This window comes from Muscardinus avellanarius (assembly GCF_963383645.1).
Source record: "Muscardinus avellanarius genome assembly, chromosome: 16".
In the NCBI taxonomy this organism is placed as follows: Eukaryota; Metazoa; Chordata; class Mammalia; order Rodentia; family Gliridae; genus Muscardinus; species Muscardinus avellanarius.
In genome coordinates, this window is record NC_137802.1 from 53490811 (window position 1) to 53551758 (window position 60948).

At 50.8% G+C, this 60948-nt stretch overlaps 3 protein-coding genes across 3 annotated transcripts; 1 reads left to right on the forward strand and 2 right to left on the reverse strand.

The window, feature by feature from the left end:
• Positions 1-17641: 17641 nt before the first annotated feature.
• SOST (sclerostin) lies at positions 17642-20780 on the reverse strand (the record flags this gene model as incomplete). The annotated part of the gene is made up of 2 exons (XM_080714248.1): positions 20435-20780; positions 17642-18063 (listed from the first exon to the last, which is right to left on the reverse strand). Exons 1-2 carry the CDS (start codon positions 20652-20654, stop codon positions 17642-17644), a joined length of 642 nt encoding a protein of 213 aa, XP_080570374.1. The 5' UTR covers positions 20655-20780.
• A 10611-nt stretch (positions 20781-31391) lies between these two features.
• DUSP3 (dual specificity phosphatase 3) lies at positions 31392-40800 on the reverse strand (the record flags this gene model as incomplete). Its single annotated transcript, XM_080712159.1, has 3 exons — positions 40655-40800; positions 37240-37466; positions 31392-31597 (listed from the first exon to the last, which is right to left on the reverse strand). Exons 1-3 carry the CDS (start codon positions 40777-40779, stop codon positions 31392-31394), a joined length of 558 nt encoding a protein of 185 aa, XP_080568285.1. The 5' UTR covers positions 40780-40800.
• A 3218-nt stretch (positions 40801-44018) lies between these two features.
• CFAP97D1 (CFAP97 domain containing 1) lies at positions 44019-48894 on the forward strand (the record flags this gene model as incomplete). Its single annotated transcript, XM_080712405.1, has 5 exons — positions 44019-44142; positions 45731-45801; positions 46069-46187; positions 48124-48247; positions 48838-48894. 5 exons carry the CDS (start codon positions 44019-44021, stop codon positions 48892-48894), a joined length of 495 nt encoding a protein of 164 aa, XP_080568531.1.
• Positions 48895-60948: the final 12054 nt, after the last annotated feature.

The window sequence follows — 60948 nt, forward strand, 5'->3', positions numbered from 1 at the left end:
GGTTCTGGGACACCGGCAGAGGCTCCCAGGGCGGAGGCTGAGCGCTCACCAACCTCCGCGTCCTGTGGCCTGTGACAGCCGGGCCTCTTTCTGGCTTTCACCCCCTGCTCATGTGGAGGCCAAGGGGCTCCAGCTACTTCCCTTTCTCTCGATGGTCATGGGGCCCAGCTGCTCGTGCCCAGGTGGGAGAAAAGTCCGATGACTCAAGTTCTGGAGGGGGTGGGCACCTCCAGAAGGATCAATAGCTTTGGCAGATGGTCAGTGTCTCCCTCGCTCCCATCCATGTCCTACCCTCAAGCCCTGACCTTGGGGCAAGGCCTTCCTTGGCACACAGGGATGGATTCCCAAGGAAGGAAGGGCTCAGCCTTGCTCAGCCTTCAAGGAGGCTGCAGCCCCCGGCTCTATGGTGGATGCTGCCATATGCCATGGAGGGCAAAGTGGGCAGTATGAGAGGGCTCTCCCTCTTTGATCTGGTTGTAAATCGTCAACCCCTCTTCTGGAGTCACATACTAGGGCTTACAAACCACTGTGCAGACGAGGCAAGGGTGGAGTTTTCTTTCTTTCTTTCTTTCTTTCTTTCTTTCTTTCTTTCTTTCTTTCTTTCTTTCTTTCTTGTGGTACTGGGGATGCAACCAGGAGCATTCTACCTCCAAGCTACCTCCAGTCCTATTTTATTTTATTTTATTTATATATTTATTTATTGGTGGTACTGGGGTTCCTGGAAGCCCTTCTACCTCCGGGCTACACTCCCAAACCTATTTTATACTTTTTTTAAAATTTGGAAACAGGGTCTCTTAAGCCAGCACGGCTGGCTTAGAACCTGCGCGATCCTGTCTCCGCCTCCCAAGCGCGGGGATTACAAGCGTGCGCCACCACGCCCGGCTTCTATTTTATTTTCTTAATGTGGAAATTTTCTTCCTAAGTTGCTGAAGCTGGCGTTTTGAACCTGCAATCCTCCCATCTCAGCCTTCCATATTCCAATAATAGCATCCAGTCCCACTTTCCACGAGAACGACAGTTTGAATCTGGAAGGAGTCATCAGTGGTGAGGAGCCGGGCTGCGAGAGCCTTCTGGCTCTGCCGGGCAGGTCGCGCTGCAAAGTCTAGGCCTGTGAGATGGCGGAGACTCCCGCCCCGCTGCCCGCTCACACGCCTGCAGACAGACTTTGCTGTGTTGTCAGCAACACTGACAAGACCAGAAGAGAACATCCGTCACTTGGCCTTGACCCTGTCTCCTGCCTCTGGGCAGCTGGCACCACCCTCTGTGCCTTAGGGATTTGCATTTGTCTCGTGAGGTTCAAAGAATATTGTAGCATATTATTGTCTGATCGGAGTATTAATATAAACATTATAATAGTTGTTCATCTTTAGGGATTTAGGGATATCTTCATTTTATAGTATACTAGGATCCTCAAAAATGGATGTGGATTCAGGTTTTTCTGGTCTTGGAGAAGGCTTTATCTGTTGTCCAGTGGTGGTGGTGGAGGCAAGTGTGACCACAGCTGGAAGGTAAGGAAAAAAGTCCAGAGAGGTTAGGGGAAGAATTCAGGAAGAGGTCAGAGAGCGGGGGCCCAATCGACAGGAACAAGAGGTGGGCTTGAACAGGGCTGGGTTCACGGAGCAGCGGCCTGGGGCCAGGGCAAGCGTGGCATGGTAATGGGTGCCTCAGAAGGCAGCAGAGGCTCCTTAACCCACGGCCCGTCATGTCCAGGACCCAGGCAGACATTAGGAATGGCAGGTATTAAGCGGCGTAACAACTCAGAAAATGCTCATGTCACACGGAACACAAAACAGTATGGACCTACAATACACGCATGTGCGCACACATTCACACCAAAGAAAACAAGATTGGGAGGGATTACACCTGAATGGAAGCAGTGCTTGTGTCGATGGGGATGGGTGGGGTGGGGTGAGGCGGGGGGGGGGGCAATTGTTTGCTCTGTATTTTAAGTGTATTAAGCAAAAGCACCAGCTATTAAATAAAGTATTTGCTTTTGGGGTGCTGGCCAACACTGGCATAGTCCTTGTTTCTAAAATAGTCCCCAGTCAGGAGATAATTGAGCATCCCTCCCATCCAGCAACTCCCACCGCAGGGAGAAGACCAGGACTTGCAGAATTCCCACCACCTGGCCAAGAAGAGCTGGAGAGGGAGGGATGTCCTGAGCCATAGATCTAAAACCCCATCCCTGGGGGACCGGGCAGGGGTTGGGGACAGATGTGGAATCTGGCAAACCCCAGCTCCATGGGGGCCGGTGTGCTGTAGCCTAGTCCCAGATCCTCTGCTGGCATCCTAAAGCAGCCTTGAGGCTGGAGGTCCCCGCCCCACAGAGCCCCCTCCCCAGCCCTCGACCCCAAGGTGCCTCAAACACCATCTCCTCGCAGATGTGCTGACGTGCTGGGAAAGAGTCCCACTGCAGCTCCTCTGGAGACTCACGTGGGAGGCCCTCCAGCCCTGAGCCCCTCCCTGGGTCTGAGCCCACCCACCTCCACTTGGCAGCCCCCAGCCGGCGCTTCCCCAGGAAAGCCAGCATTTTCTTGGGGCCTCTCCGGGCATCTCTGTCCCTTGGCAGGACTCCGCACTTGAACTCCACATGGCTGTCTTCCTGGATCTACCCTTGAACCCATTAGGGATTGTGGGGACTTTTATTTATTTATTTATTTATTTATTTATTTAAATTTTTGTGGTACTGGGGGTGGAACCCAGAGGCTTTCTACCTCCGGGCTATACTCCCAGACCTAGTTTTTGTATTTTATTTGGAAACAGGGTCTCACTAAGTTGCTGAGAGCCTTACTAAGTAGCTGAGGCTGGCTTCAAACCTGTGCGATCCTCCTGTCTCAGCTTCCCAAGTGCTGGGATTACAAGCGTGAGCCACTACACCCGGCTCTGTGGGAACTTTTATTTATTTATTTATTTATTTTTTGGTGGTACTGGGGTTCCTGGAAGCCCTTCTACCTCCGGGCTACACTCCCAGACCTATTTTATATTTTTATTTAGAAACAGGGTCTCCTAGCTGGGCGTGGTGGCGCACGCTTGTAATCCCCGCGCTTGGGAGGCAGAGACAGGAGGATCGCGCAGGTTCGAAGCCAGCTGAGTGCGCTGGCTTAGGAGACCCTGTTTCCAAATAAAAATGTAAAAATAGGTCTGGGAGTGTAGCCCGGAGGTAGAAGGGCTTCCAGGTACCCCAGTACCACCAAAAAAAAAAAAAAAAGAAAGAAAAAAGAAACAGGGTCTCCTAAGCCAGCACGTGCAGCTGGCTTCGAACCTTCGCGATCCTCCTGTCTCCGCCTCCCAAGCGCGGGGATTACAAGCGTGCGCCACCACGCCCGGCCTTCTGTGGGAACTTTTAAATCCCAAAGTCTGATCTCCCTATGGGGACTTATAAACATTTTTGACAGTATTGTTAATAAGTGATATAAAATCTTTTTTTTTTCTTCTAGATGAAGCAGAATTTTCCTCTGTACAAGAGTCAGACAAACTTTATTGTTATTCTTCTTCTTTTGCACACTGGGAATTGAACCCAGGGGCATTCTACCTCTAAGTTACACCTCCAACCCTATTTTATTTATTTTATTTTATTTGCAGGTCTGGGGATGGAACCCAGGGGCATTCTATATCCGAGCTACAGCTCCTGCCCTATTTTTTATTCTTTATGTTGAAACAGGGTCTCACTAAATTGCGGAGGGCCTCAATAAGTAGCTGAGGCTAGCCTTGAACCTACGATCCTCCTATCTTAGCCTCCCGAAAGCTGGGATTACAAGTGTGCACCACCATGTTGGGCTTCCAACCCTATTTTATTCTTTATTTTGAAACAAGGTTTCACTAAATTGAAGAGAATGTCACCGAGTAGCTAAAGCTGGCTGTGAACCTCCCTCCTCCTGGATCCTCCTGTAGCAGGCTCCCAAGTACTGAGATTACAAGTGTTTGCCACCACACCTGTCTCAACAAACTTAAAAAAAAAAAATTGGGCCCAGTAGAGTGAACTGATGTGGTAGATGGCTGTACAAGAATCCCTCTTGGTGGGTGCTAAAAATGTAGCTTCCTGAAATGTGTGGTGTTGCATGCCTGAAATCCGTATACAAAAAGGCTGAGACAGAAGGATTGCAGGTTTGAGGCCAGCCTCAGCAACTCATTGAGACCCTGTTTTTAAAAAAAAAAAAAAATTACAGCTGGGCGTGGTAGCACATGCTTGTAATCCCAGCATTTGGGAGGCTGAGACAGGAGGATCCAGGTTCGCGGATAGCCTCAGCTACTTAGTGGGGCCCTTTATAACTCAGCGAGATCCTGTTTCAAAATAAAGAATAAAAAATAGGGCTGGGGGTGTAGCTCAGAGGTAGAATGCTCCTGGGTTCCCTCCCCAGTACCGTAAAAAAAAAAAAAATTAAAAAATTAAAAGGCTAGTATACCTTGGTCCCTGGGTTCAGAAAACAAAACAAAACAAACAAAAACAAAAACGACAACAGCAACAAAAACTTCCTGGGCCCAGCTCCGGAGCTCCCAAATCAGAATCTTAAGGAGGTAAAGACTAAAAATCAGAATTTTTAGCAGGCTCACAGTTGACTCTGAGTTACACTAGTTTGCGGCATCTGTGCCGGGGGCCCTGGCTCCCTCCCTGGGAACGCCATGTCTCCTGCAGTAGATCCTGGCATACTGGCCAGGACATTAGAGGCTGGGACAATGGGGAGGGTGGCAGAACCAGGGGGAAGAGCCAGAGGGAGAGGAATGGATCCAGACATTGGGCAGATGAACCGAAGGCAGAAACCAGGCACACAGCGTGGTGTGTGGTGCGTGGTGTGTGGTGCGGAGGTACACATGCGTGGGGCGGGTGCATAGGTGAGCCATGGGGGATCCTCAGGGCCTGGCTGGAGCCCTGAGGGGTTGGAGGTGCCCAGCTGGCCCCACACTGACTTTGAAGTAAGTGCCTTTATTTCCCCAGATAGCAAGAAAGGACATATTTTAGTGGAATTCTCTAACTGCTATTGTCAGTGAGACGGCCCATCTGCCACTACCCAGTTCATTCATCCATCCAGGCTTTACTGAGCACCTGCTATGTGCCGGGCCCTGTGGCCTCAGACCTCAGGAACAGCCAGCCTGGGGACAAGCTTGTCTCCCGAGCAGGCGCAGACGTGACCAGAAGCAAATATAACCTGACAGATTGCGACCAGGATTGGGCAAGCAAGCATCGGGGATCCCGTGTTAGCTGGGGCGCTCAGAGAAGGCCTCTGAGGGTGACATCCAAGCTGAAATCCGATGCAGAGAAGGCAGGAAGAGAGAGAGAACAGCATGGTCACCGTTGAGGAACCCAGTGCTTTCGAGGAACTAGCAGAGGGCAGGCCGGGTGGCGGGCAGGAGTCTGGGGAGGCCGGGTGGGAGGACACCGCAGGAGGCCAGCTGGCGAGGAGGTGGGGGACCGTGAGGAAGCGGAATCTTTGGGTAAAGGCTGGAATGAATGAGTCCTTGAGGACCCTGGTTACTCCAGATTTTGATGCTACTTTAAAGAGCCATCTGATGCCAGTATCAAGGCTAGGGAGTAGGTATCACGTCCACGGCTCCTTTAAGAAGAGGGGGCATCCAGGCTGTCAAGAAGCAGGCGACCCAGAAGCTGTTCCTGGGTCCAGCAGCATTTTTAGAAAAATGTTCCCTTTTAGATTCCACTTGTTTTAGCCAAATTGACTAGGGAAAAATAAGTCCCTCCAAATAGCGATCACGGACGAATGAGGAGAGTCATTATCTTAAATTGAGGCTGGTTTCTAAGAAAAAAGAAAAGAGAGAAAAAAACATGTCCCTGGGCCAACACCCTCCCCCATCCCCCGCACTCGACCTGCTGGGCCACACACTCCTTGTAAGTCCCAGCTCAGGGCTCCGTGCATAGGGAGGGAAACCGCCCGCCCGCCCAAGGAAGGAAGGCTGGAGATTAGAGAAACTGACCGATGTAAATAGCCTCAGAGGAGCCACGCTGTCCAGGCGCTTCTCCCCAGGGAGCCTTTTGTACCAAGGAATCTGGTCTCCGGACTGAAAAATGATATCATTTATTTCTTTAGTCAGAGCTGAGCTGTTTTCTTCGGATATAGAAATAACCTAACACCACAACACCAAATTGTTGGCCAAGAGATAGAGATATCTGTCATTCGGGCGCGCTCGAGAGTGTCCTAGGTAAACACCCAAGGGCTCATCTCTCGGGAGGGGCCGCGCTCCCTGATGACCACGTTGCAATGCTACAGAGAGACCCGAGGAAGAGAGATGCGTTGGAAAAGTTGTCCGGAGCTCTTGTCTATGGCTGAACTTGAAGGAAACTGGGCTTCTCATTCCTGCGGCTCAAATCACACCCTACTAGCCAAACATCAATTCCACAAACACTTACACGGAGCCCTGACTCTGACCAAGCTCTGAGCAAAGCACCAAGGTGACAATGTGCACAGACAGGGTCCTGCCACCTGCCACTTCATCGTGGAGGGGAGGCAGCCGAGTCGAGCTTGGGCAACTAACGGGTCAGTGCAGTCAGTACCAGGCACCGTGCTCCTCCTTCTGCCTTTCAGGGGAGACTGAGTTCGAAGTGGGCCAGAGGAGGAGGCTGGGGGTCAGGCAGACTGCCCAGCGTGTGCAAAGCACAGAGGCTTGGAACGGGCTGGGTTATTTAGAAATTAAAGGAAATGCAAGCCAGGCGTGGTGGCACACGCTTGTAATCCTAGTACGTGGGAGGCTGAGACAGGAGGATCTCAGGTTCGCAGCCGGCCTCAGCTGCTGCATGAAGTTCTCCACAACTCAGTGAGACTCTGTTTCAAAATAAAGAATAAAAAATAGGGCTGGGGGGTGTAGCTCAGAGGTAGAATGCCCCTGGGTTCCATCTCCAATTCTGAAAAACAGAAAAAAAAAAAAAAAAAAACAAGAAAGAAATGCAATACTGCAGAGAATAAAGTGTTAAGGAGGTCAGGAGTCAAATGCATAGCTGAACAGGCAGGCAGATCTCATTCCTGTTAACTAAGGAGTTTTGATTTTATTAGGTAATAGGGAGCCAAGGAGGAATTGGAGTAGGAAAGTGACGTGATTTTTATGTTAGAACACTGTCTTAGCCGGGCGTGGTGGCGCACGCTTGTAATCCCCGCGCTTGGGAGGCGGAGACAGGAGGATCGCGCAGGTTCGAAGCCAGCCTCAGCTACTTAGTGAGGCTCTCAGCAACTTAGTGAGACCCTGTTTCCAAATAAAGTATAAATAGGTCTGGGAGTATGGCCCGGAGGTAGAAAGCCTCTGGGTTCCACCCCCAGTACCACCAAAACAATACAAAACAAGCAAACAAAAAGAACACTGTCTTAGACCACATTTTCTGTGGTTATAACAAAGTACCTGAGGCTGAAGAATTTATAACTGACGAGGCATATTTGGCTGCCAGCTCTGGAAGTACAAACGCATGGTGCTGGTGTCTGCTTGCTGCCTGGCGAGGGCCTTGCTGCTGAGTGAACACAGGGAGGGCGTTCCACGCCAGGCAACGCACCTTGGCGCAGGCAGCTTGCTTTTACATGGAAGCCGCTCCCTGAACAACCCACTGACCAGGAACGGTTACCCCCTTCAAGAGGGCTCGGTTCTTGACCTAGTCACCGCTTGAAGGTCCCACTTTTTTTTTTTTTTTTTTTTTTTTGGTGGTACTGGGGTTCCTGGAAGCCCTTCTACCTCCGGGCTACACTCCCAGACCTATTTTTACATTTTTATTTGGAAACAGGGTCTCCTAAGCCAGCGCGCGCCGCTGGCTTCGAACCTGCGCGATCCTCCTGTCTCTGCCTCCCAAGCGCGGGGATTACAAGCGTGCTCCACCACACCCGGCTGAAGGTCCCACTTTTTAATCCTTACAATGGATATTAAATTTCAACATGTGTTTTGGTAGGGGACACTCAAACACTCACTCCTCTGTGTCCTGAAGAAATTATCTTATGCCTAAAAATAAAAATAAGCCGGGCGTGGTGGCACACGCTTGTAATCCCAGCATTTGGGAGTCTGAGACCGGAGGATCGCGGTTCGCGGACAGCCTCAGCTGCTTAGTGAGGCCCTTTGGAACTCAGTGAGACACTATTTCAAAATAAAGAATAAAAAATAGGGCTGGGGGTAGCTTGGAGGTAGAATGCCTGTGGGTTCCATCCCTAGTACCGAAAAGAAAAATTGTGGCAAGGTGTGTGTGTGTGTGTGTGTGTGTGTGTGTGTGTGTGTGTGTGTGTAAGAGAAGAAGTCTGTCTTTACACATTCTCTTGGCCTTGTCTGTTAAAGACCTAGTGCTCCTAGAAAGGCATACTTCCAGCATTACTAATTATGTTGTGATGCATACCTTTTTCTTAAAGCTTTTGGTTTATTTTCTTATGTGAGGCTGTCAGCATTGGACACAGAGATTATTACAACAGGAAAACCGACACCCCTGGATTCCTTCTAGGACAAACCTATGCTATGAAACTCAGAGGAAAGTTTGCAGTTTGCCTTCTCTGGGTGCCTACAAAATCCAGGTTTGGACAGAAGCAAAGAATTTGTCCAGCTGGGGTGCAAGCATGAGCACAGGACATGTTCATTCTTGCTGTGGCTTGATCCCAGATGTCAAAATACATGTGGATAGATTCAGTCATTCTTATTTCTCTGAGCTGTGTAGGAACATTTTTACCAGTGAGCATGCCCAAGCCAGAGTGCCCACTGCAAAAGCCTCTGAAAAGACCTGACTTCACTCTGCTCTTGAGTTTGTACACACACACACACACACACACACACACACACACACACACACACACACACACACCATCTTTACTCTGAATATATATTGCCAAACTTTCCCAGGAACTCTAAAAATCCTGTTTCTCCCCTTTGGTTGCCAGGTGTCCCAAATGGTACTGAGGAGGTAGAAAAGAAGTAGGCAGGTAGGAAAAAGGCCTCGGTAGAAAAGCTTAATTTCCTGAGGGGCGACGAATACTAATCAACTTCCAAGGCTCCTAAAAAGAGACCAGCCCTTCCAAGGTTCAGAGATAAGAATGACCAAAGCTTCACAAAACCATCTGTTTACTAATCAACAAGCCCAGGAGACATCCCTGGAGCAAGTCTGACACCCCTACTGAAAGAAAGAGACCCTTCAAGGACATGCAAATACCCTATGCAAATTTTAAGAACCGCCTCCCAGACTACATGTAACAGAGGACTTACAGAGATATATAAATCCCTAGACCAGTCACCAGTGAGGAGATAGAAAGGAAATAGGCAGATAGGGAAAAGGCCTCAGTAGAAAGAAGTTAATTTCCTGAGTTTCCTGAGGGGCGACAAATATCTGAAATTCCAAAGGTTCAGAGATAAGAAGGACCAGAGCTTCACAAAGCCATCTGTTTACTAATCAACAAACCCAGGAGGCAGCACAGAGCAAGTCAGACACTCCTACTGAATGAAAGGAGATGAGACCCTTCAAAGGACTTGCAAATACCCTTTGCAAATCCTGAGAGCTGCTTCCCAGAATTCCCAAAGTCACCCTAAGGAAAAGATGACTTTCAAGTGGTTGGGCAATGGCCCTAGGCAATCAGCAAATGGGGTTTTCCCCTCTAGGGACCCTCTCCCCTTTTGGGGAGCTGTCCTCTTTCTTGCAGGTCTTGTTGGCCCTGAGAGAAGGCAGAGTGCATCTGAGGGCACGTGGTAGTGACCTGAAGGCCTCTGCTGGACATCAAGGCTGACCAGGGCCTCTAGAGGTGACCTGCACCTTTTTTCTGGCAGATCGTGTGGACTCTGGGAGAAAGTAGTTTGTAATTGATGGCACTTGGCTCGGGCGACACTCGGGTAGTGACCTGAAGACAGCTACTGGACAACAGAGACCCAATAGCCCTTTTGGGGTGTTCGGCCACTTTTCTCTATTTCCTTCTGGCAGATTGTGCGGACTCTGGAAGAAAGCAGCCTGCACCTGAAGGCAATTCGGCTTGGGCTACTCTCAAGTATTGTCCTGAAGGCAGCTGCTGGACCCAGAGTTCCAGCCCCTTTGGGGTGTTCAGCCACCCTTGCCCCATTCCCTGCTGCTTCCAATAAACCTTTTACTTCCCTTCCTGAGGTCTGCGGGTGTCATTCTTTGCTCACCGTAGACAAGAACCCGGTAAGGAAATATCGAGTTCCTTCTTAGGAAACTCCGTTTCATCTTGAGGAAATGTCGGGTTTCCCCATTTCACCAGGACGGTTACCCACTCTGGGAACCCCTCCCCTCTGGGGAGCTTTTCTCTCTCTCGCAGGTCGCGTTGGCTTTGAGAGAAGGTGGGGTGCAATTGAAGGCACTTGGCCTGGGATACACTTGGGTAGTGACCTGAAGGCCTCTGCTGGACATCAAGGCTGACCAGGGCCCCTAGGGGTGACCTGCGCTTCTTTTCTGGCAGATCACGTGGACTTTGGGAGAAAGCAGCTCACAACTGAAGGCATTTGGCTTGGGCTACCCTCAAGTATTGTCCTGAAGGCAGCTGTTAGACATCATAGTTCCGACAGCCCTTAGGGGTGTTCTGCCACTTTTCCCTATTCCCTGCTGTTTCCAATAAACTTCTTGCTCCCCTTCCTGCCGTCTGCGGGTGTCATTCTTCGCTTGCCGCAGACAAGAATCCGTTAAGGAAATGCCATGTTTCTTCTCAAGAAACCCTGTTTCAGTACTGTACCCCATAAATTGTGCCCAGGTCTAGAAGTCACATCTGGTCAGAAAAGTAGCCAGTTCTGAGCAAGAGAGAGCCCCATATCTTCCAGGAACAGCAGACAAGAGGCCAGGACCTTGCCTCAGCTCTGCCCAGAAGCCAAAAGTACCAGACTATATCCAAACCACAGCACCATCAGACATCCAGCTCTCCGCTCCACTAAACTGTGGACGTGTTGAGGCTCCGTAATCACAACCGTGTGCCAGAGCCTCGCACATAACTGGCACTGGGTGGACAGTAGCAGAATGCAGGGATGGCTTCCCTCCTCTCTTCTCTGTCCCCACCCTGCTTTCTCCTACTTCCCTCCTGCCTTAAACCTACGGGCAGAAGGCCTCTAGCGGCTCTGGCCTTCTGAGATGCCAGTACCCAAGCTCAGGCACCCAAGCTCAGGCTCTAGGGGAAGTAAGAATAGGAGGTAAGAAAATCAGGGCTCAGTCTCCAAAGCAGCCTGCCAGGCGCACAGAGCACAGGGCAGGACCCAAGACACCCTAGAGCACCCACCATCTAGCTTCTGGCCTCTTTCAAAGGAGTGGGTGTCCGCATCGTGGGGACTCAGCCCCCTCTCCGTCCTTCCTGGCTCTGTCTCTCCTGCTGTGATCCACGGAACCTTGCCTTCCTGGCTTCTGTTTCCCTGTGGAATGCGCTCAGTGCAGAGCCGCTCATGCGGGTCCTGAGGGCATGTCACGTGCCCTCTGCTCCCCATCCCTCCTCTCTGCCCCCCTGTGTGCCAGGCGGCTTCAGAGCTCAGTGGAGCTCTGGCTTTGCAGGGCCCATGTGGCCTCTGTCGTGCTGGTGGCCAGGTCACCCCTCCACGGCCTGATTCTTGTCCACTTCCCACGTGACTCCCAGCAATAAGCGGTGTCTCATCCCCAGAGATCTACTGTAAAGCGACCCAGCAAACAAACCCTTTTTATTTGTTTATTTTTATTTTTTATTTTTTGCGGGTCTAGGGATGAAACCCAGGGGCATTCTACCTCCAAGCTACACCCCCAGCCTTATTTTTTATTCTTTATTTTGTAACAGGGTCTCACTAAGTTGTGGAGGGCCTCACTAAGTAGCTGGCCGAGAACCGCGATCCTCCTGTCTCAGCCTCCTGAATGCTGGGATTACAAGTGTGCGCCACCACGCCCGGCGGCAACCACCTTTTTAAAAAGTTACATCTTAGCCGGGTATGGTGGTGCACGCTTGTAATCCCAGCATTTGGGAGGCTGAGACAGGAGGATCATGGTTCGAGGACAACCTCAGCTACTTAGTGAGACCCTTTGCAACTCCGTGAGACCCTGTTTCAAAATAAATAATAAGAAAGAGGGCAGGGAGTGTAGCTTGGAGGTAGAAGGCACCTGGGTTCCATCCCCAGACCCGCAAAAAAAAAAAAAAAGTTATATCTTCTCTTTTTCCTCCCTGCCCAGATGGCCCCGCCCAGCCCCTCCACCTAATCTACTGAACAACAAAGGTGCGATCACGGTGCATATCAGGCGCCTACTGGGCACTGGGCCCTGGGGGTGTCCTGATGAGCAGGGACAGACAACAGTCCCTGCCCCTTGGGTCTTACAGTCTACGAGAGAGAGATTCATCAAACACATGAATAAAGAGATATTACCTAATGACTGAGGCCAGCACTCCAAGGGAAGGAACATTATTTGTGAAAGATGAGGCAAAGGGCCTTGACTGGTCTGACTGGTCAGGGGAAGTGACCCTTGTCAGAGACCTGAAGGATGGACAGACATTAACAGACATTCAAGCCGGGCACAGTGGAGCATACCTGTGATCCTGGGAGGCTGAGGATCACAGGTTCGCGGCCAGCCTCAGCTACTTAGTGAGGTCATCTGCAACTCAGAGAGACCCTATTCCAAAATAAAGAATAAAAAATAGGGCTGGGGGTTTAGCCTGGAGGTAGACTGCCCCCCAATACTGCAAAAAAAAAAAAAAAAAAAAAGGGCTTCTCCAGTATTTTAGGTATGTCCTGTATAGTACAAATGTTTTATAGAGTGAATTATTACTTTAGAAAATTAAATAACAATAAAGATTGTGTGTGTGTGGTACTGGGGATGGAACCCAGGGGCACTGTACCTCCAACCGACACCCTAGCCCTATTATTTTTTTTTTTAGTCTTTTTATTTTTGAAACAGAGTCTCACTGAGTTGCGAAGGGCCTCACTAAGTAGTCTGTGAACGGCAATCCTCTGGTCTCAGCCTCCCGAATGCTGCGATTACCAGCGTGTACTACCACGCCCGACTAATAAAGAATTTTTAAATCAATAAGAAAATATGTTAGTGTGTGGTATGAATTCTTAGTGAGACCCTGTTTCAAAATAAAAAATGAAAAATAGGAGCCGGGCGTGATGGTGCATGCGTAATCCCAGCATTTGGGAGGCTGAGACCAGAGGATCACGGTTCGCGGCCAGCCTCAGCTACTTAGTGAGGCCCTCTGCAACTCAGTGAGACCCTGTTTCAAAATAAAGAATAAAAAATAGGGCAGGGGGTGTAGCTCAGAGGTACAATGCCTTGGGTTCCATCCCCACTACTGGAAAAAATAAACAAACAAACAAAACAGGCATTCAGAGAATATCCCAGGCAGAAGGATGAGCAACTGGAAGTGGACACTGGTGGACTTCTACAGGAAGACACATCTCTCAGTAGCAGGGAGCACATGTTTTTTGTCTAAACTGGAACCATTTTGAGATTAAGAATAGAACTGTTGATATTTATACTGGGTGTCGATGGGGGCTATTCTGGGCCGCCTGTTCTCATAGCCCTCAGTCCCTTGCATAGGGAGAAGACAAGGTGCCTCCCAAGAATGGGCTGAGACCGTGGCAGGAAGGTCTCTGCACGCCATGGAACCATAATCAATGATCAGGGGCCAGAGGGTGGGCACATGGGCCAGTGTCAGCCATCAGGAGGGGAGCCGGCGGGTGGGCATGGGGTATGTCTGGCTTGGAGCGTGGCTCCCGTACCGGTGGCTCTTGCAGGCTCTCAATACTCCCCAGCACCTTCTTCAAGGAATATGGAGGACTTTGGGGGTCCTGTGTCTCCTCGAAGCTCCTTGGAGGCTTAAGCTCCTTGTACAAAGAAGGTGTGATTTCTACTTGGTACAGGTAGAGGCCCATGAAGCCTCTGTGTGTGTGTGTGTGTGTGTGTGTGTGTGTGTGTAAGAGAGACCTATTTCCTTGTGTCCCTCTGTCTGTCTCTCCTCAGATTATTATTATTATTATTTTTTGGTGGTACTGGGGTTCCTGGAAGCCCTTCTACCTCCGGGCTACACTCCCAGACCTATTTTTACATTTTTATTTTGGAAACAGGGTCTCCTAAGCCAGCGCGCGCGGCTGGCTTCGAACCTGTGCGATCCTCCTGTCTCTGCCTCCCAAGTGCGGGGATTACAAGCGTGCGCCACCACGCCCGGCTCTCCTCAGATTATTAATACAAGCCCTGTGTCCGGCTGCAACCCCAGAACCTGTGCTCACCTCCCCTCCCAGCTAGGGATTGTTGTTTGTTCCGTTTCTGATTGGCGCCAGGCTCATAGACCCCATGTAGGTAGAATATAACTTTCTATAAATAACCTCTAACCTGACCTACAATTTAGCCTTGCCTCCCCCCCCCCCCACTCGTGGTAATGGGATCATAGGCCGGGTTGATCTCTCCTGGATCTTCGGGTGCCAGGAAACAGGCCCCAGGAGTGCTCAGTTTGGGCCTTGCTTGGAATTCCTGTCCCCACGCCGTCTTAGGCATGGCGCAGACTCAGGGCCTGTTGAGGAATGGTGGGGAGCCCCTGCTGCCCACGGACAGTGGGCGGTCTTAGTGCCTCTGCTTCAGCTGTACCTTCTGCCTTAAAGGCCTGGGCCCCTGCTCCAACCACAGCTCCTCCCGAGGAACCCTCCGCAGCCTCCTCATGCCCACACACACTGAAATGCTCTTCCTGGCTGGTCCCCGTCACACTTTGTACAGGAGGACGTGATCTTATTATTTCCCCACAGGCCCACCAGGCTCTGAGCAGCTTGAGTGTCCAGTCCAGGAACTGAGCCCAGGACTGGCCATGGGGAACCACTTAATCCTTTGGGGCTCCAGTCTCCTCAGAATCCAGAGTCTGTGTCCCCATCCATGTACTACCTGTTGGGGCCGGACAACTTCCACGTGGCCTCCGAGCTCTGGGATGCTCCTATACTGCCTGGATTCCCTGCAGGGCCTCACTGAGGCCTTCCCGGGGGCTGGGGGGCCTGAAACCCCAGGGAGGGACCAGCAACAACAGACTCTGACAATTATCAGACTGTTGATGATGACCATGAATTTGGGCGATTCATGGGAAGTTCAGTTGAAAAGCCACCAGGAAGGACCGCCACTCACTGTGGGGAATGAGGCTCCCCCTAGACAGGCTGGACTCCAGTGAAAGTTCTGCAGTTGACCCTCCTTATTGTAACCAGAGTATGTATGTATATATGTATGTATTGGTCCTGGGGATTGAACTCAGGGTCATTCTACCTCCGAGTTACACCTCCAGCCCTATTTTATATTTATTTTGAAACAGAGTCTCGATAGGTTGATGAAAGTCTCACTACATGCTAAGGCTGTCCTTAAACTTGCAACCCTCCTGTCTCAGCCCCCCAGTACTAGGATTACAGGCATGTGCCACCAAGCTGGGCCAGAGTATTCACTGAGTCTCAGCTGCATGTAGCACTGTCAGGCAGCTCAGGGAGACAAGATTTGGTGAGATACAGACATTGCCTCTATTAAAAAAAAAAAAAAAAAAAACACCTTACATTTTCACCAGGAAGGCATACAACTCTCATTTGGGGGGGGGGGGAGCTTGACAAGCTCCCCATGAGCTGTCCTGGAATTGTACTTGGTTTTGTGTTTCTCCCAGTACGAAGCAGGATTTGGCCGCCTAGCCCCGTACTCCATGAGTGAATGTCAAATGGAATTCCTAGAATCGGAACAGAAGTCGTGGCACAGGCATGGGGCTGGGACATGGGAGGAGAGAGGGCTTGTCAGAGACTGGAGCGTGTCTGCCAGGCTCAAAGAAGAGGTCACAAGTCATATAAATCCTAGAGAAAGAGTAGGATTCTTGGGGGCAGTAAGTGGGGATGGCAAACTAAGGCAGGGGCCGGCGCGGCCATTAGGAGTTGACGCGTCTTGCCAGAGCGGAGGTGGGAAGGGAGCAGAGGAAGACCTTGTGCGGTCTGTGAGACTCAGAGCCGCACTCAGTCCTGGGCGAGGAGGAGCTACTGAGGGCTCCTGAGCAGCATTTTTGGAAGAGGGCGTGGAGGGAGAGACCAGGCTGAGGTCAGATGATGACCCAGGGAGGGAGTGAGGTCTAGGTTTGTAAAGGAAGGGACGAACATGACTTTTCAAAGGCAGGGCATAATTGCCACAAGGGCCAGCAGACGGCAGTCACAGGTGCCTCCAAGATTTGAGCCTGTGACCAAGGGAAGGGTGTCCGCGGACAGGAAGGACGGCGTGTGTGGTTGACAAAATGAGCCCACATCCTCTTGGTGACAACCCATTGTCTTTATTAACGTCGCCTCTGGACTCTGAAAGAACAGACTGGTATCTCATAAAGCAATATGAACATTGTCATTTTCTACAAGAAAAAAAAAACTTGTGCATAAATAACTTAAGTGAGAAAATAAATATGTAACTTAACTCTTTAAAAACCACTACTTTCATTCTTGCGGAAGAGCTCCCACACGGAAGGATCGCAAAACGACCAGCCTGCAGGCTTTTTTTTTTTTTTGGTATGGCACGTGCATCTGTTTAAAAGAAAAATGTTTTTCTTCTTCTTTTAACAATTACAACCTATGCAGAAAGTACGAGGTGTCTGGAAATGATTTTCAAAAAGATTTGTGGTGAGAGCTCCTATGCGTGGCAGTTTCTCAGAGTATGTACAGCACTGGTAACCTCCCCGTCCCCCAATAAAATTCTTTTAATGTAAGATAGGTAGGCCATCGCAGGCAAGAGCAGTAAGAAGCTGTTTTCTACATAGAAATGTGTCCACGAGTGATGGGCAGGAGGAGGAGCCTCAGAAGGGACAGCTGGGTTTTGATGGGTGGTGGCTATTCCCTTAGGCCTGCAAGCCCAATGTCCTCTGACCTTGAACTTCTCCGACGGTGACTTTAAAATATGACAGAGGGGCAAGGGAAGGATGCTGCTCTTTGGGAGTCCACAGTAATTTACATCCCTCTCCTCAACTCCAAATGACGCCCCTCTTTCTTTGGGATGGAGGGGATGGAGGAAGCCAACCGTCTAGGGAGGCCAGGCTGGGAACCAGCACAGCTCCTCCAGGAGTTTGCCAACCATAAATAGATTCTGTTTTGTTTTGGTGCTGGGGATTGAACCCAGGGGTATTCTGCCTCTGAGCTGCACCCCTACTTTTTTATTTTGAAACTGGGTCTTGCTAAATTGCTGAGGCTGGCCTCCAGTTGGCAATCTAAGCCTCCCAAACATTCTGATTACTGCCCAGGCCGCCACGCCCAACTTGATTCTTCAGTTTTCCTGATTGTTTCCCACCTTTTGTCTGCGGGACCAGAGCACACAGTTCTGAGTTCTGGAAGGAACCTTGGCCAGGATTCAATCCAGCCTCTCCCTCCCCCACCCGCTGTCCATCCAAAGGGCGCCGCGTCCTGGGGACTTGACAGTAGCGTCCTGGCGATCCGGGCTCTCCACACTCCCCGCCGCTCCCGTAAACCCCAGGACAGTGAAATGCTGCCCCCTCTGCCTCCTCTGAAGCAGGGCCCGCAGAGGAAGGCGCCCGCGAGCGAGCGGGGCTGCGGCTCAGCGTCCGTGACTTCTGGCTCCCTTCCCCGCCCTGCGGGACCCCCCACCCCAGGCCGGCGGGCCGGCCAGGGGGACTTTGTGGGCGCCCGCGATTCCGCACGGCCCGGAAGGTTTCGGCTCCCTGCCCCGGGCTGCAGGCTTTGGGGTTGGAATGCAAACAATCGATCCGCGCGCGGGGGGCAGGAACGGGGGGGCGCCGGGGTCGGGGCGGCTCTAGTAGGCGTTCTCCAGCTCGGCCTGGTTGGCCTTGGCGCCCCGGGCGCGGGGCCGCGGCTTGCGGCCCTTCTGCGGCCGCGCGGTCTCGGGCCCGAAGTCCTTGAGCTCGGACTGGTTGTGGGAGCGGGTGAGGCGCTTGCACTTGCACGAGGCCACCAGGCGCACCTTGCGCGCGCGCGGCGCGGCGCCCCCGGGGCACAGCAGCTGCACGCGCTGCGCGCGGTAGCGGTCGGGGATGCAGCGGAAGTCGGGGCCGCTCGGGCGCCACCACTTGCCGCGGCCGATGGCGTTGGGCAGCAGGCGCGCGGGGCCGCACTGGCCCGAGCACAGCAGCTCGGTGACCGGCTTGGCGCTGCGGCACGGCCCGTCCGTCACGTAGCGGGTGAAGTGCAGCTCGCGGCAGCTGTACTCGGACGCGTCTGCGGAGAGAGGCGCGCTGAAACCGCGGCGGGCTCGTCCACCGGCCCTCCCCACCCCTGCTCTCCGGCCCCTCTCCCGGGGGTGTGGGCGCCCAGGATAGGAAGGCCCCGGCGGCGGGGAGCTGCTGGAAAGGCTCACCCTCTCTCCCTGGAGGCCAGTGACTTCTGGGTTCCAACTCCGGGACTCACTACCCTGTGATCGTGGGCAGCTTACTAACCTCCCTTCTTCCAGTCTGGAAAAATGAGTGGCCCCGGGATTCTGGGAGTTGCTCGGCTGGCTGCACGTACAATGCCAAGCACGCCATTTGGCACACGGCAAAGAGCGGAACGCGTTGGCTGTTATGTGTTATCATAATTCCTTCCCTCTCGGGGCCCTTTTCTGATTTAAGCCGCACTCGGCGTGACAGGGTCCCTGGCCCGTGCAGGGTAGGGGCGAGCCGCATCTTCTGCGTGGCTCTGTCTTCTCCTAAATTCCTTTTTCAATCATTTAGGAGGGTGGGCCAGGAGATGGAGAAAGTAGAGGTTAATTGAAGGTAATAAATCAGGACGGCTGTGGAGAGGAGAGGGGTGGCCGGCAGGTGGTCAGGATAAGAATTCATCAGACATGAAAGGCCCCGAATGCAGTAGGTCCAGCCCTCATGATCAGCGAGGGCCCCCGCCATCCAGGGAGAGAAAAGATCTTGCCCAAAAGGCAGAGCTTGGCCTCCTGACTCCCTCCTCAGGGTCCCTGCACCTTTGGCTCCCACAAGGGTAGATGTGGTTTTCTGGAGGCTGAGGGCAGAAGGAGGGCTGCTTTTTACAAGTTACTTTCCTATCAGAGATGGATAAAGTTCTGACCCCAAACCTACAGCTTCAGCTGCCCGCAGACATCGTGAAGCACTTGGTGTGTACCAGGCTCTCTGCTGTGTTCTGCGTCACTTGAATGGGCCCTGGATGGTGATGTGCACCTGCTCCTGGGTGACAGGAGCTTAGGTTCCGATGCCTGGCCTGGTCCCCCGCCTCAGCCTTGACTGAGTCACCTCCTTCAGGCTTAGAGCCTAGGAACTCTCTGAGCAGCCGGTCCTCACGTGAGCATGGTCTACCCTCAGAGGTTTCATGGGGACAGTTCCCATACAACAGAATCCTAAGACCAAAACAAGAGAGGGGCAGAGAAAGCCAGGCCCTGCCCTTGGCCCTGAGCGCCGGCCCCGCGGGGAGGTGTGGGACTCCAGGAGCCTCCTCTGCTGCGGCCTTCCTGGCTTCTGGCGGCTTGGTGTCCTTACCCCTGCAGGGGTGTGTGTGGATGGCCTATCTGCCCAGGGAAGGAGGTGTTTTGGGGCTTTCCAAGAATAGCTGTAGGTCAGGCACTTCCTCTGCGAAGCGTGCCTTGGGTTTGAGTGTGTGGCTTCCTCAGGGGCTGTGGCCTCTCAGGGCACCCTTGTTTTCAGGGTCCCCAACCTGCAAGCGGCCATCAGTGCCCAGCTGACCTTGACTGGGGAGAGCTGGGGAAGAGGGTGCTTTTTCCTACCATTTAGAAGACCCAGCCCTGGCTGGCCTTCTCTGAGTCCTCCTGTCCCCAAAGCCCCTGCAGGGGGCATGAAGTGCAGCAGCATCAGCCTGGCCAGTGTGGGGGGCTCTCCCTCGTGGGTAAGAGCCAGAGAGCATGAACCCCTCACTCTACCTCACCCCAGCCATTCCTGCCAGCTGCAGAGCCAGTTGTGCCCCCCAGGCGTATCTGTGCAGGAACCCCGGTTTGGCCTCCTCAGGAGCTATTGCTTTCTGCTTCCTTAGGGCCGGGGCCTCCTGGAATGGACCACCATGTTCTCTGCACGTGCAGGGCATCTGCCCCCCTCCAGGGCCTGCACTCAGCTGCCGCCCACGTCAGAGGCTAAAGCTGCACCTCCAACCCTCATTCCCTCACGTTCCAGCCCACTGGGGGCCTCCCTGACTCCCCTTTCCTGCCACTTCAGGGGGAGAGTCTCAGCTCCCATCATGCCCCCAGGCTCCGCACTAGGACTGTCTTAAAATTGCAGTCAGTAAGCTCAGAATCTTCTGCTCACTACTGATGGAGCCTCAGTTTCCTCTCCTTTGACCTGGAGTTTGATGTGTGGGGTGCGGTAAAGCTTAGCCTCTGGCCCTCAGCAGGTGCCATGACCCTGGCCTTGCCCCCTCCCCACTGCGTGGTATACTCAGGAGGGGGTCCTCTGAGCCTCTCTGCCAGCCCCTCCTGCCTGCCCCGGGCCCAGCTGCCAGCCCTGCCCCTGCTGTCCCTCTGCTGGTGTGGCAGAGGCTGAAGTTCCACACCATTCTTCAGAGCCTCCAAAGAGAAGATTCTAAACCCTCTACCCCAGCTCCCCGGGCCCCTTTTGCTAAGGGCCCTCCCCTTCCATACCTTTGGCCTCAAAAGGGTGGTGGGGAGGCCGCCCGCCGTTCTCCGCCCGGTTCATGGTCTTGTTGTTCTCCAGCTCCGGCGGGGGCTCCGGGTACTCTCCCAGTTCGGGGATGATTTCTGTGGCATCGTTCTTGAAGGCCTGCCATCCCTGGCCTTCCACGGCACGGAAGGCAGCATGTACCAGCAGGCAGACAAGACACAGGGCCAGAGAGAGCTGCATGGTGCCAGCCAGAGGAGGGCACCCGGCCTTCTAGTAGCACAAGCTCCAGTCCCAGCCTAGACACAGTCGCCTTTTTAAAGCCCCCTCTGCCTCTTGCCAGCCAATGAGGACAGGCTGGGACAGGGCTGGTCCCTGTCTCCCCCGGGCCTGCCTGCGGGGAGTGGGAGGCGGGACAGGGGTGTGTGCTCAGAGCAAACCCTCCCCAAAGACTTAAGCTCAGCAACTTCCACATTGCCACTGACACTCCCAGGTGACCGGGAGAAAGGGGGGCGTGTGTGGCAGGGCCCAAGCCAGCCCCCCAGGCACCTCCCACGAGCAGGAGCAGCGCAGGCGGCTGTGGTTTCCAGATAGCAAAATGAGCTCCTGCTTCTAATTGTCTACCTCCCTGGTCTCCTTGGGCATTCTCAAAACAAACTGGGACCAGCTTAACAAAGAAAATGTCCAGCTCTGGGCTCTGCACTGAGCTGAGCCCAACTGAACCCACGTCTCAGGCCAAATTCATTTGTCACTTCACAAACAAACAGCCCTGGGGGTGTGGCCCCCAGAGCCCCACCAGAAGCAAAAGGATACTCTGTGTGTGTGTGTGTGTGTGTGTGTGTGTGTGTGTGTGTCTGGGGATCAGACCCAGGGCCTCTTGCATGCCATCCAACCACTCTACCACTGAGCTATGTCCCCAGCCCTGAGAAGGCTGTTTTTAAAGAAACCCCATTGGAGCTGGGCACAGTCCTTGGGAGGCTGAGGCAGGAGGATTGCAATTCAAGGCCAGTGTGTGATAACTTGGCCATAACCTGTTTCCAAGTAAATAAAGAGGGCTAGGGGTCTAGCTCAGAGGTAGATTGTGCCTGGGTTCAGTCAAAGAAAGAGAGACAGACAGAGAGGAAGGAGGGAGGGAGGGAGGGAGGGAAGAAGGAAGGTGTCCCATTGTTTTAAACTCTGAGGCTCAGCACTGATTATCCTGACCTGACCAAGCCTTTCTTAGCATTCTCTGCTAAGAGGGCCCCAGCAGGGGTGCCCCCTTGGGTGCAAGTTAGGGATGAGCTGGTCGCAGGGGTCCTGGTGCCTGAGCGCTAAATGGAAGTCTCAGCTTCTGCTCCCCAGGGCCCTGCATGCTGTGGCAGGGGCTTCTCCGCCAGGGCACTCGCCACAGCCCACAGGCTCACATTCCCCTGCCAGGCAGTGGGTGGGAGTGGACAACACAGAATCCCTTTTCTTAGCAAAAGCCAAGCCCAGCATGTTTAGTGCTGGCCTCTTTTTTCTTTTCTTTCTTTCTTCTTGTCTCCCAGCACATTACATTTTCAAAGCCAGCTCTGTGTTCTATGTGGAAGACCTTAGTGGTGCCTATCACAGGTGTGTGCCAGGAAGCTGTCCTGGGGCCACATAGGCACAAAGAAGCGGAAAGGAATTGCTGCTCAGCCCTGGAGTAGGAGAGGGCCGCGGGGGAGGGGGAGGGGCCGAGACAGGAAGGTTCACACCTGAGGTGCAAGAAAAGAGAGGAGGGCCGGCGGATGCCTTCCCCAGAGATGATTGCCAGAGGACGGCCCATCCCTGGAGGGAGGCTGGATGGAAGGCTGTGGCCCCGTCGATCCCCGCGGTATGTTATGTTAACTGGGCGGTGAGTCAGTGTGCCTCACCTGCAGGGCCTCCGCCCGGCGTCCACCTGCCTTGACTTGTAAGTCACCCTGTCCATCTGCGGCCGACCGACTGGCCCCCTTCGCACCATCCATCACCCAACACATGAATGAGGCTGCTCTGACAGTTTTACAAGCCAGACAGAAGCCCCCGCAGGAAGGGCGCTCTCTGATACCTGCTTCCTTAAGTCAGTTTCCTTCAGGGCAGACAGAAACAGCTGTGGCCATTGTTGAGGGTGATCTATCTCTCCCAACAGAGCCGGGATGTTGTGAAAAGCTGGTCCTCTCTGTCCCCTCCCTTTGTGACCGTCCCACCCCCCACCCCAGCCTCCTTTTCCCCTCTTCTGGAATGCAGACTGTTAACACTATCGCAGCCAGACAACTGCCTTCCTTCTAGCCATGGATGTAGGCAGTTTCTGTGCCTGGGCTCCTTGAACAGGCAGGTTGACGGTCAGAGTGCCACCTGCTGGTGGGAGCTACAGGTCGGCCATGGTGATGGGGCGGGGAGGCCATTCTTGGAACACATCTGCCATCTGCTGGACACAAGGGGAGGAAGCTGAGGCTGGTGGATGCTCGGCCTCGTTTTACTCGAAACTGGAGTGTTGAAAGGCCATCGCTCTGAGGTTTTCTTGTGCTTTTTGCAGGATGGCTTGGGGAGAACCGACTGGGACACGGAACGTGAATGAGCCGTCCACAGCTCTGTGTATCTCCTCTGTTGGCAGGCGTGTTGTTCAGAGTTAGACAACATTCCCTAGAGTCCAGTCCCCAGGGTTTTAGCCGATTCCTGCCGCAGGTATTTTAGGTTATTTCCAATCTTCTAATCTTCTGTTCTCAGCCAGATTATGTGAACATCTTTGTATGAAATAACTTTGATTTTTTTAAATTTGAGATAACTGTAAATTCACTAAGTACTTGTAAGAAATAATCCAGAGATATTCTGTGTAACCTTTACTCAGTTTCCCTCCAGTAGTAGCATCTTACAAAACTCCACAGTATCACAGCCAAGATACTGATATTGACACAATTCACCAGCTTATTCAGATTTTCCCAATTTTACTTGTACCTGTGGGTGTGTGCATGCGTGTGTGTGTGCATGTGTGCATGTGTGTGTATACACAAATGTTTGAAGGCCTGTATGTGCACAGAGCTCTATGCAATTTTATCACATGTGCAGACTGGCACTGTCTACCATCAGTCAAGACAGAACAGCTCTGTGACCACAGGGTCCCTCCTGTCGCCCTTTATAACAACACCCACCTCTCTTCTTCCCCTTCCGGCTGACCCTAATCTCTGGCAACCACTAATCTAATCTTCATTTCCCCATTTTGTTTTCCATTTTAAAATGAGATGCAAAGCCAGGCATGGTGGCGCATGCTTGTAATCCCAGCACTTGGGAGGCCGAGACAGGAGGATCACACAGGTTCGAAGCCAGCCTCAGCTACTTAGTGAGGCTCTCAGCAACTTAGTGAGACTCTGTTTCCAAATAAAGTATAAAATAGGTCTGGGAGTATAGCCCAAAGGTAGAAAAGCCCCTATGTTCCATCCCGAGAACATAAATAAATAAATAAATAAATAAATAAATAAATAAATAATGGCTGGGTTGTAGCTTGGAGATAGAATGTTCCCCCACCCCGTTCACTCCCCAGTACCGCAAAAAAAGTTATGTAAATGGAATCAACCCATTTGTAACCTTTGAAGTTGGCTTTTTTTTTTCACTCAACATACTTTTATGCATCATAACTTCTCCCTTGGGTGGGTCTTGCTACCTATGGGACGGTTGTTGTCCAGAAGGCCCAGCCAGGTCCTCAGTTCCACCAGCAAAATACAAGTAGATGTGTGCTGTAGTTTTCTGGGCCAGACTCTGGGCAGCCTGGGCAGCACACTTGTATTGTCTCATAGCGCTGGAAGCTCGGAGGTCCAGATCAGGATGGCCTGGAGACAGCTGCCCTGAGGGTCGGGAGGGAGAGTGTGGGCCGCACTGCTGGCTTCTTGCTAGTGGGTCGACCCTCCTGGTGACCGTCTTTGCTGTCACTGGAGCGTGGAAACATCCCCCTGACCTCGGTCTTCATCTTCATGTGACGTCCTCCATGTCCACATGTCCCCTGTTCATAAGGACACTGGTCATAATGGATTAGCATCTATTCTAATGATCTCATTTTAAGTAATTCCATCTGTAATAGCCCTATTTCCAAATAAGGTTACATTGTGAAGAGCTGGGACTAGAACTTTGACTATGAATTTGGGGGAAATGAAACTCAACCTGCGACAGTAGTTCTCCACAAGGCTGCCATCACTTGGTTTGGACTGCACACACACACACACACACACACACACACACACACACACACACACATATTGGTGGTACTGAGGTTCCGGGCTACACTCCCAGACACCCATTTTTTTATATTTTTATTTGGAAACAGGGTCTCTAAGGCAGCGCGTCTGGCTTCGAACCTGCACGATCCTCCTGTCTCCACCCCCCAAGCGCGTGGATTACAAGCATGTGCCACCATGACTGGCTTATTCTTTATTTTGAAACAGATTTTGCAAAGTCTCTGAGGCTACAATCCTCCTGTCTTAGCCCTCTAAGTACTGAATAAATAGTCTACATCCAGCTAGACTGAGATTTTTTTCCTAGTTAGATTTAAACTGGGCATTGTGGTGCACACCTATAATCCCAATATTTGGGAAGCTGAGACAGGATGATCGCAGGCTCAAGGGCAGGCTCAGAAACTTAGCAAGACTCAGAGGTAGTATTCTTCTGGGCTCGGTCCCCAATATTTCTATTTCTATTTCTATTTCTCTCTCTCTCTCTCTCTCTCTCTCTCTCTCTCTCTCTCTCTCTCACACACACACACACACACACACACACACACACACACACACACACCAGATTTAATAATTGTATCTTTGGGGGGTTTTTGTGGTATTGGGGATTGAACCAAGAGACTTTCTACATCTTAGCGACATCCCCAGCCCTTTTTATTTCTTGTTTAGAAACAAGGTCTAAGTTGCTGAGGGCCTCAGTAAGTTGCTGAGTCTGGCCTTGAACCTGTGATCCTCCTGTCTCAGCCTCCCAAGTCCTGGGATCGCAGGCCTGCACCACCATGCCCAGCTTAATAGTTGCACCTTAACTTCTGGAAAGGCAATTTTTCCAGCTTGTTCATATGACTGCCTGCCAAATATTTACTGAGGCCCAGAGGACACACACTCCCCCTTCAGAAGCCCTGGTGCCACGGAAGAAATAAGTCCTCCATCCCAATAACTCAAATACCAAGCCAAGCACGGGGGCACCTGACTCTAATCCCAGTTCTTGGGAGGCTGAGGCAAGAGGACCACAGGTCAGAGGCCGGCATCAGCAGTGTTAGCGAGACACTGTTTCAAAATTTTAAGAAAGGGTTGAGGATTAGCTCAGGGGTAGAGTACTCCTGGGTTCAGTGCCCACCGACCCCTCCCTTACACACACAACTGCACTACCAGGTAGAAAGTGATTGGTACCACTAAGAAAAGGTTGTTATGCTTAAAAAAAGAAAGATACCTGGAGCCGAGCGCGGTGGCGCACGCTTGTAATCCCAGAACTTGGGAGGCCCAGATAGGAGGATCGCAGGTTGGAAACCAGCCTCAGCCACCTAGTGAGATTTGCAGCAACCTAGTGAGCCTCGTTTCCAAATTTAAAAAGAAAATAGGGCTAGGGATGTAGCTTAGAGGTAGAATGCCCCTGGGTTCAATCCCTAGGAACACATACACACACACAACAAAACAAAAAGAACCCTGAGCTAAGGGTGCGGCTCAGTAGTAGACAGAACACTTGCCTAGCCTAGCATGTTGACACCCTGGGTTTCATTTTCAGCACTGTGGGGGAAAAAAAAGACTTTAAAGAAAGCAGTTTGGGGTTCACCAAAGAATTTGGTGGAAGGTACAAAGATCTCACAAATACACACAGCCTCCCCCATTATCAGTATCCCGTCAGCCAGGTGTGGTGGCGCACACAGCTGGGAATGCCTTTTTCCCTCAACAACCCCGAAGAGCCTGTGTCATCCTACTGCTTTGAACAACCTCCTAGCTGCCCAAACCCAAGCAGGGGAAAACTTCAGCATCCCTGTGCCGGGAAGGCCGGGTCCTTTGAGGTGGGGCCCTGTCTGGTTCCCACCACTCCTCAACCGCCATACAGGCTGGGCTGTCACTGCCAGCCCTCCCAGAGGGCTGTCTGCCACGCCTGTATATTTGGAGAGAGTCTGTCCTCTCACCTCCCTCCCTCCCCAGGACTCGAAGCCAGCTCACCAGCAGGGCTCACCTTTACTCCCTCCTTCCTTCCTGCCCTCCTCGTCTTCCTCCTCAGGTGTTGGCCCAAGTGCTCCTGGCTCTAGGAGTGCTTAGAGAGGATAGAGATCTAGATCATGGGTTTTCAAACTATCTCATGGTTTTAAAAGTAGATACATTTTAATGATTTAGAAACATAATAAAAATACACATTAATCAAATGAATTACACATCTGCTCCCCTCCTCCTCCCCCGTGATGATGGGGATCGAACTCAGGGGCATTTACTTCCAAGCTACACCCCCCAGCCCTTTTTCCTTGTTTATTTCCGTTTTTGTGATACTGGGGGTGGAATGCAGGAGCATTCTACCTCCAGGCTACACCCTCAGCCCTATTATATTCTTTTATTTTGAAACAGGGCCTAAGTTGCTGAGGTTGGCCGCAAACCTGTGTTCCTCCTGTCTCAGCCTCCCAAGTACTAGGATTACAAGCATGAGCCACCCCACCCAGCTCTTGTTTATTTGTTTAAAAATAGATGTCACTAGGTTGCTGAGAGACTAAGCTGCTGAGGCTAGTTTTGAACTTGCAATTCTGGCTCAGCCTCCCAAGTACTGGGATCACAGGCGTGCGCCACTACGCCTGACATACATCCACTTATTTTTTGTTTGTTTGTTTGTTGGTCGGTGGTACTGGGGATGGAGCCCTTCTACCTCTGGGCTACACTCCCAGACCTATTTTATATTTTTTATTTGGAAACAGGGTCTCTTAAGCCAGCGCGGCTGGCTTCGAACCTGCGCAACCCTCCTGTCTCCGCCTCCCAGGCGTGGGGATTACAAGCGCGCGCCACCACGCCCAGCTCATGCATCCACTTTTAATGAACTGGACAGACACCACTGGCTCATTCAGCATTGCCTTCAGGTTAACTCGCTTCAGGGAAGGCTTCAGAAATGGAACCTTTGTGCACTCAAACTTCTTACGAGTTTGAGTGCACTGCTTGGGAAGATCAGAGAGATGCCAGTCTCCAGCAAATATCTACTGCAGACACAGAATCATCATGGAACTTATAACTAGCCCAGAAGAACTCATTTTCACATGACAATTTTTTTTTTTTTTTGGTGGTACTGGGGGTGGAACCCAGGGGCTTTTCTACCTCCAGGCTATACTCCCAGACCTATTTTATACTTTATTTGGAAACAGGGTCTCAATAAGTTGCTGAGAGCCTCACTAAGTAGCTGAGGCTGGCTTCGAACCTGTGTGATCCTCCTGTCTCAGCCTCCCGAGCGCGGGGATTACAAGCGTGCGCCACCACGCCCGGGTCACATGACAGTTCTTTAAAGTTAGGAAAAGCAAATATAAAGGCTAAGCACAAGAGAGAAAACTCTGACAAGAAGAAGAAAAAGAAAAAGCTCATTTCTTTGCAAGGTAAGACATTTATTTTGGTTACAGATTTAGTGTTTTAACACTGACTGGTGAAACAACAGACACTAAACTTGCTTTTTGTGTGTAAGTGTGATCGTGAGGCTGGAACCCAAGGCCTCACACATGCCAGGCAAGCGCTCTACCGCTGAGCTACACCCCCAGCCTGCCTTTTTTGTTTTGTTTTGTTTTTTAACCAGTTTAATGCCACCCCCCTTTTCTGTCCAGAAAAATCACTTTCATAATCAAATCACCCTAAAAGCTGGTGGAAGGTAAAGAGGAACCAAAGTTAGAGTTCTGACCAGTCTGCTTGACCAGAAATAGCGGCTATCTTCAGTGAGAAAACAGACCCAGAAGGACCATCTTTGATGGTTCTCTCGTGATTCCTGACACCAGTTTTATGACAAAGAAAATTCCCTGTGAGAAAAGTTCCTATCTTAACATTTAAGAGCAGTGCTTATTCTGATTAAAACATTAGCATCTTAACACTATTAACATCTTAACATGAATTCGGGCCAGGAAAGGCCCACACAGTCCCTTTGGGAATCTTGCGTCTCTGGGGGCAACGCAGCGCCACCTGCTGGCCATCGGGTTCTCACTCGTTGCCGTTGTCGTCTTCCTGGTGGTGCTAAAATTTCAAGTGAGGAAATTCTTAGAGACCCCCTACTGTGTGGGAGCCAAAAGGAACCACTGAGGTCTTTTTTGGAGGAGTCCCCTCACTACATAGGTGGTGATTTATGCTCGCAGTATAAGAGAGTGGCAGGGAAAGAGACCAGCCTATGGAAAGGTGGACTGCTCTAAGATGGAGAAGAAAACCTTTGGCGTTCTACTTTTGCCGGGATGGGCTCTATTTGTCAAAGAAAGGTGGGGGGGAGGGGGGCAGGGGCACCCTGAGATCCTATTCCATCACTTCCCAGGGGTAGAAAGCGATCCGAGACCGGCTCCCACCCACGGCAGGGCGTGTGGTGGTTCTTACACAACAGACTTGCATTTTACTTAGAGAACTAGGAGCTAAATTTTGTGAAAATAAATGTGGGGTTTCTGGGCCTAAAGGTGATGCAGAAATCCAGAGTTCTCAGCAAAGCAGCCCCAAAGGAGAGGCGGCAATTTTCCCAACAGCCTTTCCCCCTCAGATCTCCACAGAGGAGCCTCCAAGAGGCACTGGTTAATTAGCAACATCGGCCTGCTGCGGTCACCTGACTGTCCTATGGAGTGACCACCGCCTGGGCACAGGAGGGGGGCCCGGCCCCAGCCACTGAGCCTCTTCAAGGAGTGGCGCAGAAAGCTTGGGGCTGGAAGAACAGCCACACAGGCTGCCCTGACCACTTCCTCCTTGGGGCTGGGTCAAGGGTGTGAGCTGTGGGACACTGGACTCTCCCCGGAGCTCGCTTCTGGAGGAGTATCGCGGGAAGGAAGAAATCCAGCTTCTGAGAGCAGCACGTTGAAAAGCTTGCTCAGCCCTGCCGTAAAGAGCCAGGCAACTCTGAAGGGCATGACTCCCATCATTCTGAACCCCGGCTCCTTAAAGGAGAGAGAGAGAAGAAACAGTAAGAGTACATGGCTAAGCTCTGTCACCTTTATGGGTTGTGGTGAGGGTCAAGTTAGATTACGTGGGAAGCCGTCTGAAAACGGTGAAGCCCAGCAAATAGCCATTTCACGAAGGTGGGCCTACCTCCACAGCCCAGTATCTGGACAGATAACAGGTCCTACTTGTTCAGGGGCGCTGTGGTTGCTGAGAAAAGCAGAGGTGACTACCAGGCTGTGCAGAGCTGCCCTGCTGTGGACAGAGCTGTACCCATACCCCGGGAGTGAGGCCTCATCCTTTCCTAGCCGGAAGCTCCTAGTCTACCTGTAGAAGGCACCTTGACGTGAACACTGCTGGAATTCAAATATAAAGCTGATTTTCCAATATCTAACAAAGTCCCTGATATTTCTTTCGCTTTGGGTAAAATTCCTTTGTGAACCCTTAGCAGGGATCCTTCATGAACTCAGGCTTCTGGGAGCTGGCGACACCCATCGGCTCCCATACAACACCCGACGTATGACACTCAAAAACAGAGTTTAAGTCCATCAACTGCGATGAGACCCCTGCGTGCCAGGTTGCCGCGGTCGAGGCTGAGGACCACGTCTCTGCCCTGAGGGAGCCCGAGGGCGCACAGCAGCACGCCACCTCTCATAATAGCAAGAATATCGAGTCTCAACCAGACTGTTCAAAACAAAACTCCCGTCTTGGGGCACACACAAGTGCTAGCTTGCATGTGTCATCGTCCTAAAAAAGTCCTTAGAAAAGTCAAGTGTTTGCTCCACCACCAATAAAGGATCCATCGGGAGGCCGCACGTCCCGTCCCTCCGGGCTGAGTCACTCCAGGGCACCAGGGAGCCGTCGGAGCCACCTCTAAGTGGGCAGGGTGCACACCTGGGACCCTTCATGTCCCTCAGTCCCCGGGCCGCGTTCCTGAGAGGCACACCCCCGCGTGCGCACACGCCCTCGCACACATGCTGTAATTGGCCAACTTCCTCCTTCTGTTCTTGGAATAGTAACAGGGACAAAAAAGCAGTTAGCACGGCGGCTTGGCCTCGACAACACTATAATTCTGGACAAAACCCTTGTAATTCTCCAAATGGTGGGGTTTTTAAATAGGCCGGACCTCAACACCCTGTTTTCTAAAAAAGAAAAAGAAAACCGTGCCCTGAGGCACTGCTCTCGCAAGGAGCAAGGTAACAGGATGTTCCACAGGCGAGATTCCAAAGCGGCGGGCTGGGAACGCAAGCCTTCCAGAGAGGCGCAGTTTAGAATTCTATGGGTATAGGAGAGTCCTCCAGGAGAATGGGTTTGCCCACCCAAGGGCCTCCTTGGGTGGCATCTTGAATCCTACGGAAATAATTTTAAAAAGCAGCCTCTTCACGGGAATTTCCATCTGCTAACAACTGACGATATCCCCAGCCCAGCCTCGGGCCTCAGGGTGCTGCCCGGGAGCAGGGTGTTGAAGGCAGTGAGACCAGGGCACAGCGGGGACGGAGGAGCGGGGACAGAGGCGCCCGCGCTTGCATAGTTCTTTCCTAGGTTCAAGGTGCTGAGGCCTCCACGCAGGAGAGAACTGGGGGAGTGGAGGAGGAGCCCCGGGAGCACCCTCACACACCTCCGCTGGGCCATCCAGAGCATGCACGCCACAGGCCTTCCCCCTGAGCCCCGCCTCAGGGAGCAGACATGAAGGACAGAACAGGACAACCAGGGAGTAAGAATGCCCGCCTTGGCAAGCTTCTTTATGTGCCCCCTGTGGGGGAAGAGGCCCAGGGCCATGTTGGGACAGACATGTGGGCAAATGCCTTGTGATGCTGGGAGCAGGGTACACTGTTTCCTAAACATGGCGGCTGGGGACACCCGCAAGCAGGGCCTCCCCGTCAGGCCTCTAGAGGAGAGGCCGCAGGGTGCCTTAGAGTTTCAACTTCCCCTCCTTGACTAGTCTGTCATTAAGCTGGCAGAGCTGGGCCAGGAAGCCATCGTTGGGGCCAATCTCACGGTTCTGCCTCACGATGCTCAGAGCAGACTTGACGTCCATCTGCTGACGCAGCATGAGGTACGCGATGACTAGCGTCGGGGAGCGGCTGTAACCCTCGCGGCAGTGAACAAGCACCCGGCCTGTAAGAAACGGGCAGAGGTGGTGAGCTGGGGCCATCAGCCACGTCACGACTCTTGCTGAAACCTTCCGTGAACGGGAAGTCAAGAGGCCGGATGTGGCGGTACACGCCTAGAATCCCAGCTACTGAGGAGGCTCAGGCAGGAGGACTGCAAGTTTGAGACCAGCCTCAGGGACTGGTTAAAACTGTTTCAAAATAAAGAGTAAGAGCTGGGTGCAGTGGTACATGCCTCTGATCCTGGTACTCAGGAGGCTGAGACAGGATCGCAGGTTTGTACATTCGTATCCAGCCTCAGCAACTTAGTAAGGTCCTCTGCAACTTAGGGAGACCGTGTTTCAAAATAAAACATAAAATAGGGATGGGGGTGTAGCTCAGAGGCAGAATGCCCCAGTTCAATCCCCAGTACCATACACACAAATAAAAGTAAGTAAGTAAGTAAACAAATAAATAAATAGGAAATGGGTGTGGTGGTGCATGCCTACAATCCCAGCACTTGAGAGGCTGAAACAGGTGGATCACTGGTTCGAAGCCAGCCTCAGCAACGTCGTGAGACTCTTAGTAACCTAGTAAAACCCTGTTTTAAAACCCTGTTTCAAAACAAAAAAATTAACGCCAGGCATGGTGGCGCACGCTTGTAATCCCCGCGCTTGGGAGGCGGACACAGGAGGATTGCGCTGGTTCGAAGCCAGCCCCGCTGGCTTAGGAGACCCTGTTTCCAAAAATAAAAGGGTATAAAATAGGTCTGGGAGTGTAGCCCGGAGGTAGAAGGGCTTCCAGGAACCCCAGTACCACCAAAACAAAACAAAACAAAAATTAAAAGGGCTGGGATGTGGCTTGGAGGTAGAATGCCCGAGTTCAATCCCCAGAATCAAAAACAAAACAAAAAATTATGTGATGCCATTGAGTACCCATCAAAATGGGTGAAATAATAAAAATGGAAACCATAATATGTTAGATGTAGAGCACAAGGACTCTTGTGTGGCCGGGCGGGGCAGGGTGTGGAGGAACCACCACCCTGGAAACTGTGGCAGAGTCTACTCTGCAGGACATTGACGTCCCAGGCTGCTCAGAGCCGCCCCTGCAGGAGCGCACCCATGTTCACCAAGAGACACGTACCTGGAACTGTTCATAAGGGTCCCGAGCTGGAAACTCCCACAGGCCCATCAACAAAAGAATGGATAAGGAATACAAATGAACAACACTTATAAAACACACAAATACAACAGGGCTTCACAGCGTAGTCAGCAGGCACGGCGGACCTGCGGCGTGAGAAGCCAGAGCACGGTCGCTCTGGCCGCGAGGTCGGGCCCAGAGACCGGGAGGGAACGCGCGCTGGGCTCTTCGGGTGCTGGCTGTAGTGTGTTTCCTGATCTGGGCCTAGCACATGGGTGTGTGCCATTTGCTGAACAACACATTTGTGACATGGAATTTCTATATATTTTCTACTTCAGTCAAAGCAGAACACGGAAATAACTCACATATGCATCAACGGGTGATGGATGAACCATAGCGCATCCACACGCTGACTACTGCTTGGCAATAAATAAAAAGGAATGAACTATGGGTGTGTGCAGCAATGTGGAAGAGTCTGTGGTCTCTGAGTCACAGACTAGAAGAGGAGAAGAGTGTGATTCTGTTGATACAGAACTCTACAAAATACACGTTGATCTCTAGGGACAGAAAGCAGATCAGCATGGACTGGGATACAGCTCGGTGGTAGAGAGCTGGCCTCTCATGCACAAGGCCCTGGGTTCAATCCCCAGCACAGCAAGCAAAACAAAACAAAGTAGACAGACTGGTGAGTGCTTGGGAAAGGAGGGTAGAGAGGGGCAGGAGAGTCACAGGGGGACATTTTAAAAAACTGGGGGGTAATGGATACATTCACTGTCTTGGTTGTGACAACATTTTCACAGGTATACACATATGTCAAAATTCATTCAATTGTCATGTTAAATATGTGCAGTTTGTTTAATGCCAATTATATCTCAATAAAGAAAAATTTAAAAGGACAGATATATATCAAGCAGGCGCAGTGGTACAAGCTTCTATAATCCCAGTTTTTGGGAGGCTGAGATAGAAAGATTGTAGGTTTGAGGCCAGCTTCAGCAACCTAGCAAGATCCTGTTTCAAAAAAAAAAGGGTTGGGACAGCCGAGCATGGTGGCACACCCTTGTAATCCCAGCATTTGGGAGGCTGAAATAGGAGGATCCGCGGTTCACGGACAGTCTCAGCTTCTTAGTGAGACTCTCCACACAACTTAGTGAGACCCTGTCTCAAAATAAAGACTAAAATAGGGCTGGGGGTGTAGCTTGGAGGTAGGATGCCCCTGGGTTCCATCCCCAGTACCACAAATTAAGGGGGCTGAAACATAGCTCAAAGGTAGAAGCCCCAGCACCACAACAAAACAAAGGTTGGATATCAAATACAAATGTAAGCAAAACAACACAACACACACTCACTCTGGCTCTCCAAATGGCCCAAGGCTCTGCAGAATCTAGCTCTCCCCCGATGGCATACCTTCCCCTGCACCCCAGCCTGCTCTCCCCTTGCCCAAGTGTTGGCTCAGAGGCCCTTCCTACCTGCAAGCCATCAGCCTGCCTCGGCCCCTTCTCCCTGCTCCCACTGACACACCCGGGCTCCCCCAGGGAAGGGAGGCTGTCACCTCACTCCCTGCTGCCCCCCATGAACTATGAGGAGAGGCCAGAAGTCGTCCTCAGCAAGTGGGGGGAGGCTCCCCTCTACCGCCAGCCCTCCCCACACAGGCTGTTTAGTTCAAGAGCACTCTCTCTATATATATACTAGGAATTCTACCTCTGACCTACACCCCCAGCTTTTTAAATTTTTTATTTTGAAACAAGGTCTCTTAAGTTGCTCAGGCTGGCCGTGGATCTACGATCCTCCAGTCCCAGCCTCCCAAGTACTAGGATTATAAGCATGCACCACCTCGCCTGGCTTGCCATCTCTCTTACATTATTATTGTTGGGTTTTTTTTTTTAAAGATAGAGTCTCGCCATATTGCCCAGGCTGGCCTCAAACTCCTGGGCTCAAGCGATCCTCCGGCCTCAGCCTCTTGAGTAGCTGGGACGACAGGCGCACACATTCATGCCTGGTCTGTGTCATCTCCCACCTGTGCCCCCTCAGCACCCCTCACCACGGCTGCTCCATGCTCCACCCAGCAATTAAAATACAAGTAGGACCTGTCACCATCTGCAAGGCACTCAGGAGGCCGCGGCTTCGCCACCTTTCCACGCTATTCTCGCCTTGGCGCCTTTTAGGTAGGTCTTCCCTGACCTGAAATGCCCTCTCCTGCTGGCTACATGGGGAAGCCTCCTCTCCCCTCCAGTTCACTCCAGTTCAAGGATTTCCTTTGTCAGCGAAAGGGTTTAAAACCAAAACCTCTGAAGCCGGGCTTAACTTTTAACTTTAAGGTTGTGATGGGTAAATGTGTCAATCTGGCAGTACCGGGTGTGGAACCCAGGGCATTCTACCTCCGAGCGACACCCTCAGCCCTATTTTTATTTATTTTGAAGCAGGGTCTCACTGAGTTGAAAAGGGCCTCACTAAGTAGCTGAGGTTATCCGCAAACCGTGTATGGTTTATTATATATAGTATCATATACCACATTTAATATGCACATATATTATATATATTTAATAAATCATATAGCCTGCTTTATATGTACATAAAATAAACATATACATATGTATATATAATAAATTACCCATATCCTCTACTGGCTGTTTTCTGGAGTACTCAGTAAAACAGCACTAGCAGCCCTCTGGTGGCACTTGGTACGCAGGAACTCTTTGGAAGGAAATCCTGGCCCAGAGTCACACATCTCTTCTACTGCCCTCACCCTACTCCAAAACACCAGCCCATTTTCCCAGGACCGCGCACACCAGGAGGTGGGAGGCCTCCACCTTCCTGTACATTCACCCTCTGGCCACTATACTCAAAGCACTCCCAATGGGGCTCCCCACCCTGCCTGGGACCGGGACCCTCTGCACAGCAGCCACCTTATCACCTAGAAACGTACCATGCTCAGGAGGCACGGGGCCGCCCACCCTCCAGGCCCAGCTCAGCTGCCCCTCCACACGGCCGCCCGTGATCTTCCCAGCTGGAAGTGACTGCTCCCTCCCCAGCACCCCCAACCTCCCCACCTGGCTCTGAGGCCCTGCTGACCCGCTTGCCCAGGCTTGGGGTGGGTACTCGTGGCTTAGAACCCATGGAACGCAATCAGCAACACTGTTACGCAATCAGTAATCTTGTGCAGCAACCAACTCTACACTGTCCCTGATGCTACAGAAGGTGTGCTGAGGAGACAGGCAGGGAACACAGAGGACCTGGCCTGAGGGCAGGCTCATGGGAGAGAAGACGTGTGCCCAGCCCTAAGGCATGAGGGAGAGCAGAGGACCCGGAGGCAGAGGCAGCCAGAGCTTTCTAGACATAAGAACCCACCCACTGGAACTAAGCCAGGAAACCAAAAGAAGTCAGGGTATGTCTACTCCGGGTTGTCAGGAACAAGGAAACAAAGTCGGAGGGCTCTGAGTGCCCTGAATGGATAAGCAACTGGTATGACATGAGAAGGGCAAAATCCATCCCCTCAGCTGGGCCCCTCATTCTCCATCTGTGCCAGGCGAGGAGCTTAGTACAGCAGGAGGGGACCAGGGAGGCTGAGCTGGGAGTGACAGCGACCAAGAAGGGCCTGCAGTTTCCCCAATCAACAGATCTCCTCTGCGGTGAGCGTGTGCCGGCCAGTGGTCTAGAAGGTTGTCCACTGGGAATCACTGGACGAGGAGGCTGCTGGGCCCAAGACGCATCAGTGCAGCAGAGAGATAGATGGCCGACCATGAAGAGTCACAAGCAGGAAGGGAAGGGCCCAGCCTGCTCGCCTGTAGGATGGCTATGAGGATTCCCTGCCTGACTGCCGGGCCTTCTGCAGTTCCCCCTTCAATCCTCCGCCGACTGGAGGCTGCGGGAGGCACAGAGTGGCTGGGAGATTTGGCCTGTAGGTGTAGCCTGCTGACCCCGGCCTAAGCCAGCCATGGCCACCCCATTTCCCTGGCCAGGTATTCCTGTAAGTACCCAGCCAGGGAGAGGGAGGGGCCCACCAGAGGAGATCAGGGAATGTTTTACGTGCTCTCCAAAGGAGAGAAACAGGAGGGAGAGATGGCCGCTCATCTGCTGCACTGTGGCCAGGATGTGGTGGCCGGATCCCGTCTTGGGGCCACTAGGGGCGTCCTCAACACTGAGAGCGGCAGAAGACAGAAGGGGAAGAATCGGACCCAAAGGCCACCACTGAGCTGCTGGTATCAGCCGGCCCTGGCGCTCCTCCACCTCAGGATTTAAAATAATAAGACAACAATAAATATCCCTCGTTATTAAAGCTGTTAGAGTTAGGGGAGCAGTGAGAGGCTAGAAAACGACCTCGGCCAAAGGCAAATCCAATTCGAGGCCCCGGCGCTACCATTGCATGAAAGAGCTGAATGCCCTGTGCCAGGCGGCCAGGAGGCAGAGAGGACCCGAAGGTCCCAGTCATTCCCCAAAGGACCAGAAACGAGAGGGCTTCCAGAAAAGGCCTGCTGGGGCCTGTTTCTAGGACAGCGCGGGCCCCCCGTGTGTCCCTGGGCGGCGAGTCCTCACCGTTCTTTTGAGCCAAGGCCTGGTCGATGAAGTCTGCAGCCCTTTCGAAGTAAGCACTGAGGTTGAACTCCTGCGTGTCATTGGCCTTGATGCCCAGGTAGGTGATGCCGGAGTCCTTGTAGAAGTTGGCATTGGTGTTGACGTGCATGAAGGACCTGCCCTCGGCGGCGTTCAGGACGTGGGTGATGCCCAGTTTCTGCAGCTTGGGGATGTCCTGAGCCACAGACCTGGACAGGAGACAGCGGCAGGGTATGATTAGCTGACCACCTGGCAGCCTCGGGGGGGGGGGGGGAAGAGGGGCAAGTATCATAGCCCGTTGGCAAAGCAAGGAGCCCCCCACCCCAGCGCTGGCCTGGCCAGCTTCTCCGGCCTCGCTCCTGCCGTATCCAATTACCAGCGGCCTCCCCAAATAGACTGGTGGTTTCACGCCTGTACTGCTCCCTCTTCCCCACCTCCTCTGCAGACACACCCCCTCTCATCTTCTCATCTTTCTCGCCCCCCCCCCCCCGCACTATTTCCTCCCCTCCCCCATTCTGTGTGGCATCTGCTCCCTCTAAGGTGCAGGCAAATAGTTAAAAATGGCCCGCAGCCAGGCGTGGTGGCGCACGCTTGTAATACCCGCGCTTGGGAGACAGAGACAGGAGGATCGCGCAGGTTCGAAGCCAGCCGCGCATGCTGGCTTAGGAGACCCTGTTTCCAAATAAAAATGTAAAAATAGGTCTGGGAGTGTAGCCCGGAGGTAGAAGGGCTTCCAGGAACCCCAGTAGCACCAAAAAAAAAAAAAAAAAATGGCCCCGCAGCTGGACTGCCTGGGCCTGAATCCAGCCCTGCTGCTCATCCCCGGCCAGGCAACTTTGAGCAAACCACTTAGCTTTTACGTGCCTCAGTTTCCCTTTCTGTACAACAGGGACCACCACAGTGCCGACTACCTAGGATGGTCATAGGAAGCATACTGTTGGCGGAGCCTGACGCCACAGGAAGTGCTACTACTCCAAAGTGCAGGAACTCTTATTTATTTCGAGGGCCAGGCTGTGAGCTCCTTGAGAGAGGAACCAAGTCTGCTTCAGGTCTGTCTACGGGGCACCTGGCAGCGCCTGCCACACAGAAGGTGTTGAGTAAATCCACGATGGATCAGTGCGAAAGAATGCAATCCCTATCTGCCAGGCGGCTCCCTCCCTGTTCTACGGAGGGAACCCTCCTACCAAACCCCTCTAGCCTCATTTCTAAAGCGCTCTTGGGTGAGTCAGTACTTGAGGAGCCAGCAGCCTCGAGAGAGTTACCAAGTTCAGGGACGTCAAAGTGTCCCTGTATTTAATTTCACAACGCATCCCAATTCAAACAGTCATTTATACTTATTTACTTATTTATTTTGGTGCTGGGAATTGAACCCAGAGGCATTCTACCTCTGAGCGACACCCCCAGCCCTTCTCAATGTTTCATTTTGAAACAGGGTCTTACTAATTTGCTGAGGCTGGCCTCCAACCTGCATCCTCCTGTCTCAGCCTCCCAAATACTAAGATTACAGGCACACACCACCATAGCTGGCTAGCAGTTTATAACGGCGCCTCCTACATGAGCTCATTCGCCCATCTCAGCAGCCCTGCGAGGAGAGAAGAATGGCAATGTCCCCACTCCACGGAACTTAATCTCTGGCCAGACAGGACGGGATAGGGTGGGGCTTTGGGTGTGCTCATGGCTGCCCAAGTCTTTCTCCTTTCATCAGCGCTGTTCTAGCTACCATCTCCCTCTGCCTCCCAAGCCCATGTCAACTAAAGAACAAGGAGAACATGGATGGGCCACAGGCTGTGTCTCTGGCCTGTGCGGATGTGGCTGAAGCCCTGATTTTGTTAAAGGACTCTTGGTGGTTCCGGGAGGCCAAGTCTTCCCAGCACAGGGTGCTCAGTCGAGGTCCTCCCCGGAGCACAAAACTGGCCCAGAGGACAAGGGATGTGTTTTCTGTGGTGGCCACCACACTTACCCTTCTGGCGACCACCGGACATTTACAACTCGGTTTCTGCCTAAGAAGTAGCTACATCTGAATGCAGCAAACTGCCCCGGCGGGCAGGTTCCCGGGGCTGCCACGGCCTGCCGGCTGCTTGGGTAGCCAGTGGGTGGGGAGGATTTCGTTAGAACTCTGCAATTACTGGGCCTTTGTGCGACACTGTGAGACTCTGTTTGCGCTGTTCCTCCTCAGGACACTGCACGGTATTGTAAAGCAACGGCTGAGAGAAGAGACTCCCATTCATCCCCCTGCTCTGATCCCCATCAACACATGGACCATGAATGAACACTGTACCGCGCCTGACACATAGTAGGTATGCGGTAAGGTCAATGGGTGGTGCAGTGAGGGGCCTGGCAGGCTGGGCCCGCCTTCTGAGGCCCTCCTAGCTCCACAGTGACCTCCGTTTCTGTGACAGTCCTTGGTGGGCTAAGCAGCACACCCTACCTGGTGCATTCAGGCGAAACACACAAGAAGAAACATTGACCTTGTTCTTAGAACCCCACCTGCTCTGAGCCACCCTCTGGCCTGTGTAAATGAGAGGAAGGGTTAGTAGATGATTCTTGACATGCAGGCCCTGGGCTGGGCCCAGGAGCTGAGGACTTTAACTGGGTCCTCAGTGTCCTGACCAGCCAGCCAGGCCTCCCCAGGCTGCAGGGCATGCTAACCTAGTCTTTTGCCTGGTTTCTCAGTGCCTCTCGGAATGGGTAACACTTGTTCTTTCCTGCTGCTGCTGCAAAATTCCTACTAGTAGTCGCAATAACAGAAAAATAGAAAAATCAATCTGATAAGAAGTCATACGGGATAAATAATAAATGCATTTCCTGGTGGTGAGAAGGTTGGGAGCCCTTCCTAGGTCCTTTATGGGATTTATCAATTTGATGTATCCCATCTACATCAAATCCTATCTGGAAGGTGGGAGAAGGGACCAGAAAATCCCTGGCCCAGCTCTCAGCTCCCTCATTTGGGGGTTTTCAATTCCCTGATTTTGGGGGGGGGGGGGTTTGCAGGGCAGGAGGGAAAGTTCCACGCCCGGATCGTGACGTCAGCCCGTTGCCGAGGCAACGAAGGCAGACATTCAGCGGTGACCTCACTGCAGAACCAGGCAGCTGTCACATGACGCGCGGGCAGGAGACCGGCCAGGCGACCGAGGGCCACCTGTTAAGTGAACGCGGCAGCCAGGACCCCGCCCAAAGCCGAGCCCCCAGGGCGCGGCGGAGAGCAGGGCCGGCGCCCCCAGGTCTCCGTGCCCCCCCGCCGCATGGAGGGATGGGGCGCCGGGGGGTGGGGGAGCCGCCGCCTCGGCCCCACCCGGGGAGTGGGCGTCCACTCCAGCCGCGTCCCCAGCCCCCGCCTGGCCCCCCCAGGGGCCCCCGCGCCCGCGCCCCCACCCCGGCCGCCAGGCTCGGGACTCACGCGTTGCCCACGTAGATCCTGGGCGCGACCTCGTTGCACGGCTGGCTCGGGAGGCTGTAGCAGCCACTGCCGTCCGAGAGCAGGTCATTGAGGTCCTGCACCGAGAGCTCCACGGGGCCCGACATGGCGGCGGCGGGACCCTGCGCGCCGGGCCGGCCCGAGCGAGCGCGGCGGGTCAGCGGGGCGGGGCTGCAGCCGGAGCCGCCCCCGGGGCGGGCCCGCCGGGCGGCGGGGTGCGGGGGAGCCGCCGCGCCCGCCCGCCCGCCGCGGGACCCCCGCGCACCCCGAGCGGGAGCCGCGCTCCCCGGGGTCCGGCCCCGCGCCCACCGCGCCCACCGCGCCCTCGGTCTCTCCGTGAGCCGGGGAGCGCAACGATGCCCCAGCCGAGCCAAAGGCAGGCTCGGGAAACGCTCCCTGGACGCGCGGGTGCGCCCAGGGGTCGACCCTTCAGGATGACGGGGACCCCCGGTTCTGCGGTGAATCTCCCCCTGCAGCGGCGCCGATCCTCTGCCCTGGCCAGGTCTGCTGGGTAGACGCAGTTTTCCGACCGCAGGGGAGCCTCAGCAAGGTCAAAGCCGGAGAGGCCGGTGCTGCTTCCAAGGTTCCCGGAGAGCGTCGTGCTTACAGGCTTGGAGTCCTGACCCTGGGGAATTAACCTCCCTGAGCCTGTGCGCTGAAGAGAAGGGGTGGGATGCGATGGAAATAATACAGGCTGCGCACCCCGAATCTGGAAGTCTGAAATGTTCTCAAATACATAACTTTTTGAGTGTGAAGCCGCTCCGCCCTTGACCTCCTGTGACAGGTCGTAGTCAAAATGCCGGTGCGCACGCCGGGCTGGGGGCGCACGCTTGTAATCCCAGCATTGGGGAGGCGGAGACCAGGGGATCGTGGTTCCCCACAGCCTCAGCTACTCAGCGAGGCCCTCCGCAACTCAGTGAGACCCTGTTTCAAAAAATAAAAAGACTAAAAACTAGGTCTGGGAGTGTAGCTCGGAGGTACAACTATGCCCCTGGGTTCCATCCCTGGTACCGCAAAAGAAAAAAGAAAAAATGCAGGTGGGCAGAAATATCTGAAATATCGTACAAAATTACCTTCCGGCCATGAGATGGAAACATAAGTGAATTTTGTGCTTAGACTTGGGTCCCATCTCCTAGATATTCTTGTTACATATATCAACATACTCCAAAGTCCAAAACACTTCTGTTCCCATGCATTTCAATTCAAGGATACCCTGTAGGAGCTGTTGGAAGATTAAAAGACAGTCAAGGAAATCACCAGCGTTGACAGCACTGTTAGTTCCTCCTGTCTCTCTGTCAGTGAATATGCCGGCGCCCATTGGTGCTAGTGGGTGCCCACCGTTGCTAGGGTGGAGATCACTCAGGCACCTTCACAAGCCTTAATGGAGCCCACTATAAGCCAGAAAGTGTCAGCAGCTCAGCCTTTCCTGAGGTCCCATTAAGTGCAAAAGACACACACTCTATCCTGGAAGAAAGGTGCTGTCCCCTGTGCACAAAAAAACCCTAGCAGATTCCCTTCTCCAAAAAAGGCAGCTGTGGTCCCCAGGAGTCAGGAACCCACATCCTGAGCCCGGCTCGGCCACTATCTTGGTTCTTGGGCAGCTCTGTTGCTGCACTTAAGTCTTCTCATCTACAAAACGAAGGAATTGGATCAGATTATCATTGAGGTCATCTTCTATCTCCCCTAAAAGCTTGTGAGTGTGCACCTTCAGAGGAACAGTTGTAGTAGAGACTTCTCGGTTTATAAACCCAAGGTGTGTAACCAGGGCTGGAATTCCAATCCCGCAGCCCGCCCTGGCCGACCCAGCACACCTGCGCCCTTTCCCTTGGGCATTGGCAGCATCTATGTTCCCGGCAGGTGGGGAGAGGGGAGCTCTGGTCCTTGATCTTCACTTGGGCCTAAGTTCCCATGAAAACCAGAAGCCCGACACATAAAATGATGTACGAGGGAAGGGGAATGCTAATTACTGTGATTGGATCACTACACATTATACAGATGAGTTATCACTCTGCACCCCATAAATACATACAAACTTGGTTGATTAAAAAAAATTTTTTTTTGCAGTATTGAGGATGGAACCCAGGGGCATTCTACCTCTGAGCTAAACTTCCAGCCCTATTTTTTATTCTTTATTTTGAAACAGGGTCTCACTGAGTTGCAAAGAGGCTCATTAAGTAGCTGAGGCTGTCCGCGAACTGCAATCCTCCTGTCTCAGCCTCCCAAATGCTGAGGTTTGGGAGCTTGTGCCACCACGCCCGGCTAATTTGTGTGTGTGTGTGTGTGTGTGTGTGTGTGTGTGTGTGTGTGTTTCTAGGGATGTAACCCAGGGGCATTGTACCTCCAAGCTACGCCCCCAGCACTATTTTTTAGTCTTTCTGTTTATTTTTATTTTTCTTTGTTTGGTGGTACTGGGGATGGAATCCTTCTACCTCCAGGCTACACTCCCAGACCTATTTTATATTTTATTTGGAAACAGAGTCTCTTAAGCCAGCAAGGCTGGCTTCGAACCTGCACGATCCTCCTGTCTCTGCCTCCCAAGAGCGGGGATTGCAAGCGTGCGCCACCACGCCCAACTGGTCTTTTTATTTTTGAAACAGGCTCTCACTGAGTTGCAAAGGGTCTCGCTAAGTAGCTGAGGCTGGCCACGAACCACGATCCTCTGGTCTCAGCCTCCTGAATGCTGAGATTACAAGCGAGTGCCACCACGCCGGGCTTGGCTAAAAAAAAATTTTTTTTTAATTTAAAAAGCAAGCCGGGCATGATGGCGCACGCTTGTAATCCCCGTGCTTGGGAGGCGGAAACAGGAGGATCGCGCTGGTTCGGAGCCAGCCTCGCTGGCTTAAGAGACCCTGTTTCCAAATAAAAAATATATTTAAAAAATAGGTCTGGGAGTGTAGCCCAGCGGTAGAAGGGCTTCCAGGAACCCCAGTCCCACCAAAAAAAAAAAAAAAAGAAATTAAAAAGCAAGCCGGGCGTAATGGCGCACACTCGTAATCCCAGCATTTGGAGGATCGCGGTTCACGGACAGCCTCAGCTACTTAGTGAGCCCCTCTGCAACTCAGTGAGACCCGGTTTCAAAACAAAGAATAAAAAATAGGACAGGGGCTGTAGCTCAGAGGTCAAATGCCCCTGGGTTCCATTCCCGGACCTACAAAAATAAACAAATAAATAAATAAATCAGATAACCAGAGACAGCTCACAATGCTCTGCTGCTTTGGTTCCTTTCCAAGACCTGCCCCTGATGTCATAACTGGGTAACCATGACAACCTGCATGGGTACAGCAAAGCACCTCACAGAGGAGTCTAGGAGCCTCGTTTCTGAAGTGAGAGAGACTAGGAAGACAAGATGAACAATTCGCTGGATTATCTCGCCTACCCTGTCATCGTCTCTAATCACAGGCAAAGCACATCCTTCAGAAAGAAACTGGACTTTGGCCACTACATATGTCACAAGAATAGAATACAAATAGGTATGTGGGTGCTGTGGGTTGGACACTGCCACTGAGGGTCCTGGAAGGGCCCACCATAGAGTGGTCGACAGGAAAACTGACCAAGCATGTCCTTGGGGTGATACGGCCATAACTGCTGAGTGTGATCAAGAGGATATTAGTATCAGTAATGAAACTGATCTCCCACCAGGGGCTTCTGCAATGATGATGCAATGGGAACACTCGTTTGTTTGTTTGTTTGTTGCGGGGATGGAACCCAGGGGCATTCACCTCCGGGCTACACTCCCTGCCCTATTTTTTATTCTTTATTTTGAAACAGGGTCTCACTAAGTTGTTGAGGGCCTCACTAAGTAGCTGAAGCTGTCCGCAAACCGCGATCCTCTGGTCTCAGCCTCCCGAATGCTGGGATTACAAGCGTGCACCACTGTGCCCGGCTTGTGGCACACACTTGTAATCCCCACGCTTGGGAGGCGGAGACAGGAGGATCGCGCAGGTTCGAAGCCAGCCACACTGGCTTAAGAGACCCTGTTTCCAAATAAAAATATAAAATAGGTCTGGGAGTGTAGCCCAGAGGTAGAAAGAAGGGCTCCCAGGAACCCCAGTACCACTAAATAAATAAATAAATAAATAAATAAATAAATAATAAAAAAATAATAAAACCAAAGTATAAGCTGGGTGTGGTGGTGCACACTTATAATCCCAGTACTCGGGAGGTGGAGACAGGAGGATCACAGGTTCACTGCCAGCCTCAGCTACTTAGTGAGGCCCTCCACAACTTAATGAGACCCTGTTTTACTTTATTTTATTTATTTTGGTGGTACTGGGGGGTGGAACCCAGGGGCTTTCTACCTCTGTGCTATACTCCCAGACCTATTTTGTTTTATTTTATTTTATTTTATTTTATTTCACTAAATTGCTGAGAATCTCACTAAGTAGCTGAGGCTGGCTTCGAACCTGTGTGATCCTCCTGTCTCAGCCTCCCAAGTGCTGAGAATACAAGTGTGCGTCACCACGCCCGGCATGAGACCCTGTTTTAAAATAAAGACTGACTAAATCTGGGCGTGGTGGCACATGCTTGTAATCCTAGAATGTGGGAGGCTGAAACAGGAGGATCGCAGGTTCCAGGCCAGCCTCAGCAACTTAAGGAGGCCCTCAGCAACTTACTGAGATCCTGTTTCAAAACAAAAAATAAAAAGGGCTACAGGTGAGGCCGGGCGTGGTGGCGCAGGCTTGTAATCCCAGCATTTGGGAGGCTGATACCGGAGGATCGCGGTTCGCAGACAGCCTCAGCTACTTAGTGAGGCCTTCTGCAACTCACTGAGACCCGGTATTCAAAATAAAGACTAAAAAATAGGGCAGGAGGTGTAGCTCAGAGGTCGAATGCCCCTGGGTTCCATCCCTAGACCTGCAAAAAAAAAAAAAAAAAAAAAAAAAAAAAGACTGCAAGTGTAGCTCAGGGGTAGAATTTCCCTGGGTTTAATCCCCAATACCACCTCCCAAAAATTAAAGTTGTAATGTTAATTAATTGGGGTTGTCAGCTGGTAGGTGTTCTGAGGCTGCTTCCAGCATTCCTATGCTGAAACACTGTTCTTTTATCCCTCTTCTCTAGTGAAGCCTACTGTCGATACCAAGCCTCCAGCGGCACACACACATCACATTTTAAAACTGAGCAGACTACAGGTATCTGTTCTCGCCATATGCATATGTCTTCTTTTGTTGTTGTTGTTTTTAATCCTTGTCCAAAAGAGAGCCCCCAAAACTTCCTATATACCCACCTACCCCAAAGATTTGCTAATACTCCACCTTCCCCGACCCATCACCCCCAGCTCCCGAAGCTCTGTTCGTGTCCACTGTGGCCTCAGTCCCAGAGGCGGGTGACACTCAGCCATCCCGTGTGGGCGCGGTGTGGTGATGGCGGCCCCATGGTGCGGCGGGGTTTCTTACCAGTGTGAACAAAAGAGAATCGACAAAATCGAATATGAAAATAAGCAACTGTGTGAGAAAATCGCCAGTGCCCATCGCGGCCCTGCCAAGGTGGACTGCTGGAATGAATATTTTTCCAAAAGGTAATCTTTCTCTGCCTGCCTTTCTTCCTTCCTTCCTTCCTTCCTTTCTTTCTTTCTTTCCTTTTTCGGTGGTATTGGGGATGGAACCCAGGGGCTTTCTACCTCTGGGCTATACTCCCAGCCCTTCTTTTATATTATTTTTTGGAAACAGGGTCTCACTCAGTTGCTGAGAGCCTCACTAAGTAGCTGAGGCTGGCTTCGAACCTGTGCGATCTTCCTGTCTCAGCCTCCCAAGCGCGGGGATTACAAGCGTGCGCCACCACGTCCAGCTTCTGCATTTCATTCTTAGGAATCAAATAGGACCTTCCAGCAGGGAGAGTGGTGGTGCACACCTGTAATCCCAATACTTAGGAGGCTGAGACAGGAGGATCGCACAGGTTCAAAGCCAGCCTCAGCTACTTAGTGAGGCTCTCAGCAACTTAGTGAGACCCTGTTTCAAATTAAAAAGGGTTTATAATCCCAGCATTTGGGAAGCTGAGACAGGAGGATCGTGGTTCGCGAACAGCCTCAGCTACTTAGCGAGGCCCTCTGAAACTCAGTGAGACACCACCCCCACCCCGTTTCAAAATAAAGAATAAAAAATAGGGCTGGGAGTGTAGCTCGGAGGTCGAATGCCCCTGGGTTACATCCCCAGTACCAATAAATAAATAAATAAATAAATAAATAAATAAATAAATGGCAAAGGGTATAGCTCAGAGGTAGAATGCCCCTGGGTTCCATCCTCAGTACCGCAAAGTAAATAAATTAATTAATTAATAAAATAAAAAGGACTGGGGGGGGTAGACCAGAGGTAGGACACTTCTGTGTCTTCACGTAAGGGGAAGGGGCAAGGGGTCTCCCTCAGACTTCTCTTATGAGGGCACTAATCCTAATAGGGTGACCACTTCACCTCTCCCCCAGCCCCCACTTCTTAATGCCATCACTTTGGGGGAGGTAGGATTCCAGTGTATGAATTTAGGAGAAGACAGACATTCAGAGCGTAGCCCCACACCTGAGACTGACCTGGTGGTGTTAAAATTGGTTCTGCAAATATTTCCTGAGTAAGAACTGTGTACGAGGCACCAGGAACAGAGAGATGAAATGAGTTATATATTTCCTAACTTCGAAGAACTTAAAGTCTGACGGGGAGACATCTACATAAATAATACCAATGTGCCGGGCGTGGTGGCGCACGCTTGTAATCCCCGCGCTTAGGAGGCAGAGACAGGAGGATCGTGCAGGTTCGAAGCCAGCTGCGCGCGCTGGCTTAGGAGACCCTGTTTCCAAATAAAAAGTATAAAAAATAGGGAGTGTAGCCTGGAGGTAGAAGGGTTTCCAGGAACCCCAGTACCACCACCACCACTAATAATAATAATAATAATAATAATAATAATACCAATGCAGTACGTGGTCAGGGCTGCAAAAGAAGTGTGTGTACAGGAAAAATTTGGTGGAGTGCATGTGTGCCTGTGCATGTGTGCGTGCACGTGTGCATGTGTGTGCACGCACGCGCGCGAGTCTGTCAGAGTACCTTTCCTACATCCTGGCATGTCTCAAAATTGAAAGCTACAGGGATGTGATTAACTAAAATCGGCGGCCAGCTGGTTGTGACTTATCCGTAGCGAATCTTCCCCCATTATCCAGACCAGATCTCAATCCTAGTTTCACTTTATAATCCTAGGGGAATTTTTCCCAAATGCCAGTACCCAAGCGTCATCCCCGGCCAGTAAAGCAGAATCTTCTAGTTGGCAGTGTGTTTGGGGACAGCTGATACAAACTGGCTTTGCACACTTCCCGGCGTGCGGGGCAGTCCGACAGGCGACCTGGCCTTGGGCCCCGGGGCTGGGCAGGCCTCCCGCACTTGGGCACTCAGGGCATCGTGACTGCGCCTCCTTCCCCACTCCGACCTGAAAGGGTATTTTCTTCTTCACCCACCTTGGGGTTTGGTGTGTTTCAGTCTGAACAGAGAAACAAGAAACCGGGAGCTAGTGAGAATCACCGTGGAAAACCAGGGCATCCTGAAGAGGCTCGGCGAGCGCAAGCCCCACTATGACCGCAGGGCATCGGAGATAGACTGGCAGGCACGTGGGCACCCTCGCTATGTTCCCAGGCACACTCGTTTGTCCGGGCTCTACCTAGAGTCTCAGAAGGACCCCTAAACAGCTAGACCATGTGTAATGAAACAGTCGAAGGCAAGCCAAAGGAACAGGCACAAACCATCATACAGCTAGGGACATCTTGGTAGCAGAGCTATTGTGTGTCTGTTCTGGGAAATATGCGGTAGCATCTGCCCTCATACCTTAATTCATTAAGAAAGGCTGAGTGTGTAAGGGTGAGGGGCTTTGCCTCATTTGCTTCAAAGGGGTGGAGAGAGCTATCTGCAGTGTTTCAAAACTTCCACTCCCTGGCTTTGGTCTGTAAACCTCCCTGTAACATGCTTCATTTTTGCAATTTTTTGGGTGCGTTGATCCATGATAGATTCGTGGTAAGACATTTATCTAGGCACTTCGCATCATTCGGTCTGATCCTCCCCCTTATCCCCTTTCCCCTCCCCTCCACCCTCCCTGCGCATCTGTGAACCCTTTTATGCCATTCTTAGAATTTAGAACGTCAGCTGTAATGTGGGCACCGAGGCATTGACGGAAACTTTTCTGATTTTTTTTCCTTCAAGAATTCAAGGCGCTATATCAGAAACACAACAAGGTATCTTCTCTCCCAAAACGAATAGGTATGTCTCCTTACTACAGAACATTACCACCTCGATCGCTGCCAAAGCCCTGAGCACCCCGTGAATGGCAGGCAAGGGGCCGGCTTAGGGGGTGCATTTTGCTGTTCTCATCAGTCATCTATTCAGGGAATTTAGAGCACTTTTTTGGGGGGGGTGGTACTGGGGTTCCTGGAAGCCCTTCTACCTCCGGGCTACACTCCCAGACCTATTTTTACATTTTTTTATTTGGAAACAGGGTCTCCTAAGCCAGCGCGCGCCGCTGGCTTCGAACCTGCGCGATCCTCCTGTCTCTGCCTCCCAAGCGCGGGGATTACAAGTGTGCGCCACCATGCCCGGCAAATTTAGAGCTCTTTGATTTTTCTTCTCTTCATACTAGAAACAAATGACATTGCTTCTGTCCGTGTGTGTGTGTGTGTGTGTGTGTGTGTGTGTGTGTGTGTTATTGGGTATGTCATGGGCATTCTTCCTCTGAGCTATACCCCTAGTCTTTTTTTTTTTTTTTTTTTTTTTGTAGGGGATTGAACCCAGGGGCATTCTACCTCTGAGCTATACTCCCAGCCCTATTTTATTTTAATTTTGAAACAGAGTCTCGGTAGATTGATGAGAGTCTCAGTGCTTGCTGGGGCCGTCCTCCAACCTGTGATCCTCCTGTCTCAGCTTCCCAGGTACTGGGATTACAGGTGTGCACCATTGCACAGCGCCAGGCCTGGCACCAGCTTTGAGGCTTTACATGAGTCTAAAGGGAAATGATTTTTCCCAATAAGACACTAACAGGAGGTGCGTGGCTTTATAGTGGTGTCAAATTTACGTTACAGATCTGTCGCTATTCAAAAGTACTGTTATTTTAGCACTTTGTATTTGACATTATTAGCAATGATTAAGTGGTTCCCCGCCTTCAAGGGAGAAAGGAGAAATGGGCACCCAGGCTTTCCAAAGTGCAGGGCTGCAAAATCAATTATTCATATAAATATATGAATAAAAATTCATATAAATATATATATATATTTTTTTTTGGTGGTACTGGGGTTCCTGGAAGCCCTTCTACCTCCGGGCTACACTCCCAGACCTATTTTTGCATTTTTATTTGGAAACAGGGTCTCCTAAGCCAGCGCGCGGGGCTAGCTTCGAACCTGCGCGATCCTCCTGTCTCTGCCTCCCAAGCGCGGGGATTACAAGCGTGCGCCACCACGCCCGGCTTAAATATATATTTATATATTTTTCTCTCCCTTCCCTCTCTCTCTCTCCCCCACCCAAAACAAGGTTACACATCATGGAAAAGACACAAGAGAAAGCCCAAGGATTTCTTGACTGCTTAGAATCTCAAGAGACTCCATAGTTAGTGGCTGAAGTTCAATCTTAGCACACTACAATAAAACTTGGAACATAATAAAGGGCGGAAGGCAAGATGCAATGAACTTTCTCTAAAGAGGATGTTGCTTCAGGGGGCGTGCTGGAACATTCTTTTTTATTTAGAAACAGGGCCTCACTAAGTAGCTGAGGCTGGCTTTGATCCTGCGATCCTCCCTCCTGTCTCAGCCTCCTAAATACGGGGATTACAGGCCTGTGCCACCCACCATTGCCTGTCTTGAAAAGAAGTTTTAAGGAGGAGGGAGGAGGATCCGAGTGGACTTAGGTGAACGTCATCATCGCTGTCCTGGGGGGAAGGCAGGGAGTGAGGACCCGGCCATGGGACTGACACCATCAAAAAGAAAAACAAAATCACGTGACAGTGGTTCAGACAACACAGGAACAAGTGGACACACGCTAGGGAAAGAAAGCGTCCTCCGTGTCCAAGGACTCTGTTCATTCATAGGCGGCTGCAGCCTTGAAATTCTTTTTTTTTTTTTTCTTTTTTTTTTTGTGGTACTAGGGATGGAATCCAGGGGCATCCTACCTCCGAGCTACACCCCCTGCCCTGTTTTTTTATTCTTTATTTTGATTCGGGCTCAGTAAGTTGCGGAGGGCCTCACTAAGTAGCTGAGGCTGGCCCTGAACTGTGATCCTCCAGTCTCAAGTATGGGCCACCACGCCCGGCTAGCGACCTTGAAATTCTGAAAACTTGTTGGGAGACGATTCATGTGGCTTCTGTCACTGCCTGTCAGGCTGGTTTGGGGCATGATTCTTTTTTTAAGTGACACATAATTGCACATATTCACAGGGTATAGACTGTGATGTTTTGACACATGGATAGCACACGCAGTGATCAAATCGGGGTTATTACCATATCTATCACCTCATTTCTTTGTGTTGGAAACATTCAAAATCCTTTCTTCTAGCTATTTTGAAATACACAATAAATTTAACTATAGTCACCCTACCGTGCTATAGAAAACTACAACTGAATCCTCCCACCTAATGGTGGTTTTGTATGTGTTAGCCAACCCCTTCTATGAGATCAACTTCTTTTTTTTTTTTTTTTGTACTGGGGAATAGCAGAGGCATTCTACCTCCAAGCTACACTCTCAGCCCAATTTTATTTCTTACTTGGAAACAGAGTCTCACTGGGTTGCTGAGAGACTCACCAAATTGCCGATGCTGGCTTTGAACCTGTGATCCTCCTGTCCCAGCCCTCTAGTACTGGGGTTACAGTGTGCGCCACCACGCCCGGCTGAGATCGACGTTTTTAGCTTCCACACGAGTGAGAGAGAACTGTACCTAGTTTATGAGTCTGACTCTGCGTGTGATGGTGGAACTGGGGATTGAATCCAGGGGCATTCTTCTTCTGAGCTACACTCCCAGCCCTTTTTATTTTTTTGTATTGCAAAAGTATCTCGCTAAGCTGCTGAGGCTGTCCTCAAACCTACGACGCTCCTGTCTAGGTCTCCAAAGTACTGGGATTACCGGCACGTGCTACCATGCTGGCTTGAGCCTGACTGACTTTTTTTTTTTTTTTTTGGAGGGTCTGGGGATGGAACCCAGAGGCATTTGACCTCCGAGCTACACCCCCTGCCCATTTTTTTTATTCTTTATTTTGAAACCGGGTCTCACTGAGTTGTGGAGGGCCTCTAAGTAGCTGAAGCTGTCTGCGAACCGCGATCCTCTGGTCTCAGCCTCCTGAATGCTGGGATCACAAGCGAGCCTTGACTTTTAAAATTTTTGTACTTTGAAATAATGAGAGATTCAAATAAATGTACCGGGGGAGTGGCAGAGGTGGTCATGGGTTCTACACCTTCAGCCAGCCTTCCCCAGTGTTAGTCTTGCAGAACTGGAGTACAGTATCAAAACCAATAGAGTAACACTGGTAAGATCCTACAGCGTGTGCAGAGTTGTTAGCTGTACAACGCACTCGTGTACTTTTGTCACGTGTAGCCTTGTATAACCACAACCACATTCAAGACTTAACTCGCCGGGCGTGGTGGCGCACGCTTGTAATCCCAGCATTTGGGAGGCTGAGACAAGAGGATCGTGGTTCATGGACAGCCTCAGCTACTTAGTGAGGCCCTTTGCAACTCAGTGAGACCCTGTTTCAGATTTTTTTTTTTTTTTTTTGGTGGTACTGGAGGTGGAACCCAGAGGCTTTCTACCTCTGGGCTATCCTCCCAGACCTATTTTATATTTTGTCTGGAAACAGGGTCTAAGTTCCTGAGAGCCTCGCTAAGCAGCCGAGGCTGGTTTCAAACCTGTGCGATCCTCCTGACTCAGCCTCCCAAGTGCGGGGATTACAAGCGTGCACCAACACACCCGGCTTTAGACCCTGTTTCAAAATAAAGAATAAAAAATTAGGGCTGGGGGTGTAGCTAGGAGGTAGAATGTCCCTGGGTTCCATCCCCAGTACAACACACACACACACACACACAAAAGATAGTTAACTCTACTACTACCAAAAGACACTCTTGTGCCGGGCACAGTGGCACACACCTGTAACCCCAGACTCGGGAAGGTGAGGTAAGAGGGTCGCAAGGTCAAAGCCAACCTCAGCAACTTAGTGAGACCTTGTCTCCAATTTTTAAAAAATGGGGAGGAGGAGGAGGAGAAGGAGAGCTCAGAGGTAGAACACCCCTGGGTTCAATCTCCAGTAACCCCCTCCCCCCAAAAAAAACCAACTTGTGCCACCGTTTTTAGCCACAGCCGCCTTCTTCCCCATCCCCCACCCCGGCGATCACTCATCTGTTTCCTGTTTCTCCAGGTTACTTCATGAGTGTTACACAAATGGGATCACGTGGTACGTGTCCTTCCTTTTGAGATTAGCATGGTCCACTTGGTATAATTTCCTTGAGGTTTATCCAAGTTCTAAGAACCAAAAGTTTGTTCCTTTTTCTTGCTAATATTCCATGGCATGGATGTGTCACGCTTTGTTTAAACATATACCCATTAACGAATCTACCATTTGATCCAGCAATACCACTTCTGGGCATCTACACAAAAGAAAGGAAACCAAACTACCACACCAATGCATGTGTATCCACGTTCATAGCTGCACAATTCACCATAGCCAAACTATGGAACCAGCCAAGATGTCCATCAACAGATGAATGGATTACAAAACTGTGGGATATGTACACAATGGAGTTTTACTCAGCCATCAAAAAAACTCAATTACATCATTTTCAGGGAAATGGATGGAACTGGAGGACATTATGCTAAGTGAGATTAGTCAGTCAAAAGATAAGAAATCAGATGCTTTCCCTAATATGTGAGAGCTAAGGAGAAATGGGTCATAGGAGGAATTCTAGATGAAAAAGGAGATCCTATAGAGGAGCAAACAAGACAACCTAAATGAGGGGATGGGAGGGAGGAAGAAGGAAAATCTCTAAAACACACAATGTACTTAAACATATCGAAGTCAACCACTAAGCCAAGCAAGGGAAGGAGGGATGGGGAGGGAATGGGGTGGTGATGGGGTAGGGGCTAAATCGGTGATGTGTACATGTCCACACAAGTCTTTTACCCCATTATGAAGTATGAATACAATGCACCAATAAAAAAATTTAAAAATAATAAGAATAAAAGCATATACCAATTGAATGTCATTCATGTAGTTTCTTGCTTTCTAAAAATACGAATAAAGCTACTGTGAAGATTCGTGTACACGTTTCTACAGGAAAATGGGTTTTGACTTCCCTGGGATAAGTACTCGAGTGCAACTGCTGGGTCATATGATTAGTGTGATTTTTAGTTTTAAGAGGAACTACAAAACTCTTCCAGAGTGGCTGTACCATTTTACGTTCCCACCAGCAATGGACGAGTGATGTCGCTTCTCCATATCCTTAGTAACATGTGATGGTATCACAAATTTTTTCCCTTAGCCATTTGGCTGTGTGTGTAGTGACATCTCCTGTGATTTTAATTTGCATTTCTTTAATGGTTAATGAGGCACGGCATCTTTCATGCGCTTATTTGCCATCTGTATATCCTCTTTAGTGAAATGTCTGTGTCTATGCCTGCCTTTTGCTCATTTTCTAATTTGTTTTTTAAATATTGAATTTGGAAAGCCGGGCGTGGTGGCACACACTTGTGATCCCAGCATTTGGGAGGCTGAGACCTGGAGGATCACGGTTCGCGGACAGCCTCAGCTACTTAGTGAGGCCCTCTGCAACTCAGTGAGACCCGGTTTCAAAATAAAGAATAAAAAATAGGGCAGGAGGTGTAGTTCGGAGGTAGAATACCCCTGGGTTCCATCCTCAGACCCGCGGGGAAAAAAGAAAACAACAAAATAAATATTCAATTTGGAGAGTTATTTAAATATTCTAGATACAAATCCTTTGCCGGATACGTGGCTTGTGCATATTTCCTCTTAGTCTTTTTAGCCTCTTAACAAGGTCTTTCACAGAGCAAAATATTTTTATTTTGATGGCATCCAATTTATCCAGGATAAAACTGCTCTACGTCTTGACGATGAGCAATGTCAGTAACCCGCCTGTGATACTGTGCCATAGTTTTGTACTGTGCTGCTCTGGGGGAACCAGGTAAGGGCTCAAAGGACCTCTCTGAGCCGGGCGTGGTGGCGCACGCTTGTAATGACCGCGCTTGGGAGGCGGAGACAGGAGGATCGCGCAGCGCAGGTTCGAAGCCAGCCACGCACGCTGGCTTAGGAGACCCTGTTTCCAGATAAAAATGCAAAAATAGGTCTGGGAGTGTAGCCCGGAGGTAGAAGGGCTTCCAGGAACCCCAGTACCACCAAAAAAAAAAAAAAAAAAGGACCTCTCTGTATTATTTCTTATACCCATGTGAATCTATAATTATCTCAAAATAAAAAGATTAAGGAAAAGCTGGGCACAGTGGCATGGGCCTGTAATCCCAGCATTTGGGAGGCTGAGACAGGAGGATCCCAGGTTCAAGGTCAGCCTCAGGAACTTAGGTTTTCTGCAACTTAGTGAGATTCTGTTTCAAAATAAAATAATAAAATAGGGCAGGGGTATAGCTCAGAAGTAGAAAACCCCTGGTACAATCCTCAGTACTGCCCCCCAAATTATAAATTTATTAATAGTGTTTCCTTGAAAACTGCAGGCCCAGGATCCAAGCTACACATCAAGAAAGCACACCTACGGCCTCGCTGCAGGCTGGGTCTGCAGGTGCTGCCCCTGGAACTAGAATGATGAACAGCTACTGCTGTCTTTGAACAGTCATCATTGTCCTTGGCATTCTCCATCACTACCCCCCATTCCAAGTTAGTAAATGTGTCTCTGGTGGGTGTGACTTAGATCTTATAACCATTCCTTAGCTGCAAGGGAGTCCAGGAAGGTGCTATATGGCTCTTTCCACTCTTGGACTTGGGCTCTGCTTCCCACCAGGAACAAGACAGAAAACATCCCTCAAATTAGGAGGCTCGGGCACTAGACATCTACAACACACTTCTACAACCCTGTGTCTCATCACTCCTTACTTCTTTCAGCTAAAAGACTTGTGTTTTTCTCATCCCTTTAACTCTGTGTATGTGTGTGGGGGTATTAGGAATTGAACCCAGGGGCATCCTACCTCTGAGATACAGCCTTAACACTATTTTACTTTATTTTTATGAACAGGATCAAACTAAGTTGCTGAAGCTGTCTTCAAAACTGTAATCTTGGCCAGGCGTTGTGGCGCACACTTATAATCCCTGCGCTTGGGAGGCTGAGACAGGAGGATCGCACGGGTTCGAAGCCAGCCTCAGCTACTTAGTGAGGCTCTCAGCAACTTAGTGAGACCCTGTTTCCAAATGAAATATAAAAAAAGGTCTGGAAGTATAACCCGGAGGTAGAAAGCCTCTGGGTTCCACCTCCAGTACCACCAAAAAATAAAAAATAAAATAAAATAAAAAAGAATAAAAAATAGGGCAGGGGCTGTAGCTCAAAGGTCAAACGCCCCTGGATTCCATCCCCAGACCTGCAAAAAAAAAACCTGTAATCTTCCCGTCTCAGCCTCACAAGTACTGGGATTACAGGTGTGCGCCATCACGCCTGGCCTGTCTTCAGAATCTGTTAACGGTACCACTTCTTTCTAGGCTCCATAGTTTCCCAAAGAGACAGTGCTAGAATAGACACTGAATTGGGTATTTCTTCCTGGTTGCTTCTCTGATGGAAATTTTTTTTTTCTTAATCTTCAGTTTCCAGAAGATGTGGAGATTATGTGTCAGTGAAGATTCTATTGGTCTTATTTCGAGTTCAACTTCTTGTATCTGTAGGCTTATGTCTTTCTCCAGATCTGGAGAGTTTTCAGTTATTTCTATGAATATTTTCCATTCTCCTTTTTTTTCTTTTTGAGGTACTAGGGTTTGAACCCAGGAGCATTTTACCTCCAAACCACCTTCCCCAGCCTATTTATTTATTTATTTATTTATTTATTTATTTATTTATGGTGGTACTGGGGGGTGGAACCCAGTGGCTTTTCTACCTCCAGGCTATACTCCCAGACCTATATTATACTTTATTTGGAAACAGGGTCTCACTAAGTTGCTGAGAGCCTCACTAAATAGCTGAGGCTGGCTTCGAACCTGTGTGATCCTCCTGTCTCAGCCTCCCAAGTGCGGGGATTACAAGTGTGCACCACCATGCCAGGCTTATTTTTTATTTTGAAACAGGGTCTCACTAGGTTGATGAGAGTGTCACTACTTGCTGGGGTTGTCCTCAAACCCGTAAGCCTCCTGTCTCAGCCTCCCAAGCACTGGAATTATATGTGTGCACCAGCACACCCAGCTTCCATTCTCCTGCTCTTGCTCCACTCCTGCTAGGACTCCTCTGCTCCCCACGTCAGCTGCTCTGTTATTGTCCCAAAGAAGCTCTTCTTTTTGTCTTTTTTCCCCCTCTTCAGTCTGTAGGGCTGGGTACCTTTATTGATCTGGCTTCATGACAATGAATTTGATCTTCTGACATGTCTGCTCTACTATTGAGTTCATCTAAGTTTTTAAATTTGTATTTATTGTATTTTTTGTTTCCATAATTTCTGTCTAGTTCTTTTTCATATCCTATTTATTTATTTTGTTTGTTTGTTTGTTTGAAATAGGGTCTCTCTAGGTTGCTGAGTCTCACAGAGGCTGGCCTTGAACATGCGACCTTCTTATCTCAGCTCCCAAGTACTGGGACTACAGGTATGCACCACCACACCCGGCTCATATCTTTGATTTCATTGCTAAGATTTTCTGTTTTTCATTTGTTTCAAGAAACATGTTGCTGAAGCCAACATGTGAAGCATATGGGTTTTAATTACTAGTTGACTGTCTTGTTCAGATTATAACTTTCCTGCTTGTGGGTATGATGGCTGTTTTCTCTTCGCATCTTGACTATTTGGGTTATTATGTTAAGTAATTTTTGTTTGTTTGTTTTTGGTGGTACTGGGGTTCCCGGAAGCCCTTCTACCTCCAGGCTACACTCCCAGACCTATTTTTTTATATATATATTTTGAAACAGGGTCTCTTAAGCCAGCGCGGCTGGCTTCGAACCTGCACGATCCTCCTGTCTCCGCCTCCCAAGCGCGGGGATTACAAGCGTGCGCCACCACGCCCGGCGACGGTAAGTAATTTTTAATCCTGTTGATTTTATTGTGTGTGTGGAGGAGTTTGGTCAACTGGGGGTTGACCTCAGGGGTGTTACACCTCTGAGCTACACTCCCAGCCCTATTCTATTTTTAATTTTTGGTACTGAGAATTGAACCCAGGGCCATTCTAGCTTCAAGCCATACCCCTTGTCCTATTTAACTTTTTATTTTGAAAGAGCCTCACTAGGTTGCTGAGGCTATCCTTGAATCTGAAACCCTCCTGTCTTGGCCTCCCAAGTACTGCGGTTACAGGCGTGCGCCACCACGCCTGGCTAGGACTTTTTACTTGTAGGAATGAATGACAGGATGATGGGGCAGGCGGGGTTGGCAGAGCAGGTCATTAGGCCTCCAGTTTCTGAGGAGAAACTGGAGGAGAGGGACAGCCACTTGGCCCTTCATATCCATGGCTCCTGTACCATGAGTCAACTACTCAGATGGAAACTATTGGGGGAAAATTCCAGAAAGTTCCAAAAAGTGAAACTTTTGAGGATGCCCTATTTTTATTATTTTTTGAGGGTTTTTTTTGAAAGGTTTTGTGTGTGTGTGTGTGTGTGTGTGTGTGTGTGTGTGTGTGTGTGGTACTGGGGTTCCTGGAAGCCCTTCTACTTCCAGGCTACACTCCCAGACCTATTTTATACTCTTTTATTTTTGGAAACAGGGTCTCTTACGCCAGCGCGGCTGGCTTCGAACCTGCGCGATCCTCCTGTCTCCACCTCCCAAGCGCGGGGATTACAAGCGTGCGCCACCATGCCTGGCTCTATTTTTATTATTTTATTTATTTAATTTTTTTGTACCGGGGGTGGAACCCAGGGGCTTTTCTACCTCCAGGCTATACTCCCAGACCTATTTTTATACTTTTTTTGGAAACAGAGTCTCACTAAGTTGCTGAGAACCTAAGTAGCTGAGGCTGGCTTTGAACCTGTGCATCCTCCTGTCTCGGCCTCCCAAGTGCTGAATTAAAAGCGTGCGCCACCACGCCCGGCTATTATTTTCAAACAGGGTCTCACTAAGTTGTTGAGGGTCTTGCTCAGTTGCTAATGCTGGCCTCAAACCTGCAATCCTCCTGTCTCAGCCTCCCATCTGAAGCCTTTGAAATCTTCTGTTTTAGTAGGTAGTATCCTATTTAGGGCAGTGAGTTTGTTGGGAGTTCTAAGGAACCTGAGAGCCCTGCAGTGCTATTCTGGTCTACTCGGTTCTCCAGCTGCTGCCAGGTCCTCTGGGCCAGCAATGCTTCCCAGGTTGCATGGTGTCACTGGGCACCTTCTACAGAGGGGTGGGCAGACACTGCTGGTCCTGGGTCTTCCTGTGCCGCCAGGTGGAAGGCAGAGAGACAGGAGGCTCTGCAGCTGCAACTGCTAATGAACTGGGCCATCTGCTGGCGCTCCAGGGTGCAGCTAGCACTGGGGACGCTAATGAACTGCTGTGTCCCCATTCCTTGGCCAGAGAAAGTGAGCTTCCCTTATTTTCCTTCCTCCTCCCCCTCATATATATAATTTTCCCCCTGTCTATGCCTGCTGGTGGTTCTGAGTTACAGGCTTCTCCAAGAGCCCAGTCTTGGTATGTTGGAAATAAAAAGAAAAAGCAGATAACTTACCAGATCTTTGAAGCCCTGGGATCCCCAGGCAGCCTGCACCTTTCTTGAGAAACTTTCAGAATTCTTTTAACCAGTGTCTGTTAAATAATTTCCAAGGTATTTGATTATGTTTAGAGGAAGAAAAGTGACCCCACATCATCTTGTTCTGAAACCACAAAATTGATTTTTAAAGGAAGCAATGGTTAGAGAATTATATTCAAAGGATGCAAAAAAAAAAAAAAAAAGGATCAGTACTAACTCCACCAAACGCAGAAATGCTGTGTATTGGTTTTTAACTATCTGATTTTAAGAGGGGCTTTATGCATATGCTGGAGTCTGAAGTTATGAAATGATGTCATCGAGCCGGGCGTGGTGGCGCACGCTTGTAATCCCAGTATGGGGGAGGTTGAGAGAGGAGGATCGCGAGTTCGCAGCCAGCCTCGGCTACTTAGTGAGAACTTGTTTCAAAAATAAAGAATAGCCAGGTGTGGTGGCGCACGCTTGTAATCACCGCGCTTGGGAGGTGGAGACAGGAGGACCGCGCAGGTTCATAGTCAGCCGCGCTGGCTTAAGAGACCCTGTTTCCGCCGGGCGTGGTGGTGCACGCTTGTAATCCCAGCATTCAGGAGGCTGAGACCGGAGGATCAAGGTTCGTGGACAGCCTCAGCCACTTAGTGAGGCCCTCTGCAACTCAGTGAGACCCTGTTTCAAAATAAAAAATAAAAAATAGGGCAAGGGGTGTAGCTCGAAGGTCGAATGCCCCTGGGTTCCATCCCCAGACCAGCAAAAAATTTAAAAAAAAAAGAGACCCTGTTTCCAAATAAATAAAAAATATAAAATAGGTCTGGGAGTATAGCCCAGAGGTAGAATGGCTCCCAGTAACCCCAGTAGCACCAAAAAATTAAATAAATAATAAAAAAATAGGGCCGGGCATGGTGGTGGCCCACACATGTAATCTCTGCGCTTGGGAGGCGGAGACAGGAGGATCGCACAGGTTCAAAGCCAGCCTCAGCTACTTACTGAGGCTTTCAGCGACTTAGTGAGACCCTGTTTCCAAATAAAAAAATAAAATAGGTCTGGGAGTGTAGCCCGGAGGTAGAAAGCCTCTGGGTTCTACCCCCAGTACCACAAAATAAATAAATAAATAAATAAATAAATAAATAAATAAATAAATAAAATAGGGCGGGAGTGTAGTTTGGAAGTAGAATGTCCTTGGGTTCCAACCCCGTATTAAAAAAAGAAAAAATCACCAAGAGCTGTCATTGTTTGTGTCGGTGACACAGATCATGTGTCACTAGTTAAGTAGATGCACCGTTTGGTTGTTCACACGTTTAAAGTAAATACGCGTTTGAACATACAAAGGCAAAAGTACCATTGGCTAACGTTGAACATCTCTAAGGACTGTTGTGAATGGCAGGCGGTTGTAATTAAACGACCTCCTACAAGGAACAGAGTGGGTGTTAGGGGTCAAAGGTGGAAAGCAACAGTAACTCACTTGCTAACTCTGCTCAGTCAGTCCTGCACAGTATCCC